Genomic DNA, 72,089 nt, shown 5'->3' with positions numbered 1-72,089 from the left:
ATTGATAGTAAAATGAGTTCTCTGCAAACGTTTTGGATAGTGGCCATCACTTTGAAATTTGTCGCTACTGGAGCTTGAGGAGATACCATAAGTTATACAAAATTTATAAAAAAAAAAACGCCACGGTAAAAGTTGTTTAAAAATTGCAAAATAGTGCGAAACACGGTTACCTTTCAGAATATACCAAGCAAAGGCCATTTTGAAAACATTACTATTAGTGATCTAATACCTTAAAAAACAAAGACAATTATCAAACAGGGAATGCCACGCACCAAAAACGCAGCCTTCCCAAAACGAAACCCACTGCACGCAGACGCGTGTACCACAAACACACGCGCACACACACAAAGCCAACACAATAGGACAAAACGAACAAACAAAGGAACACAGTGGGGCATGGCCTTGGAACGGTCAGTGGCAAAAACACCACTGGGGAGCTTAAACCGGTTTATGGTGCCATAACCCTAGATCCCCTTCCTATATTCCAGGTTGTTAAGTTCTGCCCATTGTTTTCTCGTTTGGGGCAAACCCATTATTTTATCTGGGGACCAAACGCCGCTCTTCATGGAATTACACGCCTCAACACGTGTATCATTGAAGGTTCCATGTTCACCGCCGTTTGAATACATCTGCGGATGTCTCTAAATTGCTTTTTATACTTTTAGCATGTGTAAATGTTGAGTTCTGCTCAACCCGGGGCTAGAGGGCGTGGACGGTAGCATGCATTTCCACTACCGTCCATGAACAGGCTCAATCAAACCGAGCCTGCAACATTTTCGTTTTTGTCGTGTTGAGCGACCGGTGAAGTTTCCACTTTTCTCTATTTTACCTATGCACGTGCACAGGTATTTCATACTTGGTTACTTACCTGTGCACGTGCAATCGTACCTTAGCTGGTGTTATGATACAGGAAAACACCACTGAATGCGAAATTAAGAACAGAACAGAACATAATTTTATTTCAGTTACTTATACATATATAGTATCTCGTTACATACACACAATTTTATATAATTATTTCATGGTCACGTGATAAACACATACATTGATTAAGTAAAGAAAAGAAACATATAGCAAATTGTAATCAAATATTAAGTTTTATTCATGTTCAGTCAACCAAAATTAAACTGTTAACATTTTACAAACTATAGGTCAACACTTACCTGTGAGATTTGACCTTTTCAGAAAACAAATATAAGATTAATTATTTTGATGCCTGTCAAATAAAAAGGCAATAAAGTGACGCTTCTACTATGTTTTAAGACCTTATAATATATTATTTATAAACACTCTTCCGAAAATGCACGATCGTAGGAAGCATTTTCAGATTTGGGTGAGGGGCACACATGAAAATCAGCTAAAATTGACTCGCTGTCAAAAAATTGCTAAGATAATTACCATAATCGGTCAAATTATTGGGGTGGGACGTCTCTCCCTGGACCCTCCTGTTCCTACGGCCCTGAAATGTCACAGGTCGCTGTGAATCTATATTGATAAATTCAAGCAGTGATCGTGAATTCATATTTTATAGTTTCATAAGATGCCAATCCGCTAAAATTATTTATATTCACACTTTTTAATTATTGTAGATCTGTGACCCTCCCTTAAGCGGACATAAAACAGCCGAATAAAATCTGCAAATGTGGTTACTAAGCTGTGAGAGGAAAACAAAAGTTCCACTTTACGTGACATATTTCACAATGCTTGCAGTTTTTTAATCAGAACTCCTGTGCAAATGGATTTCTGAATTTGTAATGTTAAATACCTTTGACATTGCCAAAGGTGTAGAATATACACGAAGCAGAGACTGAGAAATCGATGGGCTCATATTGTAAACATTTTTAAACCTGTTTCCGTTCATCATTTGTCATTTTGTAACCATAAACGGCAGTACTACGATTTCCTGTTTGGGCCATTATTCATTGTTGTGGGACATTATCTTGAAACAGTCTGGTGGCCGTTGTAGCTCTTAAGGAGTTTATATATTTTATATTTATGGTAAAGTTATATGTATATTTATGTGAGTAGCAAAATCCGTGTAAATGCGCTCAACGTAAGCACTCAAGGCCCTTCTCGCACACCATATATTCCGGACTTCTTTAATGTGTAAAGGAGTGTGCACAAAAATGACACATTTTGCCGACATGTGGTTAATTTTTGATGTGATTTTGGAAAATAATATATGGAAGTAAAGAATTAGTGCTCAGCTCAATTACAGAGGTAACTGGTTTTCAGCCTTATTATGTATTTTTATTTTTTATTATAGTCTTATCAATGTACAATATACATGGAATTAAAACATGTTATCACATTAAGACATGTTCTACTTAAAATTTACATATAACTTAAGTACATTGCCATTCATAAATGAATTACTAGAGACTTTAAGAAACTACTTACAGATATCTACATTGCTGTATAAATAGCCGTCACAATTGTTATCATACATATCCTAAAACCTAGATTATTACTGCTAATCCAAGGTTGTGTGGTGCACGCCTTTGCGTGCTGGGGGGTTCGTTTTGAGGAGGCTGCGCTTTTGGTGCGTGGCATTCCCTGTTTGATATTTTTCTTTGTTTTAAATACTGCCTGAAAATGTTTAGAATAAGACAATGGGAATAGAAAATGGGCACAAACGCGCACTTTAAAAAAATGGTGTAAAAAAACAAATACCCTCTATGATCAGATCAGTAGTATTCTAGAATTGATATAAAAAGTTTCGTTTATCAAAAAAAGAGAAATGAAGGTGCATTTTGTACATAGTTTAAAAGATATCTTATTAGTTATGTTACAGCTTTTTGCATTTATGCTTGATGACATAGAATTCTTGTACCAAAAATTGTGATGCGAACATACTGACAACTTTTCCAACTTTAGTCCTTTTATTGAAGTAAGAGTTTTTAAAGCATTGTTACATTGGAATAAAATCTGTTTTTTACAGTAACTTTGAATTCCTCAGAAATAGTATCATGTTCCCCACCCACCTGATTCATACATTTCAAAATAGCATAGTCCTAGCATAACATAGCCCTAAAAGTATGCAATAATTAGCTATACCAATTTACCTGTACGTATTCTGTGTCAGAAAGATTTTGCTGGTTTCATGCTCATCGAAAATGTCCAGAGCCTGTGATCCGAATCTTATTCTTTGTCAGACATGATGACATGTGCGTTGTTGTCCGACGTTGTGTAAGTCGATCGGTAACTGACCTCGTAGTTCAGTATTCCTGAATATGAAAAACCTGCGCGCGTGAGAAACGGTAAACACCACTTTTCACGTTCGCAGGTTTTTCATATTCAGGAATACCTCCTACTCGGTCAGTAACCATTACGTACATCTTCCAGTTACAAAGGGGATGTACATCGTGATAAAAAAATCAAGTTTTGTACTTGTAGCGGTTACGGAGATATGAAAGGGAAATTTTCTTCATGGCGATTACTTGTATACAAGCTGTGAGATTTATATTATCAATATCGGTGCTGGCAATGCGACCAAAAACACAAGTTCAGTCAATATAAGCGCATTTATTTCATGTGAGGAAGCCATCCAGCCGGCGTACGAAAGGTCGGTTGTACCCAGGTGCCCACACGTGATGAGGTAATGCACCGAGGGGCACCTGGGGTCTTCCTCCACCATTAAAGCTTGAAAGTCGCCATATAACTTACCGTGTGTCGGTGCGACGTTAAATCAAAAACAAAATCCAGTGTAAGGGAGGTAAGAAATTTTCTTGAAACGCACCTAAATGCAATCTCATTCCGCTTCCCCCCCCCCCCCCCCCCCCCCCCCCCTCCATATTTCTCTGTATTTTCTGTATTTTGCATTATAATGTACTTGAAGCAACCCGTCTACAATATTTTTCCGTGACAGCTTCTTTTGTTGTGGGCCTACTTTGCGATGCATGGCTCCATGGCTGTTTGGAGTGCTCTGTGAATCCGGAAAATCTACCCTTACCTTTAATCTTTTAACTATACACTTAAAACACTCCGCCGGTACATGCCAAATACTGTTTAGAAACGGCGTTAAATCCAAAACAAACAAAATTAAAACACAAGACTTCGGATTCATTTTGAAACGCAACAGTATTACTCATAGGGTGGAAGTTGTTCAGTTGTTCATACCCATTTGGGGCCTCCGTGGCCGAGTGGTTAAGGTCGCTGACTTCAAATCATTTGTCCCTCATCGATGTGAGACCCCAGGTGCCCCTCCGTGCATTATTTCATCACGAGCGGGCACCTGGGTAGAACCACCGACCTTCCGTAAGCCAGCTGGATGGCTCCTCACATGAAGAATTCAACGCCCCGAGTGAGGCTCGAACCCACATCGATGAGGAGCAAGTGATTTGAAGTCAGCGACCTTAACCACACGGCCACGGAGGCCCCTGACAGAGTTATGAACTCTTGCATACAGATGGGAATCGTGACGATAACTGTTAAAAGTTTCAAAGCCGCATGTCAAATATTTTTGACAAAACGTTGACTTGTGTGAAAACGGAACTAATTTACAAGTTCAGAAAAGGCCATAAATTCAGCCAAAATACTTGTCAGAGCTATGTATTCATGTCTACAGATGAATGTATGATGATAAGAAAGTGTTCAAAGTTTCAAAGCCACACGTCAAGTAGTTTTGACAAAACATGGACTTGTACGCAAACTGAACCGATTTCAAAATCCAAAGGGCCATAATTCAGCCTCCAGAATCCTTGACAGAGTTATGTACTCTTGTCTGCAGATATAAATCATGATGATAAACAATTGTTCTAACTTTCGAAGCCACATATGAAAAAGTTTTGACAAAACATTGTTTGTTTGTTTGTTTTGGGTTTAACGCCGTTTTTCAACAGTATTTCAGTCATGTAACGGCGGGCAGTTAACCTAACCAGTGTTCCTGGGTTCTGTACCAGTACAAACCTGTTCTCCGCAAGTAACTGCCAACTTCCCCGCATGAATTATCAGAGGTGGAGGACTAATGATTTCAGACACAATGTCGTTTATCAAATAGTCACGGAGAACATACGCCTCGCCCGAGGATCGAACTCGCGACCCCGCGATCCGTAGACCAACGCTCTTACCTACTGAGCTAAGCGGGCGGGCTTGACAAAACATTGACTTGTACAAAAATTGTACCTATTTCTAAGTCCAAAGAAGGCTATAATTCAATTAAAATAGTTGACAGAGTTATGTACTCTGGCCTACAGATAAAGACTGTTATAATAAACAAGTGATAAAAGTTTCAAAACCATACGTCAAACACTACACAAATATGAACTGGTACGAAAAACTTAACCAAAAATTCTAAGTTAAAAGGGGCCATAATTCAGCCAAAATCCTTGGTGGAGTTATGTGCTCTTGTCTAAAACTGAACATGGTGATGGAACACAAGTGTTGAAAGTGTCAAAGCTTTATCTCAAACGGCTTTGTCAAAACGTGGACTGGTACGAAAAACTTGACTAAGGTGTGACGCCGATGCCATGGTGAGTAGGATAGCTCTACTTATTCTTCAAATAGTTGAGCTAAAATATGGACTTTGTGAAAAGACTAGCCAATATCCAGTTAAGAAAAGGGGCCTTAAATCAGCAATTCTATTCGAAAGAGTATGACTCGTGCATATGGATAGATCCTGTTATAAAAAAGAAGCGACAAGTTTCAAACCCATATGTCACCTAGCTTACACCAATGTGGACTGGTATGAAATCTGAACCAATTTCAAAGTATACAAAGGGCCATAATTAAGCCCAAAAACTTAAAAGAGTTATGTACTCTTGCCTATAGCAAGAAAATGTTATGATAAGTGTTCAAAGGCTGAGGTAAAATTTGTCATGGTAAACAAGTTAGTGCCACTTAATAAAAACATTTACCACCTTTAAATAGATAAGCTTATTATTGTGATTTAATACATATCACGGATTTGTTTCAGAATTAGGAATAAATATTTAAGAATGCAATAGAACATATATACGGAAGATGAGTAATCACAGTACCTCACCTGTATATACGGAAGATGGGTAATCACAATACCTCACCTGTGAGCCTTTTGCTCAGGTGAGGTAAGTCTAAAAGAAAAAAAATTATAACGATTCTTCATCCAAACACTTCTTAATGTACGCACAACAGCACCTGCAACACAAAATCTATATTTACAATATACATGAAAAATGCAATTACAATCATAATGTCAATACGTTTTATGATATCAATTAAATAAATTAAATGTACTGACATTTCACACTAAGCAGAGCAATAAATTTAACATTTTGTACATTGAGTAAACCAGTTCACAGAATACAATGCTTTGTAAATATTCATTTAATGCACATGTTAATTGGGCACAGAAAATTTGTTAAATATAAATGAATTCTAAGAAAATAGTTTAGTAAGACATACATATAATGACTACCATCTTCTGCAGAACAAATGCTCTGGTAAAATTTGAAACTGAAATCAACAAATTAGAATAGAATAAAAACTTTTACAAACTGTCAATTGTTGGTTTGCCAAAGATGCATATTAAACTTTAAAAAACATCTGATTTAAATCATGACGGATGCCACATACGACTAGACACTGAACTGTCTTAATCAGTCATATTATGTATTATTCTAATTAAGTCTCTTTTTTTCATAGTGTGCCATTTTTTACATTCTTCTGTTGAAGCCCTGGGTATACAATCAATTAGCGCTGCATTTGTCAGATTGTGATATAAAGTTGTGGAAATATCATTTCCTTTGAACGAACAATGAAAAACTAAAAAATACATAACGTTTACATGCGTAATCAGGCTTAATAGTTAGGCTTACATTGATTATGCAGATGCTGAGACCGGAACTGTTGTGATTGCACTCAATGCTATATTATTTATATAAAATGTAATCAAACAAGCCTTGGCGTGGCTCGTACAGATTTCAGTCATAACACTACGGAAAGACCCTATGAGCAGCTTCAGCTCAACGTTCTCCTCATTGAAAACTTAGATTTCAGCAACAATCTAAGAAAACAAATCAGTGTTTGTCCTTTATGGTATCCATCTTCATTCCATTTACCTTCTACAAACTATGATTCTCCCTCATGAGTCATTTTGTAATAATAAATTAAACACTAAATATAATTCGTTTTACTAGCAAAAGACATAACACCTCCAACATTTAATGATTTGCTGGCATTAGACAAAGTGATTGAGACAGTACTTTCATAATTTATTTTGTGAACAATATATATTCTACTCATTACAAGTCTTTCAGTTCAAGGTAACTTTTGGTAAAAAAAAAATAGCACGTAACTTTAAATTGCAATATGCTTTTTGTCAGTAATGCTATTGTAATAACATTACAATACATAGATATTTATGACACTTAAATATAATATTTTAGTACATTTATTTGCATATAAAATAAACATTTATATATGGTGACGTCTTTAGTATGCTTTAAAAGGCAAGCATTTCGTGGACATTTTGTGATTTCAAAGCATATTTTATTAGTATTGTATGAACCACCCACTTGCCTTCAGCAATTCGGAATATAAATAAGACGCTTACATCCCAGTTACTTTTGAAGAAATTACAATGTAAATTAAGCCCAGAACTTAATATAATATTATACATTGAATTAACTGAAGAACAACCAAATATATTGTAACAAAAACACTCACATGTCAGAGTAAGTATCCAATTAACAGGAAAAAGCCATATATTATTTCAAGAAACTTACTAGCATGTCTGGTGGAAAAAAGGCCTCCTCTATCATGCTGCTTGCACGGCCAGTAAAGACAGCAGCTATGATCTGCAAGTGAAATATGTCTATTTTTATGTAAACTACACGGTAACTGTGTATAATCTTAGCAGCTGACAGGGTATTATATCCTGTGATACGAGTCAAAATAGTCTCTATGTCATGTTGTGGATGTTGACATAGGTGGTATATACAAGGGTATCCGTGGCAGAGCGGTTAAGGTTGCTGACTTAGAGTCACTTGCCCCTCATTGATGGAAAGTTCGAACCTCAGTGCGTTGAATTTGGCATGTGAGGAAGCCATCCAGCCGACTTGTTCTACCCAGCGGCCCACTGCAGTGTTCCTCCACCATTATAGGTGGAAAGTAACAATATGACCTATAGTTGTGTCAGTGCAATGTTAAACGCAACAAAAACAAAATCAGAAACAATATTCATGATACTACAATAACCATGCCAATAGTGGGTTGGGATGACAATAACTGTGTTATATTGTTCTGCGAAGTGGTATCGACCTGGGCTACACTTTCTTTGGTTGGTTATGTCAAAAGTGTTATGTGTCATGGGTGTTAAAGGTCAAGGCCAAGTGTACTTTACACACAACTAGTCCCTGGGAGAATGACCAGGGCACCAGGATGATGACTTTGAGCGACCGGCACCTTATCCACAAGACCCCCTTTTGGAAATGCTTTACAATTTACGTTTTCAAAGGCGATATATGGCCTTTTTGTGTTAGTTCCCCGTAAAATCAATTTCACGTTCTTTCTTGCATACCGGACTGGTGTTTTCGGTTATTTTACCCAAGCCGGCAAAACCCAACTGGCACCCCATGCCAGATGACTCTCGTGTTGTTAATGACAACTAGCGATTCCTGCATTGATTATGATTATATTGTTTATGTAAAATAAAAAAAAATCAGGTTCCTTGATAGTTTCTCTCCGTTACTTACAGTATATTTCTCGATTCAAAAGAACATACCGTTACGTAGCTACAAACGAGAAAACAAAAGCGGAACTTTGTTATTGTGCGTCACTGAAACGTCATGACGTCACTTCTGCTTACGGACGCGCTTTGTGTACATACCCTGCTAAAAAAAGAGAGCTATTTCTATTTGCTTCATTTATTCTATTATTTATAAAATAAGCTATGCAAGAAAAATAATCTGTCATATGTAAACGATATGCAAGAAAAAATACCATTCATGAGTTTACGAACTGGATAAAGATATCCGCCCCTCAGCCACCTGCGCATGGGCGGTAACTCGGTAGCCTCGTTACCGCCAAATGTACAGGTGCCCTCGAGACGGATATTTCTATCCAATTTGTAAAAACGTGGCAGATATTATTCTATACGGATAACGACGTCAACGTCAAACAGTAATCATAAAACATATTCTTAAATATTCTCCGAAATTGGACGGAAAATTGTCTTCAGGGCATGTTTTGCACGCAAACGGTGAGATTAATTTTTTATGTGCGGGTAATCTAGCTTGGTTTGGCCGCATAAACAAATTTTGAATCGAATATATGTGCTTTTTTCTGGATAGTTACCGTCCTGAAACAATGCTTTGTGGAACATAAGAAAAGGATAAATATCCAACAGGTAAAGTTACATACAAGAAACGCAGTTTTCAAAAAGCAATATTATTATGTTTGCAGCTGATATTTTAACACACACGTACACACATTTTTACATTCTGTTTTTAGATATATGCTTTACATTTTAACATGGATGCTTTTAGATATGTTTTACATTATTCATAGTGTTCTTTACATTTTTACATGGATGTTTTTAGGTATGCTTTACATTTTTACATCAGTGTTTAGGCTTTACAGTTGGCGTTTGCAATATGACTTATTCTCGGAGATATATGACCATTTTGTGTCGGTTCGCCGTAAAACCCAACTCACTCACTCACTCACTTCAAAAAGCACAGCACACGGACGTACATAATGGTACCTGGCGAACAGTACTGCTCTTAGGGCGGAATTTGTTCATACCCATTTGACTGAATATCATCCCAAGCAGTAGTTACTATTTAGCATCTACGACTTCGCTCCAAAACGTGGTGCAAAGTTTGAAGTATATTTGTTAAGAGTTGCATGAATTTGAAACAGTTTCTGTTGAAAACATTATTAATTTAATTCCTTTAAACGGAGAAAGGAATCTTTTATAAATTCTGATTATGAAATAAATAATCTACATTTCTGACGACACTGCTATGTTTGTAATTGATATGTTTACATTACACGGTTTTGATTCACAGTATTCAGTGCGAACCCAGTGTTAAGTTAGTTCTGCACGTTTGAAAAACCGGAAGTGATGGCACAACGTTATTTATCCGGAAAACGTAGAATAAAATAGAAAAAGTGGAAACTCCACTTAAGGTAGTTCTTAAGAAACAAAAGGGCCATGAAGGCCCTGTATCGCTCACCTGGCCTATTGACCTAAAAAATCATCAAGATTAACATTCTGACTAAGTTCCATGAAGCTACAGTCATAAATGTGGCCTCTAGAGTGTAAACAAGCCTTTCCTTTGATTTGACCTAGTGACCTTGTTTTTTAACCCACCTGGCCCAGATTTTAAACTTGACCTGTAAATCATCAAGATTAACATTCTGACCAAGTTTCATCAAGATATGATCATAAATGTGGCATCTACAGTGTTAACAATCCTTTCCTTTTATTTGACCTGGTGACCTAGTTTTTGACCCCAGATAACTCAGTATCAAACTCGTCCGAGATTTTATTAACAGTAACATTCTGACCAAGTTTCATTAAGATTGAGCCAAAATTGTGACCTCTAGAGTGTTAACAAGCTTTTCCTTTGATTTGACCTGGTGACCTAGTTTTTGACCTCAGATGACCCAATATCGAACTCATCCAAGATTTTATTGAGGGTAACATTCTGACCAAGTTTCATTAAGATTGGGCCAAAATTGTCACCTTAAGAGTGTTAACAGTCAAATTGTTGACGACGGACACAGGGCGATCACAAAAGCTCGCCTTGGAGCACTTCGTGCTCAGGTGAGCGAAAAATAGAAACTCCACTTAAAGTAGTTCTGTTCGTTTGAAAAACCGGAAGTGATGTCGTAACGTTATTTATCCGGAGAACGTAGAAATAAAATAGAAAAAGTGGAAACTCCACAGGTCACTCAACACGACCAAGATTCGGCGTTCGGAAATGAAAATCAATTTATGAATTAATCAAAACCTGTGAGTAAATTTATTATTGTGGCACTGTTCTATATTTCTAAAGACAAAATATGATATTAAAACATATGGCATATTAAAAAATTCAAAATAATGTCTAGAAATTAGCGTGAGATGTCCGGTTCTTTTTAATCATGATTCATGGTCAAATAGCTCAAAAATAAGCACACGCACCTATACATTTTATTTCACCAATTTATAGTCTATATGTTTATTAACAACCGAGAGAAGTTTCGTCAAAATCTACATTGAAGAAAAAAATCTATTCGCGAAAAAGTTATGATTTTCCCATAGACTCCCATTATGAAATATTGAATGAGGTACAATCAATCTAGCAAAAAATCTATTTTATATGCTTAATTTTCTAGGTATATTACACCTACACTTACCGTTTCAGTTCCCAAGTATTGACAGGATAGGAAACAATATACTTATAAACGTGTCTATACATGTAATATGTTCTTGTAGCAAAAACTTGAAAAAGGCCACAACCTCACAACCAGATGCTCATAGGTTGTTGGCCCGAACTAGTGTTGTATTGTACCCATAGCCTATGTTTTTCGTGAGGGATGTGACGAGACTGCGTTTGAATTTTAGTAAAATGTAAGGCTGTTCTTTTACCAGGCCGCTTCTTTAGCATATATAGAGAATGCCTTTCCTCAAACTGTTTGAGAAAAATCACAAGTGCGCGAAAATCTCCATTTACGCTTTCAACGGGCAAATTGATTTTAGTAACAAGTCCCCTGAGGTTGACTTAGTCAGTCATGTGCTGTGTGCTCCCGTATGGTCATATTCGCTGAGATGTCATTGTCCGCAAGAAAGGAAACGCAATCTTTACATCCCTGGTTTTCAGTTATTGGTGAATTTACTAGAGGTTTATCCGCATAACATGCAAAGGAATGCTTACGTCGTTATTTCGGTCGTTTGCACAGTATGCGCCGACCAAACCAATCTGTTCCTACAACAACCAGAGGTTCCACAAGGCATGTTATAGATGTTTCGCTTAAATTTGCACTTGTGCATGTTGCGGGATTTTTGCATAAATTCCTGTGATTGACTTTTCTGAATGTAGTTTAAGTCACATCAAGCATCAGGACAGCTTGACTGAAATCAAAGGTAGACTTCCTTAGCCAATGTATCGTGGCGTTTGGAGAATGAGAAATATGGTTGAAACCAAAATGGTCATGAATCAACTTCCCTGTAATTTGGACTTTGAGAGTCGAAACGTTAGACCGAACTACCGAAGTTTCATAACAAAGACAACGGAACACGTTCGTGCAGAACGCACTTCAGTGCCGGTGTAATGAAGTATTTCGACCCCCATAGAATAACGACCCCCGGTCATTATTCTATAGAAAATGTGACTCCTTTCTTGTAAAATATTGACTCCCCTTATAAAAAACTGACTCCCTTTGAAAACTCTATAGAATAACGACCCCCGGTCATTATTCTATAGAAAAACTGACCCCTCCAAGTAAAATACTGACTCCCTAAAGATGACTCCCTTCGAATCACATAGAATAACGACCCCGGTTATTATTCTATAGAAAAAGTGACTCCTTCCATGTAAAATACTCACTGCCGAAATTATTACATTCGAATATATATTAAAAAGTGATCCCGACCAAACCTAACGGACAATTTTACTAGATCTACAACTCTAATACCCTTAATTGCCAATAGTTAACATTTTGATTGTGCTACTACTACTGGTGCCGCTACTTCTATTGCTATTACTACATGTATTTCTTCTTCTTCTACTACTACTACTACTACTTCTACTACTACTACTACTGATACTACTATACCTTCTTCCACTAATACGTCTTGGACATCTACCTCTTCTTCTCCTGCTGCTTTGTTGCTGTCACTTATTCCTTTGCTGCTGCTGCTGCTGCTACTGCAACTGCCACTAACACTGCCACTACTACTACTACTACTACTACTACTTTCTATTGTTGCCGCTACCGTACTTTACTGCCACTGCTAAGTTTTGCAACTTCTATTAATACTAAGTTCTATGCTAGCAGTTTCTTGTGCAGTTTTCTTCTGAAGAATTACTTCATACCGAAGTTTGCAAGGATTATTGACACTGGTGTGTTTTGTGAACGTATTGTGAATTGTTATTTTCCTGAAAAAAAATGTATTCATCCAAGATACAGCGTCTAGAAATAGAATCCCTTTTCCCGCTGCGGAATGCTCTGATTTCTGTGTCAAGTGATGGTATCTGGGGCTAATGGCCAAACGGAAGGACGGACGGACGGACAAGGGCAAATCTATATGCCCCCCCTCCCCCGAGTGGGGGCATAAAATGCAGAAATTAGGCCTTAGATACATGAGTAATTACTAAATTTGACCAAATGACCGGGGTCGTTTTTTTTATGGGAGTCAATATTCTTCGTGAGGTTCAGTTTACTTCACGTGGGGGAGTCATAGTACTATGATCTGGAGGTCATACTACTACTACTACTACTACTACTATTTTCTATTGTTGCCGCTACCGTACTTTACTGCCACTGCTAAGTATTGCAACTTCTGTTAATACTAAGTTCTATGCTAGCAGTTTCTTGTGCAGTTTTCTTCTGAAGAATTACTTCATACCGAAGTTTGCAAGGATCATTGACACTGGTGTGTTTTGTGAACGTATTGTGAATTGTTATTTACCTGAAAAAAAAATGTATACACCAAGATACAGCGTCTTGAAATAGAATCCCTTTTCCCGTTGCGGAATGCTCTGATTTCTGTGTCAAGTGATGGTATCTGGGGCTAATGGTCAAACGGAAGGACGGACGGACGGACAAGGGCAAATCTATATGCCCCCTCCCCCGAGTGGGGGCATAACATGCAGCAATTAGGCCTTAGATACATGAGTTATCACTAAATTTGACCAAATGACCGGGGGTCGTTTTTTTATGGGAGTCAATATTCTTCGTGAGGTTCAGTTTTCTTCACGTGGGGGAGTCATAGTACTATGATCTGGAGGTCATAATACTATGACCGGGGGGTCATTATTCTATGGGGGTCGAAATACTTCATTACACCGGCGTCCACAGTATAATCTTGAATCAATTACATTCGTACTTGGATCTAGTGCTGTTCAAATATTTCTAGTTCTTTGGTATTATGCAGATCATTGTACCCCCCGACAACAAAGTTGTAAGTGGGGGGGGGGGGTATACTGGTTTCAGGTTGTCTGTCTGTCTGTCCGTCCGTCTGTCCGTCCGTAGACACAATCTTGTGCGCACCATCTCTCCTCATCCCCTTGACACAATTTAATGAAACTTCACACAAGTGATCAGTAACTACAGTCGTTGTGCATGGGGCATGTTAGGTTCTTTCAGAAGAAAAATTTGCAGAGTTAAGGGACTTTGTTTTTTGTTACTATACTATATACATAGACACAATCTTGTGCGCACCATCTCTCCTCATCCCCTTGACACAATTTAATGAAACTTCACACAAGTGATCAGTAACAACAGTAGTTGTGCATGGGGCATGTTAGGTTCTTTCAGATAAAAAAAATTGCAGAGTTACGGGACTTTGTTTTTTGTTACTATACTATATACATAGACACAACCATCTCTCATCCCCTTGACACAATATAATGAAACTTCAAACAAGTGATAAGTAACAACAGTAGTTGTGCATGGGGCATGTTAGGTCTTTTCAGAAAAAAAAATTGCAGAGTTACGGGACTTTGTTTTTTGTTACTATACTATATACATAGACACAATCTTGTGCGCACCATCTCTCCTCATCCCCTTGACACAATATAATGAAACTTCACACAAGTGATCAGTAACAACAGTACTTGTGCATGGGGCATGATAGGTTGTTTCAACGACAAAAATTGCAGAGTTACGGGACTTTGTTTCTTGTTCACATACTATGTACATACAGTCTGTATATGCAATCTTGTGCGCGCCTAATCTTCCGAACCCTTGCACACAATTTAATGAAACTTCACACAAGTGATCAGTATCAACCCTTGAAACTTGAAACTTGAGAATTTTCTTAAACGCCTATTTCAACACACAAAGCATCTTCAATGGCGTTGTACACTCATGCATCAAAAACAGTAAAAACAATGCATCAGTATTAACACAAAGTCTTGATTGGCTTCAATGTAATTGCTGTAGTATGAATTTTAGAACAATGAATAGTAGTCTTTGAAGAAGTGAGTTTTCAACTGCTTTTTGAAGATTTTAACTGATTCACTTTGTCTGAGATTTAATGGCAGTTCGTTCCAAAGTTTTGGTCCAACCGTACTGAAGCTTCTGTCACTGAATGTTTTTTTCTTGTTATAAGGGACAGCGTAGCATCCTACTGATGATTCTGACGAACGTTGTTTATGGTGCATGTTACGTTCTTTTAGATAAATATTCTGCATAGTTATGGGTCTTTGTTTTTTGTTACTATACTGTATACATACAGTCTATATACATACAGTCCACATAATTATGCAATCTTGTGTGCGTCAAATTGCAATGTACTGTGTCAGTGCATGTGGGGGTACATTCATCATCTTTAGTGATAGCTCTAGTTTCAATTTACTTTATTAGAATTCCAGTTTAGCCTAGAATAGGCTAGCTAGTGCACGCGAGACGTGTTGCATATTCAGTAATTACCCCAAGAAGATCTAAGGGTTTTCCTGAAACATTTCCATTGACAACCAAAGTGGAACAGAAATGTACGAAAGACCGGTAGTGACTTCTCACTTCAGACTTCATACTTCACATTTCATACTTCACACTTCATACTTCACACTTTAAACTTCATACTTCACACTTCAAACTTCATACTTCACGCTTCATACTTCACATTTCATACTTCACACTTCAAACTTCACACTTCATTCTTCAGACTTCACTGCGCGCTTCGCACTTCGTAGATTAAACATCACGTGACTGACGTCATCTGCTTATTTTGTATTGCCATAGATATGTACAGTTCAATTACTAGGTCATACGTGTTTACACGTTTTCAAACCAAAATTTCTCTACTTATAAAATGACCTTTCTACTTTTTGATTATGTTTTGTTTTAGCTTGAGCTCACGTTTTCCTTATACAAGACACACTAAAATATGGAACCCTGAATTTAGCTTACAAAACGCAATATTTATGTTTATAAACATGATGTTTACAAAAACGAGCTGTATGCCATTTCTTATTTGAGTTTTAAGTGTTATTGATTGTGTACATTTTGAATGTTCTAGGAAAATAAACGACTTTTCGAGTTTAGATTATGTCACTTGTTGATATTCGAAAAATAAGGGGAAATTCACTGTCTGTCGTCCGTCCGTTCAAAATTTTCTTGAGAAAAACTATTGGGATAAAAAAAATTAACAATCTCACGGGAATGATACATGGGTGACGCACATACAAATTGCTAAAACAATTTCTTTCAATGTAGAAATGTGGTTGCAATAGTAAACGAAAGGAAAAATATGTTTAAAAATCTTCATGTGTAAAACAGAAAGGCATAGAAATTAGATATATGGTGTGTGGCATTACCTAGCGGTCTTCTAGTATTAAAGGTATTCAAATTATGCCACTGGATTCAAAATTATCCCATCCGAGGGACAGTACTTTTAAACGGACTTATAAAGGAAAACCTTTTTAATATCTTCTTCTCGTACAGTATATTTATACTCTACGATATACATTCAAATTACGCCCCTGGTTTCAGAAGAAACTCAGCCATAATCATTATTCTACTTGATTATGTTCAATCTCAGGTTGTTTTAAAAATAGAAAAAAACGCCCGAAAAAGACTTCACACTTCAAACTTCACATTTCAAACTTCACACTTCAAACTTCACACTTCAAATTTCAGACTTCATACTTCACACTTCAAACTTCACACTTCAGACTTCACCCTTCAAACTTCATACTTCACACTTCATCCTTCACACTTCAGACTTTCCTATTATTTGTATGTGTATTAAGAATTATATATATGAAGTGTGAAGTTTGAACTGTGAAGTATGAATTTCGAAGTCACCACCGGTCTTTCGTAGAAATGTGACTCTTGAATTTTCGTCGTGCCTATTTACTGTGAAAATAGAACTGGGAACAATGTGTATGGTAAATCGGCCCAATCATTGTCGTGTAGACAAATGTCCAACAGGAAAAGCCACATTCAAAGAACGCAGCTGCCCATACAGCACTCCACATGGAAATATGGGTATGTGCAACTGTATACACGCATAGTGGCTGAGCACATGTACACAATTAACCTTTAAAACTATGTATCGAACCAAACAAATTTTAATCCATCAAATACGTGTTTAAATAGGTTCTTTTTTAGTTTTGTCTTTTTGCAGTTTCAGTGATATGCAGGCTCCGTTACATCAGATCCCCTTTTCAATTTCTAGTTTTAGTTCTGCCCATTGTTTTCTCGTTTAGGGTAAGCCTATTATTTCACTGGGATTCCTCTCAATTATTTCTGTACTTGTAACACGTGTAGATGTCGTGTTCTGCTCAACCCAGGGATAGAGGGCGCGGACAGTAGAATGCATTTCCACTACCTTCCATGGACAGGCTCAATCAAACCGAGCCTGCTACATTTTCATTTTTTCCGTGTTGAGTGACCTGTGGAGTTTCCTTATTTTATGCCCCCACATTTATGGGGATGCATATAGCGTTACTACTGTCCGTACGTACGTACCAAAATCTTGTGTGTCAAACTCCTCCCACACTGTCAGCCTGATTGATGAACAAGCTTAATGTGCAATCGTCAAGGAAGGAACTTTTGCTGCGACTATTTCTATCGCAGTTATGTCCCTGTCATATCCTTTTTTTAGAATATAAAAAAAAAATCTTGTGTGCCCAACTCGTCAAACACTATATAAAAGATATGCTTTAAGTTTCACAGATGAAGGACCTTAGCGTGAAGAATACCATAAATAATGGACTATCTCTGTATCTATTTTTTAGCCCGCCCGCTTAGTTCAGTAGGGAGAGTGTTGGTCTACTGATCGCGGGGTAGTGAGTTCGATCCTCGGGCGGGGCGTATGTTCTGCGTGACTATTTGATAAACGGCATTGTGTCTGAAATCATAAGTCCTCCACCTCTGATTCATGTGGGGAAGTTGGCAGTTACTTGCGGAAACAGGTTTGTACTGGTACAGAATCCAGGAACACTGGTAAGTTAACTGCCCGCCGTTACATGACTGAAATACTGTTGAAAAACGGTGTTAAACCCAAAACAAACGAACAAATTTTCTAGAATGTCACAAAATAGGCCGTGGTGAAGAAATTTGGTGTGTTTAACTCCTCACGCGTTTTGAAGGAATGGGTTAAAAGTGGATCAGATGCACAACCTTATCTGAATTCATTTTTTTTAAACTTTTATTCGAAAATCCTTTACGTGAAGATGGTATGTTATTTAAAGAATGGCGCAGTATGTAGGAGCATCCGTGTCCTATCGACACAGTTAAAGTTCTATTTTGTAATGTATTGCAAACTCCGACTTACTTGTATTGCTGTAATGATACAATTTAGAAAAAATGCGTGAGTGAATATTCAGATGTGAGCTTCGAAAATCTTTTAATATTGAGGACAGACAACACAATTAAAACATTACTTTATAGAAACATAAAAGTTTTCTTTTTTTCTCTAAAATAAGTTATCAGAAATAAACTAAATGAAATAAAGAAATACGCAAATATTGCCTCAAACTTATTATGATCTTACATTTTTAACTTTATGTGGTTTTTATTCATGAGATATCATCGTATAGTCCCCAACTGATTAATTCAATTGCAGTTATAACTTACGTAGCCTGTTAACATTTCACCAGATAAGTTATCACTGAAACTGCTGAAATATCTTGTTTGTTATGCGGTACACTCAACGAAAATCGGAACGATCCATGCCCTTAGCATAGAAAGCTTCGCTGAACATTCAAGCAACTGCAGATAGTGGACGTGGGTCTAGACCTACAAATGTGTGCAAAACTGGGTAAATTAAAATGGGCGTTACATCTTTGAGACAAAAACTTTAGACATAAGATATAAACCGATGTAAGCGTTTGTGATAGTTTTATCTTAAAATGAGTATAAAGTTTGGTCGAATAAAACAATGTAAATAAGAGAAGAAAAAAAATATGAATCACTGATGAGTTTTCAATTCAATATGAAAAACATTATCGCGTGGCAAGAGTGGCATTTAAAGCAGTAGCCATGCACAAAGCTTCGTGGTGAGATTCAGTTCTAAATGATATTTTTAAACGGTTTCAGCAATTCTAGAATTAACCATATTTTATCTTTTATATTTCAAAGATTCTGGTGTTGCTTGTTATCGTAGTGCTAATTTTATGTAATATAATTTGCTCTCATAGAAATGTTATGAATAGTTTTACTTAAAATACAACTTGGTTTCCAAAATAAAAAAATATGTTTAAATGTTCGAACTAAAAGTATTTGTTAAGGCAAAGAAATTTTCAGCTGTGTTTCATATACATTTACTCCGTGTTCATGTTCGTTAGATATTTTAAAAGTCAAACCGCCGACATTTCAGCTTTAACTGAAAATTTATGTTACAATGTAGATTGCCCAATCACGATAATAAAAGTAACGCTTTTTTTCACATTAAATATACCTACATAAATAGTTTCAGATAAACGGTGATATGACCATGATGTTTTCAAGTAAGTAAAACATTTTCTAATATCTTAAAATTGTGAAAACTTAAACTTAGCCTTGTTTTTAACTATTAGTTTTTTTTAACTTCAAAACATTACTTTTTACATATTTACAATTTAACAGACGTGTAAATTTACATTATTTCAAAACGTTCAAGGTAGGCAATGTATTCAAATTCGAAAGTGCAATATAATGTACAGTATGATCATCGTCTCAATTCTCATCGCAATAATAATCAGGGTGGCCATCCCACGTGACATTTAGGTATCGTATCGACTGGGAAATCGCTCGATTCATTAAACATTTTTGCTTACAATTTCCTTATTACTTGGATGATTTTAATAGAATAAAAAGCGTCGAACACAGGAAAACGAATGCTAACGTCTGCTAGATATTCTCTATAATTTTCTCAAAAAGTCACCCAAACGCTTTTCTCACGGACCAAAGATGTAGGTAACGTAATTGAGGTCTGGGAAAAGTGTTTGAAGAAATATCTAGGCTGTTTGGCAACGATTTGTGCCGAGGATAACACTAGTTGTCCTGTCTTCAACACAGGGGCGTATTTTTTTCAGAAAAAAAAATACCTTCCACATATTGATACGGCTTGTGCAAGTGATTTTTGTCAGAAATGTACATTCCATTGGTTGTCCACTTCGTACTTTTAGCCAAAAAGATTGCAAAACTTTGCTGAGCAGCGGGTTCTTCGTAAATGTTATATTTGCTCCGATAATTTAGACATTTGCATTTGTATTGAATAAATTTAAAAGTAGCCACAGTTTTTCTGCTACATACAAATAATTGATTTCTCTTATAAAAAATTAATGATTAAAACAATTTTTTCAATGCTTTTATATTGTGTACCAAAAATATTAGAAAAACGACCGTGGCCAAAATTGGAAACTGCACGATGCACCTTTGTACGTGTCCCTGGGTGAAATTTATACGTGCACGACTTTTCAAGGACCCGCCCTAATAGCACTCATATAATTATTTATAAATATGATACTAGTAATATCTTTTCTTAATTCGGTTCCTTAACTGTTTTGATATCTGTCTTCTGGCCTGTTTCGTCGGACCCTAAAGGGTGTTTCTCTTGTTGCTCTGTCTTTTGAAAAGGCATTGAGTACATACGTTTTTGGTTCTTAAGGTTTGCTTTTTATATATTTATACACGAGCATTTATGTGTTTTACATGCCATGCCTTTTTGTTTCCATTGCGTGTGTAAGAGATTCACCTTGAGGGGATTACTTTTATTTACACTGTCCCGTGTCTTTGGAACATAGTGGGGGCAAGAGTGAGGTTGGGTGCGCACCATAAACCGGTTTAAGCTCCCCAGTGGTGTTTTTGCCACTGACTGTTCCAAGGCGGTGCCCCACTGTGTTCCTTTCTTTGTTCGTTTTGTCCTAATGTGTTGGCTTTGTGTATGTGTGTGTTTGTGGTGCACGCGTCTGCGTGCTGTGGGTGTTTTGGGGAGGCTGCGTTTTTGGTACGTGGCATTGCCTGTTTGATATTTGTCTTTGTTTTGTATTGTTCCTTCTCTTGAGAAGGAATATTATAGTTTGGTAAGTCACACTTGACTGAGCTACTGATATCGAAAGCTGTTGTCATTACAAGCTGGCCAGTCAAACTCCGTGACCTTAGAAATAACCTCTGACGTTAAAACTATTCTTTCCTAATTGAGGCGACTCTCTGACTGAACGCGTCCATGGATTACATATTACTAAAATAGAAAAAGTGGAAACTCCACAGGTCGCTCTACACAACAAAAACGAAAACGTTGCAGGCTCGGTTTGATTGAGCCTGTTCATGGACGGTAGTTAAAATGCATGCTACCACGCCCTCTAGCCCCGGGTTGAGCAGAACTCAACATTTACACATGCTAAAAGTACAAAAAACAATTTAGAGACATCCGCAGATGTGTTCACGAGGATGGTTAACTGATTCTTTTATTTCCTCCATTCTTGAAGAACATAACATATATACAAACAGGTAGACATATATCAGCAAATTTACACGTAAACAACTAAATATTATTGTTATCTTCAAATGCATGGTTAATATGTGAAAACAAACCCCATTGCGACCCTCTAATTATGTGCAACAAATTCACGCATCGAATCATAACGGATTGACCGGGTCAATGTCTTATTGCCGTATTAATTTACTCAACTAAAAGTGGTAACAAATTCAATTTGTTGTTGGATTTAACCATTTATGTTAAATAAGAACTAGCGTAAATACCTGCTTGACATTTTTTGGCAGTAAAAAACAGGCATTGCAACCAAAATTTTACAAGATGACCATTATATATTTATATAGATCTGCCCTAGAAGGAACTTTTGCTATGCTTTAACATGTGGAATGAACAGTAACCATCAATAGATAGGCATTTTTCAAGATTTTTTAATGTAAACGTCGGTTTGATTTATAGTCATGAATACATTCAAACAGTACCTCACCTTTGCGTGATCGTATGAAGTGACTTACAGGGTTTGAATTCTTTGCAGGTTTTGCTGTACTGTTATTCCAGAACGTATAAAAGATTTGATTTTATACTTTATATTTTATTTCGATTTAAATGTGAAACAAAACTTCTTAATCTGTTTGGCGCCATATAACCTATACTGTTACTGTATACCGTAAAAACCAAATTTAAAAAAAAAAACAAAAAAAAACATTAAAGAAATACTTGACCAGACTAAACTTAATGTTCAACTTGAATTTAGTGTGATGGAACTGAGCAAATGTCAAGTCATGCACTTGAAGTCGTTCACCCGTCCACAACCAAGTAAACGTAATGTCTGGTTGAATTATACAGGGCAGAGCGTCACTAAATCCACCAGCCAGAGCGTGAATTAATCAACATTCCTTCCTTAATAAATATTATTCCAGTGAAGCGCACTAAATTATATGTAACGAAGTAATAATGTTTAAGGTGTTGACGAAATGTTATAAACTGAAGGTGGCAACTTTTCTTTTCTGCAAAGAATGGATCCTATTATTGACCGAAGCAAGATAATTGTCGATTGTTTGACTGAGTCTGGTCATGAAATATTAGCATAGAAAATCCTTTAATAGCCGAGCGTATAACTGCAGTAGCTAGTGTAATATTACGGGTAAATAACAATACCTGATGTTTCGGTTCATATGCAGTTTACAGATAGAACAGCGTGATGTCTCAACTCCGCTTCGGTCAATGCTAACTGCTCACTTCCATTTGTAATACAATGTATTATTTGTTGATGAAAAAACGTATAATATCCGCGTATCAATAAAATCAACTACAAAAAGGCACACGATAATGCATATTAAGTTTAGATTTGAATTTTGAAGAGGATGTTATTGGTTTTTAAGTATGGTGAACCTCATATATCGTTATAATGTAAACTCTTTATTTGCTATGTTTTGTTAACAATATATCAATTTGTAAATCTTTCTTTATAATGGAGCCCGCCCGTTTAGCTCAGTAGGTAAGAGCGTTGGTCTACGGATCGCAGGGTCGTGAGTTCGATTCTGGGGCGGGGCGTATGTTCTCCGTGACTATTTGATAAACGACATTGTGTCTGAAATCATTAGTCCTCAACCTCTGATTCATGTGGGGAAGTTGGCAGTTACTTGCGGAGAACAGGTTTGTACTGGTACAGAATCCAGGAACACTGGTTAGGTTAACTGCCCGCCGTTACATGACTAAAATACTGTTGAAAAACGGCGTTAATCCCAAAACAAACAAACAAATTATTTATAATGGAATGTATATACTGACGATCTCCAATATTAATATATTTTCAGACTGTATCATACTAGTCTAAAGCATACCAGCATCTAAACCACAGGTACGTGGCTCATTATCTCGTTTAGACCTGTTTAATAGTTGTATGATAATATTTGATAGTATGATACCTAGTTTCTGCTGCAGGATAATGATTCCATATTTTTTATAATTGGTAGCTTAGCAGAAAAGTTTACAGTATAATTCTGTCTCGGTCCCCATGCGCCGCGTATCATTGAAGGTTCCACGTGCACCGCCATATGAACACATCTGCTGTTTATGGTATATGAAAGATGTGTAAATGTTCAGCTCAACGCGGAGCTAGGAGGTAGCATGCGTTTCCATTACCGTCCATTAACAAGCTCAGATGAACCGAACATTTTCATCTTTGTCGTGTTATCGTGTTGAGCCCCATGTGGTCCTGGGACGATCTGTGTATGAAAAGAATTGGAACCACTGCCTTACCCTTGCATATAATAGCGTCTTAACACTTGGTTTTGCAGTAACTCTGTGATTCCAGCAGGTATACAAATTTTGATTCCATACCTCATGTTTTTATTTAGATGTAAGTGAGATGTGGAACCAAAATTTGTAGTCCTGTTTGGCGCCATATAACCTAGTATATACTGTGTTGGTGCGCCATAAAACCCAAATAAATAAATTGTCGTGTTGAGCGACATGTGGAGCTTCCACTTTTTCTATTTTAATACCGCTGCTGGTGTAAATAAAATATATTACTCCTTCAAACATTGTTATGATTTCATTCCTTTGTACTGGCAGAACCGTGATTTAAAGACACACTTCAACCTAGTGACCTACTTTTTTGTCCCACATGAACTTTTTGAAAATCGTTCTAGTAATACTCGTATAATATAACTATATTGCATGATGACAGAAGTACTGTAAAATAAATTAACTTACCTAAGCCGGATAGTTAATGACATCTTAATAGATATTGCTCATCTATCTAAGCGGTGCATGAGCTTAGGTCATTAAAAAGTATCTTTATTTATTACTATTGCTGACCTTAAATTGAACAAAATTTGGAGAGGACCTTATAATGATGATACAACTAAGAGTTCTGAGTTAAAATCATCCCGGGCGGGACGTATGTTCTCAGTGACGATTTGGTAAAAGACATTTTGCCTGAAATCAATCGTCCTCCATCTCTACTTCATGTGGGGAAGTTGGCAGTTACTTGCAGAATCAAGGAACACTGGTTAGGTTAACTAACTGCCCGCCGTTACATAACTGAAAAACTGTTGAAAAATGGTGTTAAACCTAAAACAAACTAGCTTATGGTTGAACATAATTCAACATTATACCAAAAAGCAATTTAAGAAACATACACAGATGTGCACGGAGCCTTCAATGATACACCGAGCGCAATTCCATGAAAAGTGGCTTGGGGCCCCCGACTAAAATAAAAGGCTTTCTCTAGATGACAAAACAACAGGCAGAACTAAACAAAATGGAATTGAGAGAGGGATTTGAGGTAAGAAGCCTTCATATCACAGAAACTGCCAAAAGACAAAATTAGGAGAAAGTAAAATTGGATGAAGTAATGGAGAGAATTACAGAAATTTCAAAAACTTTAACAAAAACGAATGGCGTAGACAAACTCCTGGAAGAAAATAATTCTATAGATTTGGACTTGCATATAGAGGTATAGTTAGTTATGACATATAATACAAATTATAAATAACCATGGTATATCCCAAAGCGGATGTATATTTATTATAGACAGAAATATGTCCTTGTCAAATGATAAACTCTAGGTAAGGTATGGCCCAGTGGATGTGTTGGTTACTTGTCACGCAGGGTATGCTAGTTCGAAGCCAGTGGTAAACGATATATATATATATGAATTTTTTGTAGCAAAATTGATTTGGAAAAATGTTGTTTTTATATGTGGTTTTGTTTTTGATTTTTTTTTCAATCATATATATTATGAAATATACCAAATGTTAATGCAACATATGCCTGTCTCACCGTCAGTCATTTTTGTTTTAGACTTGTTATTCTTCTTAAGCTCGTTACAATTGAAAACGTGTTCAATAACCATTTGATGTGGAGTGAAATGACGAACGTTTTCTACACAATTAATTCTGTACGCATAATTCGTGAAGCACTAGAAAATCAAGACAAGTATACAATTGAATAAGAAAACAACGTACGGGAAAAAAGATCTGCCGACCGGATTCGAACTCGGTGCCTTTCGATTACTACGACAACGTCGTTATCCTCTAGACTACGTTTTCATGCAGGCTACAGGTCAAGATACATAATCATAACCTAGTACAATATATAAGGTACTAATAAGCTTTGATAATATGGCAGTTGAGTCCAATAAGTGCAGGGATGTTCAAAGATAATCCGTCACAGATCTATTGTAAAGCAATTATTGGTTTTACCTGTATTGGAAAATAAACAGTGTCGATAGTATTGAGGTCAACTGCCGCATTATCAAATTTATTAGTATTAATAAACTGATAATGTGGCCGATGACCTCAATACAATCGACACTGTTAATTTTCCAATAAAGGTAAATCCAATATTTGCATTACAACGAATATATGATGGATTATCTATGAACACCCCTTGACTTACTAGACTCAACTGCCACACTATCAAAGCTTATTAGTAAACATTGGAAGGTAAACACAATATGACGTCACTGTCAGGTATCCCTGGTCGGATAGTACTATGACATGTCATTCCCTTGAAAATATGTTACTTGGTGGGGCATCATCTCACGTGACATATATACGAATTACAAAACGCACAGCCATCGTAATTTTATTGCTGTTACGCAATCCGAGTCACGATTTTCAAGGAAAAGTGAAAAAGGATATGCCCATATTAACTGGGTTTTTTTTATTCTTTTCATCAACTAATTTTTTATTTTGTTGTAGGAAAATGGGACTTTCTTGTACAAAAGCAGAGCATGATAATATCGGTAAGCTGTATAGATAAGAATAGTTGTTTTTGATATCGTTTTATACAGAATGGTGACGGGTACGAAAATGGCCCTGTTTTGTTTCTTGAATTGTTCGTTTTGACCCATTTTGTTTCGTCTGTCTTGGTGTGTCTGTTTCAGTGTACGCGCGAGTGTCCATCCTTGCATTGATACGGACTGTTTTCTAGAACTGTGACTTTTTCTCTTGTTTTGATATTGGATATTTGGAATAACCTGGCAACTATATCTTTCAAATTTTATTTTTGTTGCGGACCCACTTTGCGATGGATGGACCTAAGGCTGGTTGGGGTGCTGTGCGTCCGGGAAATCTACCATTAACTTTATTTAGTATAATGAACAAGATAAACTACGAGCAAGCAAAGGCTTGTATGAACGAGCGTATTTTCGGACATGCATTTTTGCACAGAAGCGATATGCCAAACACTTGGTTAGCTAATTGAGAACTGTGGTTTGTTGAAGGTAAACCTTCATATTTAGAATGTGTGAGATTGTTCTACAGGTACATTTTAACGCTATTTTGTATTTTGTGATCAGCTTGCAATGAACTTAAATCGGATGCTGACGACTCGGATTCATATTGAAACAAATATTGAAATCTATGACTGAAAAATTGTTGAAAAAGACGTTAAACCCGAACACACACACACACTTATACGTACGCGTACATATATGAAATCGCAGTCACTATAAAACGTGCGTGCGTATGTGAAAGAGATGAAAAATCTAAATTAGTTTAAACATATTTATTTCGAAAATACATCAATTTAAATTTTTACAAGTATACATATTTAACACAAATACGAAAGGGATAAGAACGAAAGAGAACTTATATAGGTCCTCTCCCTAAATAACAACAAAAACATTTACATTAATGGCGGATTATCATTTCATTCAGTTTAAAAGTTGATAATTTTTAAAGATATCTTATTTGAATAAACAGTAAAGTAGAAAAAAAATAAGGTAAAGGATATTTCATTATGGAATTAGGATAATGAAAAGTAAGACAAGCTAAATTGTCAGACACATTAGTGATAATGTCATATCGTTTAATTGCAGGTAAAAACCTCTAAATGGACCGTCTCTAGTTTTTGTATGCCAGGCATTGTAATTATCCATTGTTAACTGTATCAATTTCTTCTTTTATACAGAGCCTCGTGAATACAAAAGGAAGAACAGCACAAGCGAAAGGGGTAGGTAATCTGATAGGGTCATTTTGTATTTGAAAGCTAAGACAAACATTTTAAGCCTTTTTAGCTCACCTGAGCCAAAGGCTCAGGGTGAGCTATTGTGATCACTCACCGCCCGTCGTTCATCGTCCGTCCGTAAACTTTTACTTTAAACGACATCTCCTCATAAACCGCTAGGCCAATTTCATCCAAACTTCACAGAAATGTTCCTTGGGTGAAGCTCAATAAAGATGATTCAAAGAATTGAATTCCATGCAGAACTCTAGTTGCCATGGCAACCGAAGGGAAAAACTTTAAAAAATATTCTTCTCAAAATCCAGAAGCCCTAGAGCTTAGATATTTGGTGTGAAGTATTCCCTAGTGGACCTCTACCAATTTTATTCAAATCATGACCCCGGGGTCAGGAGGGGGTCATATGATTTTACATGGGAAAATCTTCTCAAAAACCAGAAGCCCTAGAGCTTAGATATTTGACATGTAACATTACCTAGTGGACTTCTACTAAAGACCACGTCCCAGGGGTCACTTGTTTTTACATAGATTTCTATAGGAAAATCTTCATTTTTTAAAAAATAAAAATAAACCAGAAGGCCTAGAGCTTAGATATATGACATGTAACATTGCCTAGTGGACCTTTACAAAATTTGTTCAAATAATGACCCCCGGGGTCAAAAGTGACCCCGCCCCAGGGGTCACTTGATTTTACATAGGAAAATTTTCAAAAAGTTTCTAAAAATAAACCAGAAGGCCTAGAGCTTAGATATTTAATATGTAGCGTTACCTGGTGGACCTCTACAAAATTTGTTCAAATTATGACCCCCAGGGTAAAATTGACCCCGCCCCAGGGGTCACTTGATTTTACATCGGAAAATCTTTAAAAATTGTCTAAAAATAAACCAGAAAGCCTAGATATTTGACATGTAGACTTCTACAAAATTTGTTCAAATCATGACCCCCGGGTCCAAATTGACCCCGCCCCATGGGTCACTTTATTGTACACAAAAAAAAATCTTCAAAATTATCTAAAATCAAACCAGAAGGCCTAGAGCTTAGATATTTAACATGTAGCATTGCCTAGTGGACCTCTACAAAATTTGTTCAAATCTTGACCGCCCAGGGTCAAATTGACCCAGTCCCAGGGGTTACTTGATTGTACATAGGGAAATCTTCATAAATTTGCTAAAAATAAACCAGAAGGCCTAGATCTTAGATATTTGATATGTAGCATTGCCTAGAGGACCTCTACAAACATTTTTCAAATCATGACCCCCGGCGTCAAATTGACCCCGTCCCCAGGGGTTACTTGATTGTACATAGGAAAATCTTCCAAAAATTGTCTAGAAATAAACTAGAAGGCCTAGAGCTTAGATATATGGTGTGTAGCATTGCCTAGTGGATCTCCATCAAGTTTGTTCAAATCAATACCCCGGGGTCAAGCTTAAATGCAAATAGCAACCATTTAACCAGGTGAGCGGTATAGGGCCATCATGGCCCTCTTGTTAAATATTTCAACCCTAGCACTAAATAAATTTCGCTATTTGCGGAGATGTGCCCTAGGCTATATCTTTCCAAATATTGTTTCTCAGTTAATTCGGTTTGTCACACTGATGTCATGTTTAACATCTCAATGAACAATGAACGTAATCAGTTTATTACAAATAAACTTCTTCAGCAAGGCTACCCGTTATTATAAATTTTGTAAATATTTTGCTAATTTTACAATCGTAATTCAGATTTCGTTTAAGAATTGTGTAGTAATTAAATAGTACATTTCTGAGAGAAGGTATTTCAAAGCCTGATTTTTTATAGGGATGTAGTTTACTAACTTAAAAAAAGGCATGGACAAAACTCCAACAGGAACAGCCACATTCAAAGAACACAGCCTTAGATCATGGTAATTTTCCAGCTGTATTTAGTTTATTAAAAGAGGTTATGACCTATCTGTTCTGAGATACACTGCATCCTTTTGTTGTTTGAAGAGAGAAAGAATTGTATGATTTACAGTTTTAAATTCAACCACTGAACTGTTTTGATATCTGTCTTCTAACCCTTATTACGTCGGGTCGTTAATGGTGTTTTTCGTGATGCTTTTTCTTCTGCAAAGGTTTTGAGCACATGCGTTTTCTGTCCTTAAGGTTTGCTTTTTAAAAATTAAAAAGAACATGTGTTTTACATGCCATGTCTTCTGTTGCCATTGCTTTTGTTGGTGTTTAACATTGCACGGATTACTTTTATTTATTCTGTCCCGTGATTTTGAAACATTGTTGGTGTAAGAGTAATGTTAAGTGCACGCCATGATAAGGTTTTAGTTTCTCTGGTTTTTGCCACTGACCGTTCCAATGCGGTGCTCCACTGTGTTCCAGTAATTGTTGTTTTGACCTCGTGTGTCTGGTCGTTTGCCGGCCTGAGTGCTGTGAGTTGCGGTTTGGGGAGGCTGTTTGAAGATATGCATTCCCTTTTGGATTTGTTTGTTTGTTTGTTTGTTTAACTGCCAGATATACACAAAAAACGTAATATTCATTGTTCGTTTCGCCCTCAATTTGTTTCGCCTGTCTGTGGATTGCGTTCTTGGACTGTGGCTTTTCCTGTCGGATATATATCCTTTCTTTTATAAGAATAGAAGGATACTTCAAACAAGCAAACATTGTGAATGAGTGTATTTTAATATAAACTGGAAAGTAGATCCCTCGGAAGCGCCGAGAACAATGCAAAGAGTGAAAATAGCAGACTCCGTTTGATTTAGTCTGTTCATGAGCAGTAATGGAAATGCAACACTGCCAACGCCCCCTAGCACCGGCTTAAGCAGTATTTTAGTCACGCATTTTAATTTGGAAGCAAGATACCAAGCAGTTGGTTAGCAAACAGAGGATAGCCGCTGTAGAAACACAGCGCCGGCTGAAATAGTGTGTAGTTTGTTACAGGTAAATCTACACATTTTGAATGTGTGAAATAGCTTTACAGGTTCAGATTTACGTGTAAGGTTTAATTTAGTGAATTGCTTGCATTGAACTAAATATTGACATCTTAGATGCATATTGAAACAAATATTGAAATCTTACACGTTCGTGTAAACGTATGACATCGCATCACTAAAAAGTGCGTGCGTGTGAGTTGACGTAACTAAATTGTCAGACACATTGATGGTAATGTCACCAGTCTTGTCGTTTATCGGTTAAAAATTGGGTCAGATTGGATCAAAAACTAGGTCATTAGGCCATCGAAGAAATATCTTGTTTACACTCTAGAGGCCACATTTTTCATCTTCATAGAACTTGGTCAGAATGTTTATCTCCTTGATAACATGGACGAGTTGGAACTGGGTCATTTGGTGTCAACACTTTGGTCACTAGGTCAAACATGTTTACACTGTTATGGTGTGTTACTCAGATACGCGACCTAGGGCCATCTTAGCCTTCTTGTTTGTAAGTCTATTCTTATTAATCTGCCAAATTTACACAAAAGAAGTAACATTCATACTAAACTTCCATTGACCGTTTCATCCTCTATTTGTTTCGTCTGTCTGTTAGCAAGATGTGGATGCGCATGCGCACGTCCATGTATGCATTGCTATGAATTGCGTTCTTGAACTGTTGCTTTTCCTGTTGGATATTCATCCTTGCTTTTATCAAAAAAGATGAATAATTAATGAAATAATGTGCAAAAAAGCAAAACGTAATATGAACGAGTGTATTTTAAGCCATGCATTTTTGCATGGAAGCAAGATACCAAACAGCTGGGATAGCAAATTAAGGATTGCCGCTGAAGAAACACAGCGCCGTAGTTTGTTACAGGTAAATCTACATATTTAAAATGTGTAAAAATTTCTTTACAGGTTCTTATCAACATGTAAGGTTATATTTTGTGGCCTGCTTGCAGTGAACTATTGACATCTGAAATGCATATTGAAACAAATATTGAAATCTTACACGCTGTAAACGTCTTGTAAACGTATGACATCGCATCACTATAAATCAGTTTCCGTAAGCTGGACATTGCAATTACCATTATTTGACTAAGAAGTATCATTCATACTTGAATAAGGTTAAAAGAAACAAATATCTTGTTGGAAAAATTTCAATAGTTGTCAAACATTTACAAATGTATATAGGAGAATGAGCTTTCAATACATAAAGATGTAATCGAACTGTAGCATAAAACACAAAATAACATGATTTATTAACTTATTTTATTTAGTGACGCATGTAACTATCTATGACAGATGGAATTTGGAGGGAACAAAAGAATTCATTAATAAACTTAAACCTTATCTGAAGGAAGATGATATAGTTGTTACTATTGAGAACACATATCGGCAGACTTTCGTGTCAAAGAAACAGCCTCTAATCGTATTATGTTGGCATTATTCCAGGATTGATACAGATATAAGATACTCTCTCGAACATATTGACAGTAAGTATTTACAAAATTTAATGTCGACACCCGCCTGCTTAGATAAATAGGAAGACCATAGATCTACGGAACTATAGTTCGTGAGTTCGCTCTTCGGGCGGGGCGTGTGTTCTCCGTGACGATCGATTTGTTTTGCGTCCGATATCATTTGGCCTCTACCTCTGATTCATGTGAGAAGTTGGAAGTTATTTGTGGAGAACAGGTTTTTACTGGTATAGAATCAAGCACCACTGGTAAGATTAACTGTCCGCCGTTACCTAACTGAAATACTATTGAAAAATGACGTTAACAAGGAAAAAAAAACAAAGATCATTTAAATTAGGTGTTGTACGTCTTTAACTGTATATTATGTCATGATGACTTTATTGTATGGTATGGGAAGTTGCTTTCTTTAACGTGGTTTCTTTCCTGTTAGACTTTTGCCGAAGAGCTCACAGTGAGGTTTTGTGATCGTTCAACCGACCGTCCACACTTCTTTAAACGATATCTCATCTGAAACCATTTGTTAGTAGTTGATGAAACTTTGGTTGATGTTCCGTGAGTAGTCTTCTTTCAAAATTGTTTAGTGTGGACTTTTCTTCACAACGCGTTCAATCTTTGCAGTTATTTGAAAAAGTTTCAGTCGGAAATATTTTATCGTTTTTAAAACAGATAGTGAGTGAGTGAGTTGGGTTTTACGACGAATCGACACAAAATGGTCATATATCGCCGAGAAGAAGTCATATTGCAAACGCCAACTGTAAAGCATAAACATTGATGTAAGAATATAAAGCATACCTAAAAATATCCATGTAAAAATGTAAAGAACATTGAAGCAGATAGGAATTTATCAAAAAATCTTAACATTTCATATATTATTCACATCTTTTGCAATATTATTATGTTTGCAGCTGATATTTTAACACATACGTATATACATTTTTACATTATGACTTAATATATGCTTTATATTTTACATAAATGATTTTAGATACGCTTTACATTTTTACATAAATGATTTATGGTATGATTATCGGTGAGTGTACATACAAATGTAACGTGACGTTACTATGGTTATGAGGCGACGTCAGTATAAAGGGACGTAATTCTGACGTTATTTGTCTCAAAGGGGCGTAATGAATATTGTTATTTGATTATTTAGAATTTAATTGTCACTGTAGTCTGTTAAGTTTTAGTTTAAAGCATTTTATAAAATATTTTATCGCTAACCTAGCTATGTCCTTTCCGCAGCCTTAATGTACTAAAACGTATTAGCATCTGATGGCCCTTTCACGCTTCCGTAGAAACAACATTTATTACACGAAACTTATTTTGAAAATATTTCTGAAATGTCTAGGTCTGCAGCTTTCAAATACGGTTATATCTTACATTTGAGGCATATACTGACACTCTCAGACAACATCAAAAATGACATTTTGAGCGATTTGATGAAGTTCCAAAATTATCAATGTACCCTTGGTCCGTTTCGGACCCCTGTGGGATTTGTGTTTATCCAGAGCTCAAATACTTTTTCTTAGATTAAAAGCTGACATGCTGTACTAAAGCCCAGGTAATTTCAATTCGTAATAAAGTGCTGAAAATTGGCTCCCCAATAGCAAAAAAAAGAAGAAGTCCACGCGCATACATTTAGACGGGGTGACCCCTGACTATCTACGAATCAAAATGCGGCTTTCGTTTTCAAGTTTAGCATTTCTACTTTCTACTTAGCTGAAGGTCGAGTGACGTCATTTTCTGTGTTGTCAAAAACATACACATACCTAGCGAGGGTCTATGAATATGTGCTGGCCGTCCTAAAGTTATATGTGTGTTGGTGTGTGTGTGGGGGGGGGGGGGGGGGGGGTGCGTGCATGTGTGTGTGTGTTCAGAGATGTTTTTAATTTACATTTTCATGAATATATTGTTTATTCCAGGTGCTAAACATAAAAGTCTTATAGTAATTCTGCTGCACTGGAAGAAGGATGATAAAGAAAGAAATGCAACATCTCGGGCGGCGGATTCATCATTAATGTTTATCGATGCCTTCGCTCAGAAAGACAAAGATAACATAAAGGTTGTTGCCGAAGAAATTAAAAAAAGGTGTTCGTGATAGAACAATATAACTTTTTACAGGATGGCAAATAACTATGTCATCTATAAATATGTAGGGAAACCATTTAACCTAACAGTAAGGAAAAAAATACTATTACTTTCGATCATAATATATGGATATAGGCTTTGTTCACCACAAACTGCATGTAGCAAGGCGGAATTAATGTAAAAACTAGCGTACTAGAGTACGAATGTCTTTAATATTACAAGGCCAAATTCTATTTACTTATTTGAACGAGTCTGATGTTTATATGTACCTACTAGTGATGTTCCGATTGTCGCCGACAATCGATTGTCGATCATTTAATGAGCCAAAGTCGCCGACATCGATTATGAACTTGCATAATCGATTATTTGACACTTATGCTAATTTTAAGCCTATTCGGAAGTTACGCATCTTTTTTGGTGGTATTTCCTCTTTAGGTTCATTTCTTTTCCACTCTTCAAAACGGAGGCAAAGCATACTGCATTCGATCAAAATAATAATGCAATCAAAACTATATTCCCCTATCCAGGGAAGACTATACCACCAGTATGGAAGTAGTTTGGATTCTACAAGATATGTGAAGGTGCAGCAGTGAAAGAAAATTAAAAAATGGGGATTGTCCTTTGCCGATTATGCCGTAAAGACCGCAAATAACGGTACCCCTCCCACGTTAGTAATGTAGGTTGATTTAATTCATAGTTTCAATCAGCATTGTGCTGCTAGATATATATTTTAATATGCAGCTGTAGATGTGTGATTTTATAAACACGAAATAGTTATAAATAGAAAATTTGAAATAAAATATTGGAGGGCACTGAAGTTTGAACCGATAATAAAATGTACAAATAGGGAAAAAAATAACATTTTTTATTGAGGTGTGTTAGGTCGGACAGCATGGTCAGTTTCTCAAGGACACCTGTAGTCCCACAGAGATTGGGTGCAAATCATATAAAAATGCCACATTATACTCAATAAATAAAAGATAATTTTTAATTAGCCACATTGATATGTACATAAAAGGGCTAAAACTTCACACACAAATTATATTACTCCTTCTAAATACATGCTAATACAGTTAGTCAAGAGAGCTAATGGTTAATACGTTACAGAAGGTTCAGTGTTAAAGTCCGATTATTTTCCGATTAATCGCTCAGAAGGCCTTCCGATTATATCCGATTAATCGATTATCATAATGCTGTCCGATTATCATCACTAGTACCTACAAGAGATGGTAACTGACAAAGTTGAAGATGTAGTGTTAAAGTGACCATTACAGTGAGTCGACGTAAAAGAAAAATACGAGCGTATTGTTCTTTGTCTGCAAGATGCTAATAAATCATGTATAAATAACAAGAATGTATATAGCTGTAGATCTCAATAAAGTTATTTTTAAAGATTCACCTTAGCAGGTCCAGTGCTGCGAGCCCTTTATTTACCAGTTACATTTTATTTTGCTTACCATGAGGGATATTAATACAAAAAGTATACCTTAAAGGTTTAAGTCAAGTCATGATTCAGTCTTTGATTTGATTCTTTGTACTAGAGCTATGTTGCGTTTTATGCTTCCAAATCTTATAGATTTTATTCACTAGCACAGCATCAGTCTTTAAGTATGTTTGAACTCGATGTATTAAATAAACTATTATCATCGAGCTACTTAGCTTTTGATTCGAGAGAAATGATTGATAAAACGAGTTATATAATCAACTCAACTTGTTTGGAGCTGTCTGGATATTGTTCTGCAAGCGTCACGTAGTATTTAATTTCATATATCAACTAGCCTAAGGCGCAGTTAGTTGAAAATCCCTCAGCAAACTCCGCTTTCCTATGGAACGTTTACCGCAAATTTTAACACTTCAAAGTGCCAAGTGTTTTAATTTGAACTAATACTATAATAAATAGTTTCAAATTATATTTCTGGATCTGCTCTCAGCAATTGCTGTCTTCAATCTGATAAAAGATTGAGTTAGTTAATATTTATATTTTAAAAGTATTTCAATTTCAGAATTAGATACTGGTTTCCCAGTAGTTTCCGGACCCAAGTAGTTTTCCGGACCTTTCAAATGTTGTGCTGACTGTATAGACTTAACGCTGCAGTAAAACATCTGGGTAACAATATCATATCATCTAGACATTTGTTGCCTTTAACTAGCAGCGAAAACCTAGCATTACCGATTGTTTTAACTTACTTTGATGTAATGTTTAAAAAAGAGATTGTCAACCGCAGGTGAATTCCAGTTACAGTGCGCATGCGCAGAAACTGAGGCCCCTTGAAGGTATATAAACATCAGTCAATTGATGCTCCCATTTACAAACGATACAGTAAAAACATACTGATAGTAGTAAAATAAAACAACGAAAGTCAGAAAAAATCGACCTTTTCACTTAACTACGGCATTCAATCAGCGATTAAAAATAGGAACCAAAATAGACAGGGATTTACCTACGATACCGTCTATCAATCTAATTTTTAGCATCAGTGTCCATGCCCGAGTGGTCAGGGCGTTATACTACCAATTCTGAGACCGGTCTTGTTGGGGTTTTTTTTTTAAGAAAATAGTTGTTAATTGTATTAAAAGTTCTTAATTTCTTTTTTGTAATATTACCAATTCGCTCAACGTCATTCAAACATAATTAGACGTAACAGTATTGAGCGTATTATAAATCTAGTATTTGTTAAATTCTTGAAATATACTTTTTAAATCATCATCACGCTTTAGAATTATGTTTTAATTTTGAATATCGAAATCGGAAATGTTTGCCTTTAGAGAAGGGTTACAACTATGCAATGAAAGGTCTGGAAAACTACTCGGACTAACTGAGATATTAATGGAATCAATTGCCCCCTTTGAGGCCTCATCTACATCTTTGTTATGAACGCAAGTGTAATAAGAATTCTGCATGGTGTTATTTAAGAACTTAGTTTTTTTTTCTGTGAAAATTTTATGTTTCTACTATGTTTTGTTTGAAAGTTACAGGCAAAAAATTTAAAGACGAGCACATATGAGAAATGTTTATTCTAAATTGTGGGAAATTTTCCAACCTTATTCTCAATCCACTTCTGGTGTACTGACCGGGATTGAGAATTATGGCACACACCTGCACATGACGACATAATAAAGAAAAATAATAAAGTTAGTTATATAATTATGTTATATGTAGTTATTCTCGCCCATATGGGAATAGGCCTACCTAGTGGCGAGGGTAAACAAACGTAAACACACACATACTTTAATTTGTGTTCTGAATCGCGCCAATGCTGTATGTATAAGAACTCACAAACCTGCCACTTATTAGATAATTCGAGCCCCTTTGCTATTACAATAGACGCCATGCGAAAAACACGATTTCTGTATAAAAACAACTTCAACTTTGTTAATATTTGTTGAATATATCTAAACAAAAGCACATTGCATCGTATTATTTTAAACAGAATTTACTGATTCACTTTCAAAAGTTTAGTGACTATTTTGAGACAAATTTATTGAACCCAAAGTACATATTTAAGCCCACCATCATCAGATGGTGGGCTGATTAAATCACTCTGCATCCGTGGTCCGTCGTCCTTCCGTCCGTTAACAATTTCTCGTTATCGCATCTCCTCAGAAACTACTGGGGGGATTTTGACCAGACTTGGTCAGAATGATGTTATGGTACCATAGTTGTGTCCCCCTGAAAATCAGACTGGTTCCACAATTTTTGAGTTGAGTTATGGCCTTTTGTCTATTTTGATTTCTAATATAATTTTATATCCAGTGGTCCTCCAAGAATTTAATTGGGTTTTTATGGCCTTAGCTGTAGAAGGGTCATTAAGTCTGCAGACACTAATAAGATAATGTTTCAAGTTGTTCATTATTTTGAAAATACCAAACTGATTAACAGTTCTTCGGAAAATTTTCAAAAAAGATGGGAGCGAGCGAGCAAAATTTTTTTCCCAATCTTGATTTTTCAGAAGCGGGTAGATTTTACATGGAGCGAGCGGTTATTTTTTTCCAACTTGGACCCTAGAGGAACAATCTGAACAATATTTCTATGTTTAATCCAAATATTTTTAATTGAATCCCCGTGCACGTCTTACAACCAGTCGGGTTTTGTTCTTTTTCACTGTATTGAACGATCGTAGAACGTGCCTACTTCATCGTCTAGCGGCACATCGAAAGTCATGTGTGGCACTAGCACAGACACCCAAGATTTAAGACAAATGATGAACAACACCGTAATTCCTGACTTTTTGAGTTTGGGTCATAAGCTACATGTATTACGACGCATGAATTCCGATCAATATCACTTTGCCGCAATAAAACAGCGATAAAACCTGTTTTGCCGTTATCATTCCGGACTGAAATTTTTCTCGAAGATTTTTATGTACGTGCGGACGGGTGATGATTTTTTTCTCGGGAATGAAATTCCTGATGGGGTAGTTCCGAAGAACGACAAATCAATTTGGTATGGCCTTTCCTATTACACCTCTGCAGTGAATGGACTACCCTAATAGATTGATGATTAATTTGTTTAGTATTCAAATTTCTGGGTTTAATTATTAGTCATAGGTAATTATATGTGCATTGTTTGTTTCCATAATAAGAAAAAAAAAACAATAATTGCATATAACTCATTAATGGTGTCATGTCATCTCTCTTGTTTAGGGTATAGATTTAATTATTAGTTATGATATAAGTAATTGTATGTGCATTTTGTTTCCGTAATAAGAAAACAAAATTGCATATAACTCGTTAATGGTGTCATCTCTCTTCTTTAGGGTCAAGGTCACTTATTTTTATCTAGTGACCTACTTTTTTATTTTTAACCTACAACATTCGAAGTTTTGTGTTCCGAAATAAAATTTGACCTTGATTTTGACTTAGTGACCTACATCCACATTTCTCAAGCTGCAGCCTTCAAATTTGGACCACATGCGTAGCTACAGCCTTCAAATTTGGACCACATGCATAGTTCTGTGTACCAAAATTAACTTTGACCTTGAGATTGACCTAGTGTTCTACTTACACATTTCTCAAGCTACATGCTTCAAATTTGGACCACATGCATAGTTTTGTGCTCTGAATTGAAATTTGACCATGATTTTTACCTAGTACCTACTTTCACATATCTCAAGCTACAGCCTTCAAATTTCAAGCACATGCATAGTTTTTTGTACCGAAATGAACTTTGACCTTGAAATTGATCTAGTGACCTTTCACATTTCTCAAGCTAAAGCTTTCAAATTTGGACCACATGCACAGTTTTGTGTACCAAAATTAAATTTGACCTTGATCTTGACCTAGTGAAATATTTGTGCTTTGCTCATAGCTAATTCATATATTGACCAATCTCTTTGATTGGTATGTAAGTACCTTTTATGGAGCCAAAATTACCAATTGGTATTAGAGGTCCAAGGACTGTGTGGGATAGGAAATGCCGGCTGTATCTCCATGCAGAGGGGTACAACTCCCCCGAAAATGGAGCCGCCCGTTTGCCGTGGGTAATTTTTTTCTTGATTGTATAGAGCTCTAAAATACACTAGATATAACCAGACCTTTATTATTTTGTTTCGGAATGACCAATATTGTTGTTTTGTTTTTCGTGATTGTATTTTATTCTTTGAAATTTTCTTGGTAAGCCGGAGAGGAGGGTCCTGGATGTTGAGGTGCCCCATAGCACCCCGGGGAGGTGATGCATGCTTGTTTACATGTGTGCATCCCCTTTTCGGGGTGTGGGTGCCAACACACAATTTTGGCCTCTAATTCGGTCTAGACGTTTTTGGCGGTCGTATTAGTCCGATACGATCAATCGGCTGGTCATGCCAAGCCCTAGGAAATTTCACTTTAATTACCCTTACATCTTCTTATTTGTCATATCAAATTGCATCTGTTTTTTTTTTCCTTTTGACAATGCACAACTATCTTCTTTTTTTGCCAAATTAACGTCACACAAAATCAAATGTACTTTCCTTCTATCGTCACATTTTACTGCGTTCAGCAACTTTCATAGTACGTTCACACAAAAATATTGAACACGTTATGGCAATATGTATTACAATTTCTATTTCCTAGAAGGCGGTGGCTTAGGGTCAGTTGGTTGGGTAAAGTAGCAATCCCTTGAATCCCCTTATTGCATTTTTGCAATGCAGCTGGTGATATAAACAAGATTGTAAAATACCTGGCCGAGTATATCACTACAGTATACATAACGTGTTTGAGCTGGATATCCGCTCTGCTTGTTGGATTCCGCGGCGGGTGGGGGCTGCGAGTGACGAATCTAAACAAATTCAACATGGAAAATAAAAATAAAAACAAACGATCGCATACCGAAACAGACTCAAACTAAACTTTTTTTTCTAGATTCATTTCTACATTCTAGTACCAACGCAAATGGAGTAATCCATTTATAAAGTAGCATCTAATTTTATGGCTAAAATACTGCCTTGGAAAAAAGTCAAAATAAGATTTTTGTATGTACCTTGAACAAAAATGAACACTAAAACGTCTTTACCGTAGTATCTCCAGCTAAGCTTAGCTTAGTGCTTCATCTTCGAAAATTAAAGACCAGAAAAGAACGAACTGTCATCTGGGAACAACTAGTACACCGAATGATCCGACGCTTACAAACTATACCATGGGGTACCAGCTAATAATTTTCACCGGTCCAGCCTGTCGAAAAAAGCATCGATTGTCTTACATTCTGGATTTCAGAATTTGGAATTGAACTGCGTAAAGACACTTCGAAATCTTGTTATATTTGCGAAGTATCCAAAACACCTAAGGATCTGTAACGTTTGAAATACAAAAAAAAAATGAAAATAGACAAGGCTAGAAATTGCAAATCGTGCTAAGTACTTCAATGATTTCGCAGTTTTTCTTGGTTGTCTTTGTACCATAGAACACGCTTATTAACAGAAAACTTTGATAAGGCGAAAAGACCCCATTATCTACACTTCAATTCTCTCTATGTGTCAAAGGCGGTATAACTGGAGTCGGAATGAATTAAGATTCAGATTACAAAAAAAAACAGACAAAAGATCGAAAATTTGTCCTAGCCAGGTCAAAATTTGTACAGGAATCCAAACTTTATTTTTCGTTGTTTGCTAACCATGTATTACCATCATGAAAATACAAAAGAAAACAGTTATTTTGTTGCGCGTCTTTAAATGAAGATTTCAAGTTATGATGTATGCTCCCGATAACAAATACATTTATGTAAATGTTCAATGATAGCTATCATGCTGTTATTTACCTAAAAGATATACTATCAGTTTTGAGATATGTGCATACTATACTCAAAAACAAGCTGAACGAATACCGCATTTAAACCATACCTAGGTACATCATTCGTCAGTGTACGGGTGAATCTGTTGTAAGCTTATAGTTTGAACACGCTTTATGGTTGTTCATCAGTTCTAGTTCGTTACATTCTGTGTAAGATAAACACCTGAGTCAGCCATGATACCACACCAAAGAAAGAAAGAAGAAGTTTACTGCTTTTTGGATGTCGAGGTCAGGGTCAAGTGATGCAGTATTATGAATATATGGTGTTCGTTGTCATGGTTATACATAGTTCGATTGACCCATTTTATATTATTGGACAATATTTTATTTTTGAGGTTACGCATCCTTACATCTGAAAATAAAGTTTATTTAAATAAATTATTTCCTGTATTTGTATGCCAATTGCTGTAAATTGATATTACCTCATAAAGATATATTTACTTAGTAACGCTCTGTAAAAAAATTACTACAGTCATTCTTTAAACTTTATTTTCTCAGCTATATTCCCTCATGTCTAACATAACTAATGAAGCGCACATCCATCCTAATTATAGGTTTAATTTGATCTTTTTATTACATTCTGTTGTATTTATCAGGTTAAAACGAATATAAAGTTAACTAAATTACGGTACAATGATATTCAGGTGATGATGCAATCTAAATTTCTTTTGTGAATTACAACATTGACAGTATTGTTAAAACAGTCCGCACCAGTTGATGGCAGCTATAAATGATTGTTTTATTCTATGAATGATGTATGAATTTAGGGCGATTCCAGAATTAAATGTATGAGGGTGTCGGACGGCAACCGAATTTTTTATTGACGGGTGATGGGGTCCAACGGAAAATTATACTAATGGGTGGTGGGGTTTATCAAAAATCATAATTATGGGTGGTTGTCTTCACAAAAACCGTTTTTATGGGTGGTGGGTTCTTTGTAAAAATATTAAAAATATGGGGTGGGTGGGTGTTTAATCGCCCCTCTTAATTACCTACGGACATTTTACTTTCTTTTTAACTACACGTAGCTACTTTACTGATCGCGATACACGGAACGCAATTTTGACATCACCGATCTAAGGAATATGATCTATTCATTTATTTCTGTTCATTAAATATTTCATTTTTCAAAATTGTTAGATAGTGGTTTATGTTTGCAATTTTGCACTAAAATTAGGCTGTTGCGTGTGGTGAGGATGGAGAACGTGAATGAGTAGATTAATATGTATGAATAAGCAAACGATTTCGATATTTTACTCAAAATGTCTTGATTTCAAAGAAGTGGTCCCGCCCGCTTAGCTCATTAGGTAGAGCGTTGGTCTACGGATTGCGGGATCGTGAGTTCGATCCTCGGGCGGGGCGTATGTTCTCCGTGTTTATTTGATAAAAGACATTGCGTCTGAAATCATTAGTCCTCCACCTCTTTTTCATGTGGGGAAGTTGGCAGTTACTTGCGGAAAAGAGGTCTGTACTGGTATAGAATCCAGGAACACTGGTTAGGTTAACTGCCTGCCGTTACATGACTGAAATACTCTTGAAAAACGGCGTTAAACCCAAAACAAACAAAATCAAAGATAAGACTAAACAGTTTTTTTCTGACGCATAGCACTAAACATTAGGCAACCCTGACCATTAAACTTTAGTTTTACATCCCATTCTCTCTATTTCAAGATAAATGATTACCATTTTGTCGACCGATTCCTTGTTTTGTCATACAGATATCAGAAGAACTCTGTAACGTTTTCCAGGAACTCCGTAACAGAAGAAAACATGACAGGTTTTTAGAAAAACTCCGTCCTTCGTGTAACACTTCCTGCCGTCGCTAAGAAAACCAACAACAGCAATTCTTGTTTATAAGTATGGGAAGTCACTAATGTCGCACACAATCATATTTACTGCAGTATTGCGCAAATGTTTTCTTTACTGTTAATGTGGCCTAACATGTAATTGAACCATGCGCGGTTTATCTATTTTTTGTCGAATTGTTTAGTGAAGTCACTTGCGTATCAATGCAAAGTTACACTTTAAAAAATCAAGAACATCAATTTCTTTAAAGCGGCAAGCCTCCAGATCGTTCGACAACACACAAAAAAATGTTTTTTAGATATCTTGACATAAATGCTATATTCCTTATAAAGGCTTTAAAACTTGATTACTGACAAACTTTATGTTACCGAAACACACGAGAATTTGCTGTTTTTATTACTTTTTACGATGAAAATCGAAAAGCGTTTGTCAAGCTTTTACTCCAGGTAAGCTATCTTGATTATAAATATCTATATTTTGAAGTCATTATTCACTACTTCAGCTATATACCGCTATTGATTACGACGACGGGAAAATGTCTTTATTGCCGCGGCGGTCCGGGGTTCGATTCCCGACGCGGTCATCTTTTTTTCTTGAATTGGAATTTTTAAAATATTTCAGAAACAAAAATTCATATTCTAATGTTCATAATATGACCAAACTTCAATTTGAAAGAAAGATTATTTTTTAGCCAAATCTGGAGGCATGCTGCTTTAAAATACTTGCATGATTTATGCTGAGCATAACAAAAGCCACGTGTTCATTTGATTTGCAAGGTGAACTTATCTTCTATCAGTTTCCAATCATATTTTGCCCCCAGATTAATGCAAATGATATACCTATCATAAATAAGTGATTTTATGCAGTTTAAAGTATTAATGGCAAAGCATCGAAAAAAGAAAAAAAAGAAAACTTATTTTACGTGACTTGCGTAATATGTCATATCTTTTCCTAAACATTACCGTTCTTAATTTTTCCATTATACGTTAAACAGTATAATGGGGAAAACAAGTTGTTACTTTCGCGTTTAGCCATTCAAAGGGAGTGACCTCCAGATTATCGCATGAAGTTTGGTCATATTTTGAACATGAGAAAACAAGATTTTGTTTTTAATCATTTTTAAAATGAGAGAGAGAGAGAGAGAGAGAGAGAGAGAAACAAAACATGCTCGAGTTGGGAATCAAACCCAGGCCGCCGCGGCAATAAACATTTTCCTGCGGTCCTGACCAATACACCACTGAGAAATATGCGCGTAATGGTCGTTAAATAAATATAAAGGCAGTTTACCTACACTATACCGATATTTTAAATGGAAACAAGAGTGCCAGAATGTCACAATATACGCCCGTCACAGCAAATTTCTTTACTCTAGCTGCTGTATTGCAAATGAATTTTAATTTTGTGGTTGTTTAGTAATCATTGTAAGTCTTTTGTTTTCCTAAGTCCACAAAAAAAATTCCTTACCAGGTAGAGAGACCTTAAAATACACCTAAAATTTGAAAGAAACATCTATGTTGTACCACAGAAAAGTGGTCTTGGTTTTTCCCTATAGTCAGTTATAAAAAAGTTACAATATAAGTTATTTATAGTAACAACTAAGGGAAGTAAAAAAAAAAAAAAAAAAAATCCCCCAAAAAATATTGTAAGTCCACACAAAAATCTTTACAAGGTAGAGATTGGTCAAAATACACCTCAAAATTGGATGTAGCATGCATGTTGTACTACAGAAAAGTGGTCTCGATTTTTCCCTACGACTAGTAATAAAGAAGTTAAAATATAAGCTATTTATAGTAACAACAAAGGGAAATAATTCTAAAGAAAGGAACTGTGCATGACACTTCCTCTCATGGTGTATAATTGTGCCAAGTTACATCAAAATCCCTCCATGCATGAAGAAGAAATGCTTCGGACAAAGTCATTCTTGTATCTGACCTTTGGCCTCTAAGTGTGACCTTGACCTTAGACCTAGGGACCTGGTTCTTGCGCATGACACTTCGTCTCGTGGTGGTGAACATTTGTGCCAAGTTATATCAAAATCCCTCTATGCATGAAGAAGAAATGCTCCGGACAAGGTTTTCATTCTTGTATCCTTTGACCTCTAAGTGTGACCTTGACCTTAGACCTAGGGACCTGGTTCTTGCGCCTGACACTCCGCCTCATGATGGTGAACATTTGTGACAAGTTATATCAAAATCCCTCTATGCATGAAGAAGAAATGCTCCGGACAAAGTTTTCATTCTTGTATCCTTTGACCTCTAAGTGTGACCTTGACCTTAGACCTAGGGACCTGGTTCTTGCGCATGACACTACGTCTCATGTTGGTGAACAACTGTGCCAAGTTTCATCAAAATCCCTCCATGCATGTAGAAGATATGCTCCGGACAAAGTCATTCTTGAATTTGACCTTTAACCTCTAAGTGTGACCTTTACCTTAGCCCTAGGGACCTGGTTCTTGCGCGTGACACTCCGTCTCATGATGGTAAACAACTGTGCCAAGTTTCATCAAAATCCCTCCATGCATATAGAAGATAGGCTCCGGACAAAGTCTGTGAACGCCGCCCGCCCGCCCGCCAGGGGCGTTCCCATAATACGTCCCGTTTTTCAAACGGGCGTATAAAAATCGCAAAAACAATCCGCCCGCCCGCCCGCCTGGGGCGTTCCCATAATACGTCCCATTTTTCAAACGGGCATATAAAAATCGCAAAAACAACTAATTCTTAGGTGTTTCTAAACCTTAAAAAATATAGCAATAGTTTTCTGATATCCATCCTCTTCTCTCATACCCTCATGGCGATAAATTTCATCAGGAATGGGGTGTCGAGAGTGATTAATAGAAGTTGTAGAACTACCTTCACAATCGACCAAAAATAAATTATGTATAAACTAATATTAAGCAGATCTTTACGCAAAATTACCAGTTTCTGAGGTGAAAATGATCACTAAATATATCATAGACAAAAGAGAAAACAAAATCATTCGCAGAACATTGTATTTCATATCAATTTGTCTTTTGATACTCAATAGTGAATCAATTATCCTCTAGTCTTATATGACAAATGTTAAAAACAACAAAGAACTACAAAGGAATGAGACGTGTTGCATTGACAGAGCCGAATATTACAGAAAGAAATGAGCCATATTGTGAAATCGTAGTTTGTATGTGGAAACACCCGACTTGTCGATGGTAAAAAAACTGCAACTAGCATAAAGATTTAGATGTTGTATCTTTTCTATGGATTCTTCATAACCATCGAAAACGAATTCAAGATTATTATAATAGTAAATTAAAATATTAGTCACAATAACAACTTAAAGTCTTTATTTGCAGGCCTACGAATGTGTACTGACAAAACATAAACCTAAAAGAAAGACAAATACCGGCCTTCTCATCATAGAGCCAAACTAATCGTGAGGAAATCATAAGCATATTTCCCACTGCCACAGTAGCCTTATGGTAGAGTTCGGGAGGTCGTTGGTTCGTTCTCTGCTACGTCTTACCAAAGGCGAGAAGAAATGTACACTTTAGTTCTTTGCTTACTCGCTTGGCGCTCAACATAGTTTAATATGACTTGTAACGTGTCTACTCTACGGCATGATGTTCCATTGTGACAACACAATAAAGTTGCACATTGTGCTCATTTATCTAAAATATCGGTAGCAACTTATACATCTGCGATTTCTTGTTTTATATGTTCTTTTGAGATGTAATGGTAACAGTTTTCATTTATTTAACAAATAATCTAGGCCTTCGAGTGGTTTATCGTCTGATTTACCACGGTTCAGAGTTCAGGTGTGTAGGAATTGAATCACGAGAACGTTAGCCCGAGTGGTTAAATACTGAAGCATATGACCGATGAACAGTGGTAAATAAGACGATAAATCACAAGAAGGCCTAGATTATTTTCATTCTGACATGCTCATTGATATATTTTAATAAATATTATGCTGGGCTTCATTTGTACGCGAGGAGTAATGTATCAGACGTCATGCGGCAATTTGACGTCATAATTGACGTCATAATGCTCACGCGCGTCAACCGTTGTTATCGCATAATATACAGAGCTTGATTTCCTTCTTTGTTTAACTGAAAATCAAACCGAGTAATGTTAGAATTAGCAAATAATCAAGGCCTTCGAGTGGTTTATCGTCTAATTTACCATGGTTCAGAGTTCAGATGCGTAGGAATTGAATCACGAGAACGTTAGCCCGAGTGGTTAAGTACTGAAGCATATGACTGATGAACAGTGGTAAATAAGACGATAAATCACAAGAAGGCCTAGATTATTTTCATTCTGACATGCTCATTGATATATTTTAATAAATATTATGCTGGGCTTCATTTGTACGCGAGGAGTAATGTATCAGACGTCATGCGGCAATTTGACGTCATAATTGACGTCATAATGCTCACGCGCGTCAACCGTTGTTATCGCATAATGGTTAAATACTGAAGCATCTGAACGATGAACCGTGGTAAATTAGACGATAAATCACAAGAAGGCCTTGATTGTTTTCATTCTGACATGCCTAGTGACATATTTTAATAAACATTATGCTGGACTTCATTTACCCGAGGAGTAATGTATCGTACGTCATGCGGCAATTTGACGTCATAATTGACGTCATACTACTCTCTAACCGTTCCGCACGTCAACCGTTGTTTATCGCAGAATATACAGAGCTTGATTTCCTTCTTTGTTTAACTGGAAATCAAAAACATAGCCATGTTAGAATGAAAAATAAAAGCTTTGATTACGGCTGCACGGAGGAGTTATTATTCTTTTCGCTTGTGGTAATTGTGAGCAATTGAGTTTTTCAGCCTTTAAGCATTAACGAACAGAACATTCAAGCTTGAATATCCTGTATTTCCCTTTTTTCTTCATATGATATCTCCTCTGAAGCTACAGTCAAATTGTTGACGATGGACACAGGGTGATCACATAAGCTCACCTTAAGCTAAAAACAAGAAAGTAGGTTAGAATATCACACAGATAGTCACTGAAAGTAAGTTTTAAGATTGGTCTGCGAAACTGTACATGTCATCCAAATTTCAAAGCTGTATGTTAAAAAAAGGAAAGATTGTCAGTAGGTCACATTCATAGTCACTGAAAGTCAGTTTTAAGATCGGTGTGCAAAACTGTACATTTCATTCAAATTTCAAGGCTGTATCTTCAAAAGCAAGAAAGTAGGTCAGTAGGTCACATTCATGGTCACTGAAAGTCAGCTTTAAGATTGGAATGCAAAACTGTACATGTCGTCCAAATGTCAAAGTCGTATCTAAAAAAAAACCCAAGAAAGTAGGGCCAAAATAGCAAATTTTGTCCCTTTAAGGGGCCATACCTCTGGAACACATGACGGGATCTAGTAAGTTTTCGAAAGGAACCGAGATATTATATAATGCCAATACAAGTTACGTGCAAGTTTGATGAAGGTTGATAGCAAAATGTTGTCTCTAGTGTGTTCACAAGCCAAAAATAGCAATGTTTGGCCCTTATATGGGCCATAGCTCTGGAACCCATAATGAGATCTGGCCAGTTTTCGAAAGGAGCTGAGGTTTATGCAAATACAAGTTATGTGCAAGTTTTGTTAAAATGGATTGTAAAATGTGATTTCTATCGTGTTCACAAGCCAAAAGTAGCAGAGTTTGTCCCTCTAAAGCACCATAACTCCGAAACACATGATGGGATCGGGCTAGTATTCGAAAGGAACCGGGATGTTATGCCAAGTTGTGTGCAAGTTTGATTAAAGCTTATTATTGCAAACTGTGGTCTCTATCGTGTTAACAAGCCCAGATAGCAAATTTTGGCCTTTTAAGGGGCCATAACTCTAGAACCTATGATGGGATCTGGCCAGTTTTCAAAAGGAAATGAGATATTATGCCAATAAAAGTTGTGCGCAAGTTTGATTAAAATTGATCGCAATCTGTGGTCTCTATCTCTATAAAAATTGTGTGAACGGACGAAGGGCGATCACAAAAGCTCACCTTAAAAATGCGGGCGTATGAACACTTATAAGGGGTCGCTAAAGCTAACAAGCAAAGTCGATGAATTGGTATCCCCCGCCGAAAGGGTTTGTGGTGAAGAATGGAAAAAAAGTATATCCGGTAAAAAGTTAAGGATGTTACTAAGAAGCAAATAACTCCATTAGTGAAAATAATTTTAACAGAAAATGAATGGGGTTTTTTTTGGTTGGGGGGGGGGGGGGGGGGGGGGGGGGGGGGAGAGCAGCAGGGTTGACCGGGTGAGGGTACAAAACTTCACATGTTGATTGTGAATATTAATGGAAAATTAAAACTGAAAAAAATGGGGTGGGGGATGCGCATCAACGGGACTGAGTAGAGAGTGAGGTGGGGGAACGGTACAACTTTGCATGTTGATAAATATTCATAGAAGGTTCGAAATATGTAATAAAAAGGAACGATTTTTAGGGGGGGGGGTGTGGGAGTGGGAGGGGTTATGACAAAGGCAAGGTGGTGACCAGGGGTGGGTACACAACATCACATGTTTATAATAATAAATGTTCACGGAAAAGAATGAAAGAAGTTTAATGAAATTCTACCAATTGGTTAGTTTGTTATGTACAAATCTGTGGATTTTTTAAACAATTAAAGGGCAATCTAAGGGAAATTGAATAAAAAAAACTTGACGGGCACCATCGCAGTATGCTGGTTCATGTTTACTTTAAGTTTTATGAAATTCTACCTGCTAGTTACTGAGAAATGGTTGTGGACGCATAGACGGACGGACAACGCCATTTCAATACCCCAGCCCGGTTTCATCGGCGGGGGATAAAAAGAAATGCCTTTAAAACAACTTCTGATGAAACACTTGATGGATCTTCACCAAACATGATATGAAGCATCATTTTAAAGTCCTCATCCAAATGTATTCAAATGAATGAATGAACTTGGTGGTTCATTTTAGGGGCTATTAGAGCTAAAATAGAAATACCTTTAAATACCTTCTAATAAACCAATTTTGTTTCAAATGGGGGCGACTTGACCCTTTTAGGGGCCGCTAGAACTACAAAAGATATATTTAAAGGACTTCTGCTTATGAACGGCTTTATGGATTTTCACTAAAATTGTTAAGTGGCATTATCATAATGTCCGCTCCCAAATGTTTTCAAAACAGGTCTGATATCAAGAAGTTTATTGAATGAAGCACTGATTGCCATATACATAAAATGTATTTGTTAATATTAGGCCTGAAGTCGGTATATGGTTATTTCAAACTAGATTGTGATAATGAACAGGATTTCTTTGCTGCAATATCAGCATCCTCGTTTCCATGAATACCAAAATGACTGGGAATCCAACAAAGTATGACAGACTTTTTAAAGATAGTTCATGAACCAAGAGAAGAATATTTTGAATGAAAAGATTTTCGATATTTCGGTTATGAACTGACTGTAAAACAGAAAGCGAGTCGGAAAAGATAATAAATTTTTCTTCACTATTTTTTATATAAAATTTAGAGCTATATCGATAGCTTTGGCTTCGGCTGAAAATAGTGTTGCATTATTTGGCAAACATAATTTTGACTGATGAAGGAGGCTGACAGCAGCACAGCCAACCTTTGATTCATCTTTTGAACCGTCAGTGTAAATTGCAAAATAGTCCTTGTAAGCTGACTTGATTTCATGATATTTGGACTTGAATATTTCACGGTTTGTTTCAGACTTTCTAAAGGCAGTTTTCAAATCGAAAAGAACTATAGGGGCATGAAGGTCCATGGTGGTTTATCTGGAATTTTCTTTAATACCATCGAATTCATGATACCAAACCTACTCTAGGGGAATGGCACCAAGGGAACAGCTCTGTTCGCAAGGAGGAAGTTGTTCTTTCTCGCTGTCGAATAGGTCATACCCGTTTGACTCGTTCTCATCTATTGAATAAAGAAGATCAACCCGAATGTGTCCCATGTCAAACACCGCTAACTATTAAGCATATATTTTAATCGACTGTGTGGACTTTGCTACACAACGCAGTGCATATGACGTTCAATCTTTGAAAGAGTTATTTGAAAACGTTTCAGTCGGAAATATTTTATCGTTTTTAAAGCAGACAGGAATTTATCAAAAAGTTTAACATTTCATATTTTATTTACATCTTTTGCAATATTATTATGTTTGCAGCTGATATTTTTACACCTACGTATATACATTTTTACATAACTGATTTTAGATATACTCTACATTTTTACATGGATTATATTAGATGTGTTTTACATTATGCATTGTGCTGGATTATTTTGTGTCAATTCGCCGTAAAACCCAACTCATTCATGTTTAGACAACGTAACACTTTCGTAGTTTTGCAACGTATTTCAGGAAAGAACTGAAAAGTTATTGAAGTTATTGCAGATGTTTTTTGAGTTATCAAGTAATAAGACAAATATAGGAAAACTTTTACTTATATCGGGACATTTTGTCGATATCCAAATCTCACGTGGTTCAGCAAAATGTCATTTCAGCATTAAAAATTACCATCTTTTACATATTATTTGAAATTTCTAGTTCATAAAGACAGCAAATAATTTAAATGATCCGATAAATAAAAAAAATACAACGAAATCTCGGTAACCCGTTTCTTTTGCCACAAGTATATATTTATCTGTTTGTATGTGAATGAACACAGTCTGTGTCGAGATTAATTGGTTTTGAATTATAAACCGGTACTAACATGGAGTAACGTGGAGTAAGTATTTTTCTCTTTCATTCCAAACTAAATACGTTTTCTTAAACGATCATCTTTTTTAACAAAACAACAGTGCAATATTTAATGTTATCATCATTTTAAAGGTGTTCGGTAACAGGTAAGTTTGTGTTTATACTTTGTTCGGTGTTACAATTTAGGACAAATTGAAACTTTTCTAGTATTTGAGTTTGACGGCGGTGGAAGACCCCTGGTGAATCTCCAGACATTATTTCATCATTGGAAAGTACCTTGGAAGGACCACCACCCATCTTAAAGGATTCTATACCCCAAGCGAGGCTCCGAAACCACATCGGGGAGGGGTATGATAACTGGGAAGATTTATCACATATTGCAATAAGCGGCTTAGGTGTACAAATTTCAGCTGTATTATTAGGTGGCGTGTAGTAACCCATTCAATTAGCTAATCAAATACATTAGACTTATTTTCTTATCAACAATTTTTCATCGCAAAGGTACCCTTTCTTTTTATATGTCGGTGAAACGGGACGTATTATTGAAACACCTACGGCGGCAAGCGTCCTCAAAAGTTGTCCGGTCATCTTATCGAATGTTCACCTAACATGATTTTACCCGCTCTTCTTATTTGAGCATTTTAATCCAACTTTCACCAAACAATATGTCATGCAAGTTCGGTAACCAACTGAACCCTCGAATTATTAAATAGGATATTTTTAGTTGCTCTGGAGGTATAACCCTTGAATTATTCGAAATCGAAAAACATTAGTAATTTGGCTACTCAATAAGGAAAGTATTTTAGTGGTCAAAAGTAATTTGTTGTAACAGTTGGTATAATGTAGCAATTTCGCTCCCTTCTTTTCTAATGCAGAAATGTATATCTTGCGATAGTTTAGCATGATAACAGTTACGTTATAATGAAATAAAAACGTATTTTAATCAAGAAAACATGTACATTTTATATTAATTTACTAAAGACCGAGAGTGCTTGTATTTCACATAATGTTATAAAGATATTCGATTATTAAAAGGTGTCTTATTTCAAAGAAGGTCTTAATAAAATTACAAAAATGAAACTGCTAACTTCTGAAAATTAAGTCTTACAAACTATATTTGTCAGGTCAGGTCAATAGACTTGGATATTCACCAAAGTTATCATACAAGAAACGTTTTATTTTATGACTGCACTTTAAAAAGAACAGTGTGGTTAATATCTCGGACAGAGATTGTTCTTAAGAAAAGTACATTTTTTCCAAAATGTAACGAGACTGCTGACTGAATTACGCATTTACAGAAACCATGTATGATTGACTATTGTTTGTTTATATTTTGTATAGCTCGTAAGTTTGTTTTGAAGAATAGTTGCTCGTTCATGTTTGTTTACAAGAGTATCACTTTGAATGCCCCCGAAGATGGGCATATTAAAATCGCGCTAGCCGTCCATGTGTGTGTGTGTGTGTGTGTGTGTGTGTGTGCTTCCGTAGAGACGACGTGCAAGACCCAGACCCCTGGTCACACTTAGAAGTCAAAGGTTAACGGGGTCTGTTTCCGTTCAGTTCATAACTCTGCCATTCATCAAGGGATTTTAAAATTACTAGGCATTAATGTTCCCCATAATAAGACGACGTGTCATGCTCAAGATCAAGACCCCTAGCTTTAATGTCAAGGTCACATTTAGAGGTTAAAGGTTAACATGGTCTGTTTCTTGTCCGATCCATAACTCTATCATAGATGAAGAGATTTTAAAATTACTTGACAGAAATGTTTTCTATAACGAGATGACATGTCATACGCAAGACCAAGACCCTAGCCACAAGGTCAAGGTAATACTTAGAAGTCAAATGTTTATATGGTTTGTTTCTTGTCTGGTACACAACTCTACCATTTATTAAGGAATTTGAAAATAATTTGACACAATTTTAGAAAGCCCGCCCGCTTAGCTCAGTAGGTAGAGCGTTGGTCTACGGATCGCGATTGAAATACTGTTGAAAAACGGCGTTAAATCCAAAAAAAGAAAAACAAAACCAAAAGAAAAAGACACAATTTTAATCATATTGAGAAGGTGTGTCGCGCTTACGATCCTGGTCTCTCGGGTAAAGGTCAGGGTCTGAAAATGTGTCAAACTTAAACTTTTCTTGCATATTTTGCACAGGCAACTGTGACATTCTTGTGCACAAATAGTGGCAGCTCATGTTTGCTGTTAATGTTACTTTCTTTGAATCTCGGAAAGGAAAGCGGAATTTAAAACAATTGTAAATACTGACCGCAAGATAAAACTAAAGGATGTATTTTTTTTAAATCGTGCACTTAAATAAATATATTGATAGTAACTAACTATAATTAAGGCATGTTTTTTATCTTTCAGATTATGTTGGAAATTTTGTTTCAACTTTGGTCCTTTGTAACAGATTTATTTTGGTGGCTGATGCAGTATATTCCTCCACTTCCCTTAGAACGTCCCGGTAAGTTAAAATATTGAAATATCTCTAATTTCGAAAAATGTTTTAAAGATTTTGTCAATTATTTATTTATATATAAACACAAAAGACACATATTCTTGAATTTTTTAACTAGACCGAGTTATATCACCGGTTTGTTTTGAAAAGCTTAGGTTATGGTTTGTTCACTACACCTTCTTTTCATAAAAGGATCATTTTGAAGGGAAAACGCAAACAAGAAAAAAGAGTAGCGGACTCGGACTGTCATGAAGGGTAATGACGTATAAAACACACCCCAATCGCCGGTATGATCCACTGCTTAGTTTGATGGCAAGTGATAGATTAATAGCAAGAGATAGATTAATGTGGGTGGATGGTTAGCTGTTCCTGTTCTAATCCAAGTCCACCAAACTGCATTAAAGCATTAAAGATTGCCCATTATGTTGTTTGAATATTTTATTGACTTCTCCCCCCTAAAAAAACATAAAGGTCACATCTTCTGTGACGATCAATTATAAGTTGGGTTGTCGGTGAGATAAGCAGATTTGTGGCATTTATCAAGGAAAATAAAACACAGTTATTGACACAATAGATCTAGTTCATGTGTAAATTTATCTAAAAGATACGTAGTAGATACAATTATCAGCAAAGGATTTTGACAATTTTGATATGAATATTTTATCAGCAATGCTATTTATGATTGCAACTTTTCAAATGAAACAGTATTTCATGATATAATTTTTCTGTATTTCTTAGGATAGTTATTTGTGTGGCTTATAAATTGGTGTGTGCTTTTTCTGTCAGAAATATTGTTTTCCATATATGAACCTTGAAGGTAACAATATAATAACACAAATTGTCATGGCTACTGGAATGTTCTAGCTACCATCTCGGGCGGGACCTAATGTTTTGTTTAGGAATAGCCAGTGATTCATGAAATGAAAATGACATAAACTTATGTAAAGGGTGGGGTATTTATCTAGCAAACTGACTATCTGACCATGTTCGAATCCTGACTTGTACCGGACGTCCTTAGATAAGTGTAAGAATAGAGAAACACCTAAAAAGAGCGGGCAACATATACATCTGCAGCTCTCGAGATCCCGACAAGTTACGTGTGAACTAGCAAATGTGCAAAACTTGTTCCCGCTAGATTATCGTAATAAAAGTATAAATTTAATATAATTTGTCGTATCACTTAAATATGCCCGTATTTAAAAAGAACACACAAGAAGCTATAAACTGAAATTTACACGTGCACGTTCCAATGAATTTATGTCTCATAAAAAAAGCGAATAAACGAAATATGTGAGATAAAAATAGGTCAAAGACGCATTGATCAATGTTCTATACCAATACGGACAGATGTATAAACGAGGGTTGGTTTGGTGGAATTATTACGTATTTAACAACTGGAATACCTTTAAAGCAGCATGCCTCCAGATCGTTCGACAACAAAAATAAATATTTGTTTTTAGGTATCTTGAAATAAATGCTATATTTCTTAAGAAGGCTTTAAAACTTAATTACTGACAAACTTTATGTTACGGAAACATATGAGAATTTGCTGTTTTTATTACTATTTACGATGAAAATCGAAAAGCGTTTGTCAAGCTTTTACTCCATGTAAACTGATTATAGATATCTATATTTTGAAGTCATTATTCACTACTTCAGCTATAGCGCTATTGGTTACGACGACGGGAAAATGTCTTTATTGCCGCGGCTGTCCGGGGTTCGATTCCCGACGCGGTCATCATTTTTTCTTGATTTGGAACTTTAAAAATTATTTAGAAACAAAAATTCATATTCCTTTATTCATAATAAGACCAAACTTCAATTTGAAAGAAAAACTATTTTTAGCCAAATCTGGAGGCATGTTGCTTTAAATTAGTTAAATAATGTAATGTTATTTTACCGTTTGCATAAATTTTTCTCAGGCTGTTGGGGCCGGAAAATCGTGTTAATTTCTGAATGCAATTTGTCATTTGCTGAGTTAGAGATTTCTCAATGTCAGTTGATAATTGCAAAATATTAAATGCGAGTTTCTGAATGCGTATGCCAAATGAATATTGCTCATTCCAAACGGAAAATTACAAAAACTTGAAAAAACTAAACCAATAGATTTCAAGAATGTGAAAACAGTTTTTTTTCCCATCACTTCATTACTTACCGATGACTTAGTTTAAGTATTTGTGTGGTTATTCTGTATTTGTTTAATGAATAACAATTGACCGTTAAAATTTCTGCCCTTAGTTTATACAATTTCAATATTAAACGTTTATAATACGTTATCATTGATTTTCGAAAGATTTGTATTGATTTTCAATGATACCAGTTTTATATAATGTAATGTTATTAATTATTTGATTCCATATTTGCTTTAGTATTTGGTCAAGGACTGTCGTATTAGCCGAGATAGCCAGAAGCCAAGTAATAAAGACAGTATGTGATCACCGTAGAAATGACCAGTTAATTGATTGAATGTAGATACTTTATAGTATTTCATGATTAACCTGTGGTCTGTACCACACGAGAACAAAAGACTTTTTTAATATCCAAACATATACATCGCCCTGATTGATGCCAATCGACTTACCTTATGTTTAACTGATAAAAACATTTCTGCCAATAAAGTTGCAATGCGGGACTCGTACCCAACCAAGTAATGCAATGTCTAGTTAAATTTTACCTGACAGAGCACCATTTGATTCAGATATGAACTCACCTTTACTAAATGTTGCCAACGTTAATAGTTATACACGTATCTTTTTTTCCAATAAAACAACACTAGAATACAATATATAATATTGACCCACAGTTCTTAACATATTTTGTAGTCTTATAATCATGTTTCAGTTTTGAATTGAATAACTCGATACATCTAGTACTTCTTTTAATTTTAATTGTGTCATATCTGAAATGTATAATTTCGGGTGACAAAATCCAGTTACAGAAACTAAAGATAAAGTCTTTGTTTATTCCGAATATATTTTCAACTCAGAATGAGCTATAATTTGAAGATATTGTACTTATTTATTCCGAATATATATGCATAGTCAATGAAAGTAGTCCGGCAACATAAAATACCAAAGGTACAATACGGATTTTTTCTGCCTGGTCATACTTATTTATAAAATACAATCCGAATTTTGACAGAATTTATATGGGTATATAAATTTTAATTCTGCAGGACTGTGTTTTTAGTAATAAGGTTATTTCATTTTTCAGATGGCAAAAAAAGGGAAGAACGCCAAAATCTGCTCGCGGAACAGGTATTTAAGTTTAATTATGATGATATAAATGAGATTTATGTTTTTAATTTTTTCATTATTCTGTCGTTTGTTTCTGATACAGTTGTTGCATAAACTACCCTTTGTTTATCGGATTTATAAGCTTAAAGATATACATGCTTGATATTCCCTTGCAATTAACCCAACATACGGCTCAAACTCGCGGGCCCCGCCACGTAAACGGTAGTTTGAATGTATCGAGATTTCAATAGTGTCGTCTATAATTAGACAAAATTTTGAAAAATATCTGAATGTTTTTATAGTGATTAATCATTATATCACATAACTTTATGCTTATTCAAATAACACTTATTTAAGAGTTTATTAAGATTTGTTAAAGTAGAATGAACCAGTCTAAAATAGATTGACATGTGTGTGATTGAGAGTTCTAGCACAATTTGTGCATTGTTAACATCTTATGAGTACACAATCCTTCAAACATCTTACTAATTCTTATCGTACATGTTAAAATGTACACAATTTATTCTTTCGTTTGCGTTTTTTCAAAAATTAAAGTAAGACTGTTAGTAAATATAATTCTAACAATTGAAAAAAACACTTGCCAGTATAGTGAGCGAATATAAATATATTATGAATAGTTCAAAATTCCTTTCACAAAGAGTAAAATATTTACAAATGTGAAAACTAATTAATTTTTCAATGTCTGAGATTCGACCGCGCACTTTATTATTTAAGCAAAAGGTATTATGTAGTTGTAACACTGATAATATAATCGTCGGGACCGAAGGTAAGGTTCCAGAGTTCCAGCTATCCGTTTTCGAGCGATCCGCGGTTAAAAAAAATACGTACCATATTGGTATTTTAATGTGGCCGGACGAAGGGAAATATTCAAGCGATCTGAGTTCCAGCAAACAAAGTTAAGACTTATGTGAAGAGGTTAATATACGACTGTTGTTTTTCTTCTTGACATTATGGCAAATGCTGTGCTATAAAGCCCTCGGGCCATAGTGACTTTAGGCGTGTCATTGCGATCAGAAGGCACTCCCAAGCCTTTTGTTGAGTTTTGTATTAGATAATATGACGTGACGTAAGAATGCGCGAACATTCTGACAGGGACCGGAAGAATCAAAATAAAGTGCCAATATCAGATGAGCAAGTCAAATATTTTTTGTAATTTCAACATAAATTTTCTGCTATTTATAGTAAGGTAAAAAAAACATGTACAAATCAAGAAGTTTACTTCACATGCTAAATCATTAAAGCAATAAAACTAAATTAGACTAACATTTCGCTAAATGCAGTGACTCATATATTAACCCACCTTTGCTCCTCGGAGTTGTTTTGACTGTATTAACAAACTTTTTACAATGCATTTATTGCTATGTGCTAATATTTTACAGTATTACGAAAATGAGTGTCCTGTTGCTGTTGAAGGTAAGCATAGTTGATCTTTAAGTCTACAGTTATTGATGTTTACCATTGCATCCTCTCTTCTCTTCATTTGACAAAATGATTGCATCAGCAAATAAGATTTGTACGATAACTTCTTCATCTACTGAAGAAATCACGGATAGTTTGATTTTGCCTAGTAGTAAATGATCCGGAAAACAACAAGAGCCTTTAACCTTAACAGAAAGCAAACATCTCATCTTTTGAAGGTTTTATACCATAAAGAGGAATATGTTCAATTCACTTATCGCAAATATTGCCAGGGCTGAATCAATATAGTAATAACATAATCATCAAGCTTTTTAAAACTACTTACTGAAGTAACGATAATGCTGCATAAGAAGTGGATTATAGTCTTCTTACTAAAAAGCAAGCATATACATGCAAAGCCGCATTTTTTTCTGTCACATTTTTTTTTTGTTATCTTTTATATTTCCTTAATTGCTTTTTTTTAGCAACTATTTGTGACAAATGGAATACCACACGGACACAGACGTTTGCAAAACAACTTCAAATGTTTTTAAAAAAAGAGATGATTTCTTTGAAAAAAACATGCAAAGAGGAAACTGCTTGTAAATCAATTCTTCACGTTGTTCTTTGTCTGCGTCAGTCAAGACTTTTGCCCGATGTGGCTTATTCCCTCACAAATATCGAAGGTATAATTTATGAACAGACTGCATTGGTAATTAGATTAAATGTTGTAAGAAGAAACTGATTTATTATAACTTTTGGTCTAAAACATTGACACAATGGCAGTGGTTAACATTTTATTTACTTACATCGTGATAAAAACCATCATCCTATTTAATTCAGTTTTGTGTCCGCGTCTTGAAAAGCAGTGCTTATATATTTCAAGAAAGTGACAGGGTTCCCACAAAGCAGAGAAAAAAAAATTTCCTGACTTTTCACTGACCAAACTCCAATTTTCCCTAACCAAAACTTTCGCGCTCTGGGACGCTTACCTGGTCATCATATAAATGTGGCCTGCATTCTCCCCGTCAGTCAATCTTCACCATGTTTCTTGTTATATTGATAACTAAAGAGTGTAAAGATAGTTTGTTCCAGTTTACAGATTGCTATATTATTTCAGTGTGATGTTACAGACAACAAGAAAGGTCCATACTATTCACTCAAAAACTACCTATGATCAAGTTCTGGATTTTTCTACAGTGTCTGTTCAGACAAATGTACAACATTCTATGAAAATTTGCCTTTATTCATATTTTTTGTAGAAAATGGCATTTTTCGCATAATAAATAGGGGTAGTCTTCTTGTAGACTTAATAGCATATGTATGTTGCAATATATTTTGAAGTTGTTTGTTTCTTTTAACTTAACAGTATTCGAGTTTGCATTCTACAAATAATGATTAAAGATTGACATAGAATCATTAAAAGCAGAAATGCCTGTTTATTTTCAAAAGTTGAAAATTCAATACAATAGATAGTATTCAGCTTAAATGCCTCAACAAATCTACTCTACACATTTTCATCATGCTGATTTACTTTTCCAGCTGTAGCAAACTTACACTTTTTATATGTGATTTGATTTCTTTTTTGTTTAACTTTCCATTTTAAGTCGTTTTTCTATGATGCCGATGAAGTCCTAATATCCCCCTAAGTATGCAATTTGTTTGCATCTTTTCTACATCTCTTAATCTTTCAGTCTTTCTCTGTTAGCTGAATTCTAAAATATTACAGGGTAAAATTAAGATGCTGCAAAGAATTCTATTAAAATAGTCTTTTACTTTTAACAAATCTACCAATAATAACTATTCAAACTTATTAAACACTGAACTTCCATAAACACTTTTGCACTTATTTTGGTCTTTACTAAGAATAGTTGACCAGAAGACTTAGGTTGTTTTAAATATAAAATAAATCAAAATGGCAATGTTTTGCACATTACAATCAGTAAGCAGTAATTTGAGTAAAGAAAATGGTAAACATGTAAGAATGGTACGTAGTAAGTTTTCCATACAAACATAAATAACAGAAAAGTTTTATTATTGCTTATATGGTAAAATGATGAAATAAATTTGTAACTGCAGGACTACACAGTTCATAGCATTCATACAGTCTTAATTCTGTTAAAAGTTAAAAATAATTTTGTTTAACAGACTGTATTTTTTAAAAATGTTTGGTTTAGCCAAAAGAAAAGAAACTGCCTTTGCCTTTTATTTTAATTCTTTTCACTTTTTCAAAACTTTATTCTCTTGCTTTTGACTTCTGGTTCCAAATTTCCCTGACTTTTCCCTGACTTTTGCTAAATTTCCAAATTTCCCTGACCAATTACAAAATTCCCTGACTTTTCCCTGACCTTGAAAAAAACACTTTTTTCCCTGACTTTTCCCTGACCGTGGGAACCCTTAGTGAAACCGCTCAAAATTGAACCGCCGAGAATTTTAAATGAATTTTCCCTTGTAATTGACCATTTACTAAAACTGCCCAACAGACCGCTGGCCTTATTTCAAAGAATTATTTTCGTAAAATGTCTGTTTGTTTTGTTGGGTTTAACGTCGCACCGACACAAGTATAGGTCATATGGCGATAATCCAGATTTGATGGTGGAGGAAGACACCAGGGGCCGTATTCATGAAGCATCTTAAGTATAAGTTTTAACTTAAGTTTAAGATTTTACTTAAGTTTGTGGTGATTTCAACTTAAGTTTAAGTAAAAACTTAAGTTCTAGTCATAAAACAGCTAAAACTTAAGATACGTAAGAAATGACTTAAGTCAGAAAATAAAATAGCGTGGTGAGTACGATTAAAGTGTTGTTTTCAGATAAAAGCACTTTAAACATAATTGTGCATGTTGTATCTGTCTGAAATTAATGTTGTTTTTTTTAATGTTTTCTTCCACAATAAAAAACAAGAATTACTTATTAAGTTGTTTTATGAATAACAAATATACTTAAGTAAAATAAATTTCTAACCTAAGTAATACTTAAGTAAATAATCAATTTCTTATACTTACACTTAAGATGCTTTATGAATACGGTCCCAGGTGTCCCTCCGTTAATTATTTCTTTAAGAACAGGCACCTGAGTAGAACCACCGATCTTCCGTAAGCAAGCTAGATGGCTTCCTCAAATAAAGAATTGAACGCCCCGTGTGGAGCTCGAACCCACATCAATTAGGGGCAGGTAATTTGAAGTCAACGAACTTATTTTCACTCGGCCAGGGAGGTCCCTTTTGGTAAATTGTATTAGTTTGAGATTTCTTAGATTCATTAAATTTAACTTTTAGTTTAAGTGTTAATGAATAGGAGAGACCGTGTTTGCATACAAATCCGTTGTATTTTCTACTTTTACATGTAGTACTGATAAGACAGTGACCGGGTGGGCTGAAGCCGAACGTCCATGTTTTTTTTGTAAACAGTGATGTTTTTCTAACGGCCTAAACTTTCTTAAAACACAAATTATACCAATAAATTTTGGATCAGTGGAAAAGTTATAAAACAAGAAATTTAATTCTTACTTTTAATTGTTATTTCGAAATAAATAGATTAATTATGAACGCTTAACTTACAGTGTTTTTCTTAAAGTTTTGAAAGTCACTAGACCGCTAGTTTTGAACATCACTAGACCGCTATTAGAATTTTATGTCATTTAAACGGTTACTCATTTAAAAACGATATTTGAATACGAAAACAAGAAAATTGTATGTATTTCAAAACTTTGTAATCCATAAATGACAGAAAAAGTTATTAAAAAATAAAAATGCTGATCCCATAAACAAACGATTTAAAAACAGTTGCTTTGCCCACCACCAGACAAACAGATGTTAATGTGTGACGTCACGGCGATCTCTCCTATAGAACTATTTTTGCAAATAAAAATATAAAGTTATATAACAATAATTGTGGCAATAGATATATCTTATTTTTTATTTCAGAAAATTGTTACAGACACGTTATATTGGTGCTTTTGCATTTCAAGGCCGAAGATAAAAAAGAACAAGCAGTTGATCTGCAGAAAAGCTCAATATTGTATTCAAACATAACAGTACTTGACTGTTTTTTGCAAGAAAAAAAAAATAATATAGATGAAATGAACATAAAAATTCTGGAAGCAATATCATCAATTGCAATGCAACCGCAAAAAGTGCATACTTAACACTGAATACAGCTAAACTATATGATCTAGCAATCATTAAGTATGTAGGTCAAAGACGCAAGCAGAGTTTTATTACCATGGCGGCCGGGGTTCAAGTCCCAACTTGTGCATAGTTTTATAAAACTGGCATCACATTCATATTAAACTATGATTTATTTTGAAATGCAAATATTTGACAGATATGATATGTAATAGTCCGTACAAAAAATCATTTTCACCAATTTAATTTTCATATATACATGCTTAGTTGAATCATCTTGCAATATGTTAAATGTCTGTTAATGGTCTTCCCTACAGAGGCAATATTTTTCTCTCTTCCTTTATTGTAGATGCTTATTATTCTCATACGATGTTCTTAAAGTTGATATAGTAAAAGACTGCAGTTGAAAGACTACAATTAGTTAGTAAACATTTCTAGTGTAGGACGTAAATGGAATTACGTAGACGGCATAGCATGCAACAGTGCACCAAAAGAAGCAGAATATAATACACTGGTCGGTCTCAAAATTTAACTTATAGCAATTTATCTCATAAATTATTATAAACGGAATCAGGATTACGCCGAAACGCATATAATAATGAGCCGCACCACGAGAAAACCAACTAAGTGCGTTTCCGACCAGAATGGATCCAGACCAGCATGCGCATCTGCAGTCAGGTCAGGATCTATGCTGTTCGCTAACGGTTTCTCTAATTGCAACAGGCTTTGAAAGCGAACAGCATGGATCCTGATCAGAATGCGCTGATGCGCAGGCTTGTCTGGATCCATGCTGGTCGCAAACGCACTTAGTCGGTTTTCTCATGGCGCGGCTCATATTATTTTTGCAAAAGGAACATGATTTTACTTTAGCGATTGTATTAAATAAGAGAAAAATCATGATAAAAAGGTAAATATTAAATCCTGAATCCCTGTATTAGAAACATCAGAAATTAAATAGCAGGAATACAAAATATAGCAAATATAGTATATGTCCTTCGTTGTGATCATCATAATTTTGCCGACAAAGAGAATTTGCGAAAACATTACGAAACAAATTGCTATGTAGATAAATTCAGAGACGTACCTGTGCATGAAATTACGGGGTCGGGAAAGTTATATTAAACATGTCTTAAGCAATATTCCTGGCGCAAAAGTGTGTGTCTCATTCATTTGATGTAAAAGTTGCACACATGAACAAGCACTTTCTTTTGAAATTGCGTTTTTATAAGCCACTGCTATTAGCAATACATTGATTGTTATCACATAGCATTTCCAATGGGAATAACCTCACTACGGGTACGGTGGTATAAAGTTCGTCACTGGTCGTAATTTACAACAAGTGTCAAATCCCGAATTCAGCTCATCACTGCAAAGTTTTACACTGTGAATCATCTTATATTTGTATTTTATATCTCTTTTGATCGGTTTTCGGATAATGATTCTGATGTCCGGTTTTCACGAAGTGCTGATAATTACTCACTCCGCCATTTTGTTTTGAATCAGTCAAGATCTGAGACTGGTTCTGTGCTCGTTAAGCGACATGCACAAGTGCGGCCGGCGGGCGGTCGGCGTCCAAAGCATGTCCGCTCTCTAAGTCAAACAGTTTTCATTGGATCTTCACCAAAACTGCTGACAATGTTTGTGGGCATAATATCTCGGCCAAGTTCGATAACCAGCCAAATCGTTCCAGGTGTCCTTGGATTATGACCCTTGAATTATTAAAAAACCAGCGAATTTAGCCTTGTCCGCTCTCTTAGTCAAACAGTATTCATCCGATCTTCACCAAACTTGCTGAGAATGTTTATGGGCACCACCAAAATCGCCCCGGACACCCTTGGATTATGCCCCTTGAATAAGCCAAGTTCGATAACGGGCGTATTTTTTTGACAGTCTGGCACTGTTGTTCTACATTGTACAAACAACTGCGGTTTTTTGGGGGGTTTTTTTGTTTTTGTTTGTTTTTTTGGCAAAGTAGGTTACAAAATATTAAATGTACTTTCCCTTTATGGTCAAATTTTACTACGTTCAGTAAACTTTACATTACGTTTACGAAAAATTAGTTAACACTTCATCGTGATATGTATTTCGATTTCCTAGAAGACGGTGGCTTAGGTTCAATGCAATACCTTAAATCCCCTTATTACATTTTTTGTAATATAGCTGATGATATAAACAAGATTGCAAAATACCTGGCCGAGTATATCACTACAGTATCCCTAACATATCCGCTCTGTTTACATGTTCCCTTGATGGACTCCGCGGCGGGTGGGTGCTGCGAGTGACGAATCTAAAATAAAATAAAATAAAAAAGTGGAAAACAACAGGTCGTCAAAACACGTCATAAACGAAAATGTTGCAGGCTTGGTTTGATTGAGCCTGTTCATGGACGGTAGTGAGAATGCAAGCTACCGTCTACGCTTTTAAGCCCCGGGTGTAGCAGAACTCAACATTTACACATGTCCTAAGTACTATGATATAATTTAGACATCCGAAGATGTAGTTTTACGCCGGTGCACATGGAACCTTCAATGATGCACAGAGTACAATTCCGCAAAAAGTGGCGTATGATCCCTAAGATAAAGAGAAAACAATGGACAGATGGACAGAACTTAATAAACTGGAAAACCAAAATTAAAATAAACGACCGTATAGCGGAACAGACTGATGACATGGAAGGTGAGAATCTTTGTCATCGGCCATACACATCCAACATGGCTTTAACATGATTATTTTAATTAAATCTACCGATGAATTTTCTCCATTTGTAATAGAATAAACACTGGAGAGTATAGCTGGAGTAAAGAAACTTCGCACAGTGGATTTCACGCTGGATAACCGGCTATCCTGACGACCGCTGGACAAAAAAAAAACGCTGGAAAAAGTAACCCAGTTGTAAATCGGTAGGTAAATTTTTTTCATTTATTTCTGTTGAAACGAAACCAGTTCTTGCAAATCAACCTGACAGTTTTGTCAAGGAATGGACAAGGCTTACATTTACAATTTCTGGGCCGAAAACGATCGTTATGTTTTTAGAAATTCCCTTACAATTTCTTCAGTTTGAAAAATCGAGCAAAATCCAAAGTTTCGCGCAAACTGTTGTGTTTATGAACAACCTGTGAAAACTTTTATCATCTGGTTTAACAGATGTGTCCTTTCGGAACACCTGTGTGAAGTTTCCGGGTTCTACGGTCTTTCTGAAAAAAATATATTAGCTGTTAATTAGGCATGGTCGAGAAAAAATGACTGTCGAAACGACCGCTGTATTTGCAATAGGCAGTCGTTGAAGTCAGCTGTCATCTATCGAGAATAGAGCTGTATGAAAGTAAAAAAAACTGTCTTGTAGGTATGTTATATGCCCCGTAGTGTCTCTTCTTCATGTATATTTTGTACCTGTTAAATCTATCTGTGTTTTTGCGATTTCTTCCGTCTTTCATTTGTGTAAAGTGTGTATATTTGCAGTCAGTAAACAGTTTATACATACTGATATATGGTCCGTATTGCCATGTCGAGTAATTCTGGTTGATTTCATTAATATTGTCCTTTTGGTTTAGGGTCAAAAAGTGTCTTAGTTCCTTCCGCCCGTCCGCCCGCCTGCAGTTTGTTGTCCGCACTGTGATTCTACATGCATGAACTGATTTTCAAGTATTGATTTTTAAACTTCAAACATGTGTTACCAATGATACAAGTATATGTGAGGCCCAATCTTGAATGACCATCTTCAATGTCAGTTTAGCACAGAGCTAGGCTATATATGTTCAAGTAACATTTGAAAACTTATTTCTTCAGAGATTACTTTACATAATTTTAAAATTGTATTCATTAGTATAGCAATGAAACTGACATGAATCCACAACGTTTTTTGTCGATAAATTTGATTTGAGATCTGTCTGTTTTTAAATATCACTGGAATAAGAATAATGAATGTACTATAATATTATGTTTTGCATTTTAACTTTGACGACTGACCTTTTCAGGCTTGCATTTGTTTTAATTAATAATACTTTATTAGGTTATTTAACATTGTTCTGTACAATACGGTGATATACTTGGACGAGTACCCAGCTGAGAAAACCATACTGGACGAGTCGCTAGGCGAGTTCAATATGGTTTTCTCAGCTGGGTACGAGTCCAAATATGTCTCGTATTGTACAATACAATGTTAAATAACCTTTTTATTCTATATCTATTTTATACAGTTTAAATTAAAAATGTTTCACTGAATATTGCATTCCTGTCTTTTCTAGTTTTTCCCAGCTTGGTATGAGTGCAAATATATATTGTACAGAACAACGTTAGACCTTAAATAACCTTTTTATTCTATATTTATTTCACTTCATACGTAATATACGTAATTCATTAAATGTTGTTTTTTTTTTCTGCGTATCATCTTTAGAAGTATATGGTGCAACCTCCCTACAACAGCCATTTGGCGATTTGGGTGGTAATAATATTTGGCTGAGATATTATGCCCACAAAACATTGTCAGCAAGTTTGGTGAAGATCGGATGAAAACTGTTCGACTTAAAAGAGCGGACAAGACTAAATTCCCCGTTTTTCGAGTAGTTCAAGGACTATAATCAAAGAGAGCCTGCTCCAATTTGGCTGGTTTTCGAAATTGGCTGAGATGTAATGCCCACACACATTCTCAGCAAGTTTGGTGAAGAGCCGACGAAAACTGAATTATAGAGCAGACATGTTTTGGATGCTGACCGCCCGTCCGCTGTCATTCATAATATTCTCCATTTTGTTTCTTAACCGTTAAACAAACAAAAAATGCTGAGGTAGCTATTCAGACCTTCAGGGCTGATACCAATTTCTAGGTTTCGTCCAGAACGGCTTCTTTTAGCGACTTTTCAAATATTCCAACATCTGATGATCATTTTTGCTGTATTTTTAAGTTTTTGATTATTAACGAATGTTTTAATATCTAAATCAGATAGCATTGTTATCCCTTGAATCGTTTTTGTGCGTTGTAAACAAACTAAAAAACTCAAATTAAATCCAGATTTCAAGACGCATAATTAAACTCTGTACACAGAGTGTCTACTTCATCCGATATACATTCGGAACATTTTCACGTGTTTCGGGCTTTATCGTATGTTTAACATGGGACTGTTGAACCGTCCAAATACAGAAAATACAGGATTTTTGTACGCGCGTGCGTCCAAATACAGATAATATAGGATTTTTGTACGCACGTGCATCCAAATACCGTAATATATTGTACGGTCACGTGTTGCAAATGAACGTTCGCGATTGGACAGATAAAACAGGTATAGAATAAAATTGTTTGTTATTATTAATTTTAACTGTTTGTTATTGTACAACGCCGCTGAATATGTTTTTTTGTGTAGAAGTAGGCGTTTAAGTAAATAAACAAGTTTCCAGTTTCATATATAAGCATTTTGTGTCGGACTGGCAATTTCTACATGCATAGACCAAATTTCAAATATATTCATGTTGCATAGGTTTATAAAGCAATATTTCTTGTCCGGCGTATAACTTTATTATTCATTAAAAGATATTGAAATATGTTACATAAATGTTTATTACAGCCAAATGATCTTGGACATGCAAGAGTTATCACCCTTGCTTGAACATTAAGGTCTGGTCTCTTAGCAACAATTCGTGTACAGAGAATAACTAAATTACTCAATGTGTTATTTTGAAATATGGTATATTATTAATTACACAGTAAAACTCAGGAAGATCAAGGTTGCATTTTTGATTAATTTTTCATTAATAGAACTTTTATTTTCATGCGGTTTTTTGGATATAAGATGTCCCAGTGACCTCTACCAAATTTTGAACTACGAACTTTCGTATTGACAGTATCACTTTACCTCTGAGCCACACGAATCTTAGTATACATGAATACACTAAAAGTGTGTGTTTTATGGCAGCATACAATAATACCGTGTACGCGTAAAGCATCAATGTTTTATATAAAAATACATTGTGTATGTGAAACAATGTACAATACCTAAAGTTGAACAAAATAACAGTATAAGATCTTGTTGACAGAAAGAGCAAATGCGTGCACTGCACAAAAGTGGAGTAACTCTTGTGTTGATTAAAGCTACATGTGTCTGGCAAGTTAAGAAGTAACTGATTTGATATATGAACACTATTCTTTAAAACAGTCATGTGACATTTTGCCAAGTTCTGCTTATTTAGAACTGAAACAATCGTTTACAACCGTTTGCCTCAATACATCATCAGCTTGCAGTTTTAGGCCATGTATAAATTGGTATTTGTTGAAAATGTATTTATGAATAAAACAAAATAGCAGATTTACATTAGGAGCTATCAAATAAAAATGTATGAACAAATAAGATTATACACCTACCTAGCCGCACTAAGAACACTTTTCAAAACAAGAACGGGCATTTGAGATTCATTCAAGATAGTGAATTCTTCAAACGATATTCAAATGATTGACGGCCAGAAGCAATCATTTGCACTTGCAAAACCCGAGGTGAAAGTACTTTCTGTAGTAGCCCGTATGCACCTGTAGTGGTTTTCCTTCACAATCAAAAGCTGGAAAATCGGTGTGACTGCCCAACAAAACAAAACACTATGGTCGGCTTTCGCATGGCGGAAAAATGGCAAGTACGCTTGAACTAGGTTACAGTTCAGTCCGGGTGTGAAAGAATATAGTCATAAAGCCTTTTGAAATGGAAGTGCCATTTTTAAAATAATAACTACACTTCCGTCAAATTACTGCCAGTAATATTTTTTACATACACATGTATTTAAAATCATCGGAGTTAATAGGTAATCTATAAAAGTTAACATCAGAGTTCAGCAACAGCACTAGCGGCCGTTTTCGACATTCATTTTTTCGACCATGCCTATTTAACGGCTGATATATATTTTCGGAAAGAACGTAGATACTTTGCACAGGTGTTCCGAGAGGACACTTCTGTTAAACCAGACGATAAAAGCTTTCACAGGTTGTTCTTAAACAAAACAATATGCGCAGAACTTTGGATTTTTGCTCGATTTTTTTTTAAACTGAAGAAATTGTTGGGAAAAAGGGAATTTCTAAAAACATAAATATCGTTTTCGGTAGTGGAAATGCATGCTACCGTCAGCCATGTCCATTACTTGACAAAACTGTCAAGTTGATTTCCAGGAATTGGCTTCGTTTCGTTTCAATAGAAATAAATGAAAAACCTTTACCTACCGATTTACAGCTGGGTTACTTTTTCCTGCAGTCTTTTTTTTGTCGAGCCCACTTACGGAAGCGAAGACAAAGTTGTCCAAATGTCTGTTCGGTGTATGTGCGTGCGTTCGTGCGTGCGTCCGTCCGGATTTGTTTGTCCGGACCATAACATTGACATGCATGGAGCAATCTTGTTTATATTTAGTATGAATGTTAACCTAAGTGAGACGGAGTGTCAAGCGCAAACCCCAGGTTCCTATCTCAAAGGTCAAGGTCACACTTACAGGTCAAAGGTCAAATTCAAAAATGACTTTGTCCGGAGCATTTCTTCTTCATGCATGGAGGGATTTTGATGTAACTTAACACAATTGTTCACCATCATGAGACGGAGTGTCGTGCGCAAGAACCAGATCCCTAGGTCTAAGGTCAAGGTCACATTTAGAGGTCAAAGGATACAAGAATGACAACTTTGTCCGGAGAAGTTCTTCTTCATGCATGGAGGGATTTTTATGTAACTTGGCACAAATGTCCACCACCATGAGACGGAGTGTCGTGCGCAAGAACCAGGTCTCTAGATCTAAGGTCAAGGTCACACTTAGAGGTCAAAAGTCAGATACAAGAATGACTTGGTCTGGAGCATTTCTTTTTGATGCATAGAGGAATTTTGATGTAACCTGGCACAATTGTTCATCATCATGCGACGGAGTGTCATGCGCAAGATCCTAGAATTACTTCCCTTTGTTGTTACTATAAATAGCTTATATTTGTAACTTTTTTATTACTGGTCGTAGGGAAAAATCAAGACCACTTTTCTGAAGTACAACATGCATGTTACATCTAATTTTCAGGTGTATTTTGACCTATCTCTACTGGTGCGGATTTTTGTGTGGACTTAGAATTTTTTTAAAAAAATGTATTTTTTAGATCTACGTTCCTTTGTTGTTACTTTAAATCACTTATATTGTAACTTTTTGCAATCTCTTTAATTTGGCATAAATGTTTGCCTCAATGAGACAAAGAGTGTCATGTACAACTCCCAGTCCTTTTGACAGCTGACGGGCTCGACATATTGCCCGTGGGCATCTAGTTTTTGTCCAGCTGTCGTCAAGATAGCCGGTTATCCAGTGTGGATTTGCTCGTTGAGGTTGAAAAAAGCAGTACATGCGCGCAATCTTCTTGGCATAACTTGATTCTTCAACCGTCCGTGTAAGTGTATTACGCACCGTACTCTGAATTCTTCAAGGGGGATGTCACTCGTTGTCCTTATCTTGATGTGCTATCGGAGACGAAAATTGCGCAAGGCCTTACTGACCAACATGTCACTGCTGCCAGATGCATCAAAATTAAACTATTAGAAAAATAAATTAGCACTATCATTCTTAGTTTTTGGCGTTCCATTTCTTCCTTAATTTATAAAAGCTGGCTATGTCATGACAAAAGTCACTACAAATATACAAAATGCTCCTCAGTGCTAAAATTGTTTTAAAGGATGTACGGGCGGGTTTTTCTTTTTTGTTTTCTTTTGTTTTATGGTGGGAGTGAGGCTTGGGGGCGATATCCGCTATTCTTTAAAAAATGTTCCTTCGGATATTGTTTTCTAACAAAAGTTTTGCCAAAATTAGTGCTAATTAATAAGAATATGGCTAATAATGTACCGTTTAACCAAATAGATGCTATTTGTGAAAAAAAAAAATCGCCCTTATTTTTGACTGGCATTTGCCTAAGATTTACAATGGGGTAGGGGTAGGTAATTTCAAATAATACTGTTCAAGTAGATCGGGTTTAATTTTTATATTTTCCTGACTGATACATATAATTATAAGCTATAATTGAAATAAAAGTTTTTAAGATAGCACTTAATATTGTTTAGAAAATACAAATTAAAACAAAAAGGCAAAAAGAAATATCCAAATTCACCAGTTTTTTCTTAATAAAT

General features: G+C 35.7%; 2 protein-coding genes across 2 annotated transcripts; both read left to right on the top strand.

Moving 5' to 3' along the window:
- The first annotated feature begins 23,037 nt into the window (after positions 1–23,037).
- On the top strand, positions 23,038–35,805 carry LOC128554840 (uncharacterized). Its single transcript, XM_053536151.1, has 5 exons — positions 23,038–23,417; positions 26,269–26,312; positions 27,482–27,523; positions 31,715–31,930; positions 33,841–35,805. Exons 2-5 carry the CDS (start codon positions 26,273–26,275, stop codon positions 34,014–34,016), a joined length of 474 nt encoding a protein of 157 aa, XP_053392126.1. The 5' UTR covers positions 23,038–23,417; positions 26,269–26,272; the 3' UTR covers positions 34,017–35,805.
- A 15,910-nt stretch (positions 35,806–51,715) lies between these two features.
- LOC128554841 (uncharacterized) lies at positions 51,716–63,468 on the top strand. Its single transcript, XM_053536152.1, has 6 exons — positions 51,716–51,773; positions 54,115–54,211; positions 57,419–57,462; positions 58,842–58,875; positions 59,346–59,546; positions 62,785–63,468. Exons 2-6 carry the CDS (start codon positions 54,118–54,120, stop codon positions 63,003–63,005), a joined length of 594 nt encoding a protein of 197 aa, XP_053392127.1. The 5' UTR covers positions 51,716–51,773; positions 54,115–54,117; the 3' UTR covers positions 63,006–63,468.
- Positions 63,469–72,089: the final 8,621 nt, after the last annotated feature.

The sequence above is a fragment of the Mercenaria mercenaria genome, unplaced genomic scaffold (assembly GCF_021730395.1).
Source record: "Mercenaria mercenaria strain notata unplaced genomic scaffold, MADL_Memer_1 contig_797, whole genome shotgun sequence".
In the NCBI taxonomy this organism is placed as follows: Eukaryota; Metazoa; Mollusca; class Bivalvia; order Venerida; family Veneridae; genus Mercenaria; species Mercenaria mercenaria.
Note: the sequence above shows the minus strand (reverse complement) of the source record. Positions and strands in the feature narration are given on the sequence as shown.

Bases quoted from the DNA above. Each gene is read 5' to 3' on its own strand.
- LOC128554840 (XM_053536151.1), top strand. From the start codon at position 26,273: ATGGGACTTTCTTGTACAAAAGCAGAGCATGATAATATCG. The intron at 26,313-27,481 runs GTAAGCTGTATA...TCTTTTATACAG, and splicing joins AGCAGAGCATGATAATATCG to AGCCTCGTGAATACAAAAGG. The intron at 31,931-33,840 runs GTAAGTATTTAC...TGTTTATTCCAG, and splicing joins CTCTCTCGAACATATTGACA to GTGCTAAACATAAAAGTCTT.
- LOC128554841 (XM_053536152.1), top strand. From the start codon at position 54,118: ATGTTGGAAATTTTGTTTCAACTTTGGTCCTTTGTAACAGATTTATTT. The intron at 54,212-57,418 runs GTAAGTTAAAAT...TTCATTTTTCAG, and splicing joins ACTTCCCTTAGAACGTCCCG to ATGGCAAAAAAAGGGAAGAA. The intron at 59,547-62,784 runs GTATAATTTATG...TTTTTATTTCAG, and splicing joins TTCCCTCACAAATATCGAAG to AAAATTGTTACAGACACGTT.